Raw genomic sequence first — 66170 nt, 5'->3', positions numbered from 1 at the left:
TGGCACCTAACAGGTGTTGGCAATAACTAAATCACACTTGCAGCCAGTTGACATTTATTAAAGTTGACTCATCCTGTGTCCTTGTGTGTACCACATTGAGCATGGAGAAAAGAAAGAAGACCAAAGAACTGTCTGAGGACTTGAGAAACCAAATTGTGAGGAAGCATGAGCAATCTCAAGGCTACAAGTCCATCTCCAAAGACCTGAATGTTCCTGTGTCTACCGTGCGCAGTGCCAAGAAGTTTAAAGCCCATGGCACTGTGGCTAACCTCCCTAGATGAGGACGGAAAAGAAAAATTGACAAGAGATTTCAACGCAAGATTGTGTGGATGTTGGATAAAGAACCTCGACTAACATCCAAACAAGTTCAAGCTGCCCTGCAGTCCGAGGGTACAACAATGTCAACCCGTACTATCCATCGGCGTCTGAATGAAAAGGGACTGTATGGTAGGAAACCAAGGAAGACCCCACTTCTTACCCCGAGACATAAAAAAGCCAGGCTGGAGTTTGCCAAAACTTACCTGAAAAAGCCTAAAACATTTTGGAAGAATGTTCTCTGGTCAGATGAGACAAAAGTAGAGGTTTTTGGGCAAAGGCATCAACATGGAGTTTACTGGAGAAAAAAAGAGGCATTCAAAGAAAAGAACACGGTCCGTACAGTCAAACATGGCGGAGGTTCCCTGATGTTTTGGGGTTGCTTTGCTGCCTCTGGCACTGGACTGCTTGACTGTGTGCATGGCATTATGAAGTCTGAAGACTACCAACAAATTTTGCAGCATAATGTAGGGCCCAGTGTGAGAAAGCTGGGTCTCCCTCAGAGGTCATGGCATGGGTCTTCCAGCAGGACAATGACCCAAAACACACCTCAAAAAGCACTAGAAAATGGTTTGAGAGAAAGCACTGGAGACTTCTAAGGTGGCCAGCAATGAGTCCAGACCTGAATCCCATAGAACGCCTCAGGAGAGATCTAAAAATGGCAGTTTGGAGAAGGCACCCTTCAAATATCAGGGACCTGGAGCAGTTTTCCAAAGAAGAATGGTCTAAAATTCCAGCAGAGCATTGTAACAAACTCATTGATGGTTACCGGAAGCGGTTGGTCACAGTTATTTTGGCTAAACGTTGTGCAACCAAGTATTAGGCTGAGGGAGCCAATACTTTTGTCTGGCCCATTTTTGGAGTTTTGTGTGAAATGATCAATGTTTTGCTTTTTGCTTCATTCTCTTTTGTGTTTTTTCATTTAAGACAAATTTAAATGAAGATAATACCAAAGAATTTGTGATTGCAATCATTTTCAGGAAGAAACTGAGTATTATCTGACAGAATTGCAGGGGTGTCAATACTTTTGGCCATGACTGTATATGTGTTGTCTCCTCTGCTGACACCGACATGAACCAGTACTACACTTCATATTAACACTTTGATTTTCTTATACCAGTCTGATGGGTGTCATGATTACGTTGTGTCTGTCAAGAGGCAGCCTTACCAATTAAATCTGTTAACCATCTAGCTTGACCACTTTGGTGAAGATGTGTGGGGATGGTGCCCTTTTCAGAAGCCACAGAGCTGAAGCTTATTTGTACAGCAGATTACTTGTAAGGTGGTGTATTCACTGGTTCCTCACACTGGAGATGTCCTGTAGTGTTACATTCACCTTATAATATCCTCACCAGATGAGCTCTTCAATCTGTGCAAACCCTCCTGGTGCCCATCACACATTGGGAAAAGTCGGCATTTTGAATTGTAGCCTAAGAACTCTCAGATTCTATTACATCCCACAGTTTTCTGTCTTGTTTCATACTGGTGGTGGACCAGTCATGTTCACAGCACCAAGTGCTCGTCTGTACAGCGGCTGCCTACGATTTACATGTGCACGTCTGGTTGGAGCAGTGATTTCTTCCACCCACTGACCCTTGGGCGGTGTCCTGATCCACTCACTTCTGTAGTACCAATGACGTACCAACCTGCTGAGATGCTTCCATAATCGACAGATATTGGCCAAGTGTCGTTCAAGATTCTTTAGCCGTCGGCACCACTCTCTATTGATTCAGAAGTGAGCAGCTCTGGACAACTCCAGGTAACTTTTAACTCATCAGATGCCACCCAACGAGCAACCTCTACTAATGACTATCTCTTGTGATCACAATCCCTCATACAAGATTTCTCTCGAGCTTCCCCCTTTCTTCTGGAGTTTTCTTCCTCACTGCATCCCAAATTCCCCGACCCTCCAAAAGCCTCATGAAAGCTTCATCTGATGACAATTGGCCTAAAGAGTCTTCAACCGGTATTCCGTTATCACGTGACCTATCACAATTCCCTTCCCTCTTGTAGTCTGTGGGCTCATATTCCTCAGGATTTTGCCGATTGTATCTAGCAGCCTGTCTTCCATAATTCCAATGTGTAGTCTTAATTTTCAGCTTTACCCAAGTTGATGGCTCTAAATTACTTTGTAAGAAAATCGTGACAACCACAAAAGTGACCAAGTCTATCAGAATTGATAATGGTGTGATTGTCTAAGACGTCCGTCTCAGTCCTTATTTCTATGGCGAGTGTACAAGACGCTGGTACATGAGTCCTGAACTTTCTGTGGTGGTTTACTTAGAAGATCCTGTTCGTAGTTGCGTCGCCGCCTCTCACCCGGCTTTTGCCATCTGTTTGTATTGGTGTTTGGCAAAGCGTCGGGGCTGGTAAACAACGCAAGTGTGCAGAAAATGAGCCATGCTTCTCAGCACAGAAGGTGCCGCTACCTGCCAACGTTCCTAGAGGCGACGTCAGCCATTTCTTGTTCCTCCCACATAGCCTTTTTCTAGCTGGCTGCTATCCTTATTGCACCTTGAGGGCAAATCTAGACCGAGAAGTGAAAAATTAGCATTTACATCTATATGCTAAAACATAGGAGCGGGATTCAATATACCAATGCAAAAGTCTACAACCCTACAGATTCCACCGAGCAGAAAAATGTGCTTTACCTGGGATATGAGTCCTGACTCCATACACTCGTCTCACTTTTCAGTCATTGGGATCGATGCATGCGCAGGCCAAAATGAACTATTGCCACACAAGGGAAAAAATGCTCCGCACGTGCGCCAGTTTGCACGCAGCATGGGGTTAATGTTGTAGGTATCATTCATGTCAATATACACCCAGTGGACACTTCAGCCTCCATTTGCAGTTGGCGCAAAAAGACTTTATAAGATTTAAAGTGCTACCGCTGACAGGTAACAAATGGTGGGGAGAAGGGTTTATAGATGTGAATCTTGCCGACAGGTTCCCTCAAGACACATGTTTTCTCCTCGGGACGGCAGCTGCGTTTTGACTGCTGTTGGCCGCTTAATTTCTTATTACTCTGCAAGCGGGCGCACACAGCGTTCACTACAGGATGCTGCGGCGCATGCAATGGAAGATTGTCAAGGCGTACTCTGTGCTCCTGTCCCACATACGACTGCAGCAGAGTTTGCAGCGATGCGTTTGCCCCAGCCCACTGCCTCCGGTGGCGTGTATGCCACATCCCGGTGCTTTCGGGGATGCGTATGCCCCAGCCCAGTGCATCCAAGGATGCGTATGCCACAGTCCCGGTACCTCCAGTGATGTGCATCCCTCAGCCCTGGTGCTTCCAGTCATGTCTATGCCCCAGCCCTGGTGCCTCCTGGGATGTGTTTGCCCCAGCCATGGTACCTCTGGAACTTCCGGCGATGCGTATGCCCCAGCCCCGGTGCCTTCTACCATGTGTATGCCCCAGCCCCGCTACCTCCAGGGATGCGTATATGCTCCAGCTCCAGTGCCTCCATGGATGTGTATGCCTCAGCCCCGATGCTTCCTGTCATGTCTATGCTCCAGCCCTGGTACCTCCAGGGACGTGTATGCTCCAGCCCTGGTGCCTCCTGTCATGTCTATGCCCCAGTGCCTCCAGGGATGCGTATTCCCCAGCCCTAGTGCCTCCAGGGATGCGTATGCCACAGCCCTGGTACCTCCGGCGATGCATATGCCCCAGCCCCGGTACCTCTTGTCATGTCTTTGCCCCAACCTCGGTGCCTCCTGTCATGTCTATGCCCCAGTGCCTCCAGGGATGCGTATGCCATAGCCCTGGTACCTCCGGCGATGCATATGCCCCAGCCCCGGTGCCTCCTGTCATGTCTTTGCCCCAGCCCCGGTGCATCCTGTCATGTCTATGCCTTCTGTGTGTATATTGCATTTTCAAGACCCATTTTGCTTATTTGACACTTCATAAAGCAAGTGTGTAAGGGTCTACAGCGTGCATATATAGAAGATCAGGAGTGTCAGACCACAGTCGTAATCCAGGTAAAATGCGGCAAATTTTAGGCTGATAAATGTGCCGCTTCTTGGGCTTCTCCTAAAACAGAAATTGACATCTTCCCCAGCTATAAACCAAGAAATATTTATATAGATTATATTTTCCATGCCTTTTTTCATAATTTATAAGACATGTATCCAGTGGTGGCCCTGCCAACTTTTCGTTAACCTCTCCAAGTTTTCTCAAAATTTTCTAAAAGTAGAGAGGAAATTTCAGATGTGGCATGGGTCAAAATTTGCTGCTTTTTTTTTTTTTTTGCACCACACAAGGGGTGCAAATCATTTAAGCCCCCCCACCCCCTCCTGTAATCTTTTCAGCATATTATACTGCATCTGCTTGGGTCTAAGTGATCCAAGAGGTTCGGTAATTGATGTCACCTTGCTACGCTCCTTGCTGAGGCGACATCTTAATTAGGAGGTTTTTTTTCTCAATTTACGCTTGACAAACCGAATCGTTTAGCAAAGTGATTCAGGAGAGAGACAAAAGTGAGAGTAATTATCCGCTGGTGAGATATATGCAGGCAGCGCATGTATTAATGTATAATGAACGTCTAGAGCCATTACCTGAACCTACCGAGTGGCCGGCAGCCATCGTCTACACACAGTAGCCACCCCGACCCCAGACAGTCCTGACTATTAAGTTGTCCTAAATGCCCCCAATTCATTTTTTTTCCTATCAGGGTGTACGCCTTTCAATAAATTTAGTACAAATCACTCTTATCTCCTTACTGGGACCACCATAAGCCAGGATCGGTGATGACTTATTGGTCGACAGAGGTCCTACTGCTTGGACCCACAATGAGGCAGCAGTGCACATGATCGGCCGCTGCTCCATTCATTCTCTGAGGATGATGAGCACGGTGCTTGGCTTATTCCAGCAGCCCCATAGAGAATGAATAGAGGAGCGGTTGGATGTCCTAACCTGCCACTCCATTTTGTAACCGGGAAAAAAGTACCCCATTTTGTATCAATTCCCTTTCCGTCAATCGGTGCGGGTCCCAGCGGTCAGACGTCAACGATCAGTAACTTATCACCTACCCTATGGAAAACTTGTTGAAGTCATAGTCATATAACCCCTACTCTTCACTGTGATCTCAGTACAGTCATCAAGGTAAAGAACTCCATGAGACATATATTTGTATGTGGGAGCTTTTGTTTTTGTCACATATCTTATATAATTCTGGCTACTGACAGTCACCACTAGGGGGAGCCAGCTGCACATGAATTCATTACAAGCTGTTAAAACCTCTATGCAAGGAGCTCCCCCTAGTGAGTAAGAGGGGAAGCAGGTCAGTGCTCCACCTGTTTCCAGCACAGGCTCTATTCCAGCTGTTAGGTAATGCTGACTTTGTATCTGTGAGATACCTAAGCGAGGTAGTCGTGGGCGAGCATCTGTCCTACTCGCTTAGGAATCCTATAGACATCTCGTGTCCCAGTCCCGGTGTACTGCTGTGTGTGAGGTGCATCACACTTACTTTAGGGCTGAAGGCCTCTTCTTCTTCTGAGTCCAGGAATTCCTCTTCTGGGAAAAGGACAACAATTAATCCAGGAGACAAGGTTCATGAAAACAACCAAACTTTTACTTGGTGAGTAGCAGTATTTACAGAGAGATGTAGAAGATAATGCCCAACGGGTTGTCATCTTTCTGACATTTAACGGATACAACTTCAGCCCCAGTTCTCGGTATAGGTAGAATGTCCCTCTTGCTGGCTTCTCTAGCCCTAGGGAGTCTTCTCCACCACTAGCAGTATATTCGGATTGCAATACCTTCTGCCCCATGTAGTCTGAGTCCATCTTTCCCTATAGTTTCACAGGCTGAGTTTGCCCCAGGCCCCCAATGTCCATTTTGAGGTTGACCCCGGCCATTGGACAGAATTTCACAGAAGGATATTTTCGGCAATCCAGTGCCCCAAGCATTGTTTCCACGTTGTCCCTAGCAGCCTTTTAACTTAAGCCTGCTACTTCACATACTGCTCCTCACACACTGACTGGCCCTGTCACTTCCTGGACTTGCCACAAACTGTTTTCCCTCTCAAACTGGGCCGGCCATTACGGTTAACCTTGGCTCATCTAACTGCAGCCCCAGTGGGTATCATCCTTTTATAACATACATAAACATCAAATGTATTTAACCCTTGAAGTATTGGGGAGTGAACCACCAACCCCCACCAATGCTCATTTCCCCCACACTTCAATTATGGTCGTCCTCGACCATGTCAGACCTTTTCCTCTTTGTGTAGGTCCAGCCCTTTCTGGTTAAGGGCACCAGAACAGCAAGTGTGACTGCTCATAATCACAAAGCTACTCAGTAGTACCGGTCCTTCTCGGTAGGGACCTGGGAAACAAAGTATTCATGTCCATTTTATCAATAGGGCCCGTAGGCTAACACAGCAGTAATCTTCCATTGAAACACAGTCCAGAAACATACAGTATCGGTTGTGGAGGATCTCAAGAACCCTCCCAGAGTACCAGCGTCTGACCTTCCAGCAGAAAAAGGCACAAGAAGTGCAACAAAAAGAAAAAGCAAACTGACACTGGTACCACCGAACACAGAAGCTTCAGGCCTTTTCGTCCTCAAAGGAAGAGCATTCCTCCTCAAGGAATCCATATCCCCTCCTGATGTCGAACTCGACAACTCATCCGGGGGTCTGGGACGCCTCGACTGATTCTCATCGAGATGCGTTAGTCCACTTCCGCTGCTCCAATAAACTCATGGGGGAAACGCTCAGCCAGCCACTGCAGCTTGTAGTTGTGACTCTCGACCGGTGGCGTACTCATAATGTCCAAATCTATCTCCCTCCAGTTAATTAACGGAGCCTTCCTCTGGCTGGATCTCACCTCAGGCTCATCCGCTGCCACTCCTCCTTCTGGAACCTTTTCAACAAGAGCTGAAACTGGGATTGACCATGACTGTGTGCACTAGACGTCTTTCCTTGGATGCGCTGCTCTCGCACCCTGTGGGGTATTCTCTCCTTTGGCCAAGGAAGTCTCACCCTTCAGCATCCGGCTCCAGCACATTACCCACAGCTCATATGCCAAGAGGCTCACAGGTTGCGGCACTGTTGTCCACTGGACCAACAGCGGCGGCAGTAGCAAGGCTCCTGTGCAGCTCCCGCTGCATGATAGCTTCCTGTTGCAGTCCTGGGGGTGACAATCTCCGGCATCCCCTCCTCACTGCCATATTGCAGAGGACTTGTTGCTACACACCTCAGTCGTGTGTCACAGAGAAAAAGAGAAAGTTACATGCTTCCCGCAGGTCTGACTCTGCCTCTTTCTGGACCGAACTTCTGAGGTGACTGTCACGTCACACTTCACTCTCGGGGACTCTGCCTTCAGCCATGCCCCCTTCCATCGCAATGTTCCACGCCTCACACTGCACCACGCCCTCTTCCCAAACATACCTCCCATTCTAGGTAAACCTCAGGTTCACTGGGCACGTCCATGACCACGATAGGTGGCGTTTCTTCTCTGCACTGCTGCCGCCGCCATCTTGGGACGCATATATTCCGGCGCTCTTCAATCTGTGCCAGGAGCCATATCTCCTGCTGGCTGCATCAAATGTAAGATGACCAAGCAACGTACTTGTGGGTGAGCTTCTGTTCCCACTCGCTTTGGCATCCTACAGAGATCTCGTGTCCCAATTCCAGTGTGTTTGTGTGTGAGGTCCATCACGCTTAATTTAGGGCTGCAGGCCTCTTCTTCTGAGTCCAGGAATTCCTCTTCTGGAACCACGGCAGCAATTAATCTAGGAGACACGAGGTTCATAAAAACAATCAAACTTTTACTTGGTGAATAGCAGTATTTACATTATTTACGTGCAGATTTAGAGGATAAGGCCCAATAGAATGCCATCTTTCCCACAGGTAATGGATACAACTTCATCCCTGTTTCTCGGTATAGGTATAATGTCCATCTCGCTGGCTTCTCTAGCCCTAGGGAGTCTTCTCCACCACTAGCAGTATATTTGGATTGCAATAACTTCCGCCCCATGTGTCGGAGTCCATTTTCCCCTGTAGCTTCACAGGCTGAGTTCGCCCCAGGCCCCCAACGTCCATCTCCAAGTTGCCAAAGGCTATTAGACAGAATCACACAAAAGGGTATTTTTGGCAATTCAGTGCCCTGAGTATTAGGCCCACGCTGTCGCTAGCAGCCTCTAGACTTAGGCTAGTTTCACATTAGCATTTTGAGGAGCTGCAGAGGGCTGCGGACTTCCTCCATGAAGCCCCGCCCTTGGCCGCTAGCTCCGTCAAAACGACGCATGCGTAAGCATCCGCATACAGCGGCACGACCTGCGTACCTAATGTTAAAGATAGGTACGCAGGCCGCATGCAGAAGTAGGCGGTGCTAGCGGCGGAGGTGCGGCCGAGGGCGGGGCTTCACGGAGGAAGTCCGCAGCCGTCCGCAACGCTAATGTGAAACCGGCCTTAGGCCTACTATTTCACACATTGCTCTCCACACTCTCACTGGCCCTGTCACTTCCTGGACTTGCGACTAACTCTCAGTTCCCCCTGCCAAACTGGGCCGACCATTAGTTAACCCTGTCTCAGCTAACTGCAGCCCCAGTGGGTATCATCCTTTTCTAGCATATATAAACATCAAATGCTTTTAACCCTTGGAGTGTCAGAGAGCACACCACCAGCCCCCACCACTGCTACACCTCCAATAATGCTTTGTTGCTTCTTCCACCAAGCAAAAAAAAGGTGTTACTAAAAGAAGGGGTTCCCAAAGAAGCTGTGTTAGGTGGCAGACCTGGATGATGGGGAGAGCGGTAATAGCCAGGACTTGCCGATCCCTATCCCTATCTGCTTCATCTTGCCTCACTCTATCAGAGATAGTTGGCTTTAGTAGGTCCTGCCGAGTCATGTAATGGTATTTATTTTGGGTCTGGTTTGGGGTTGTGTTTCTTTTAATGTTCTCATCTGGTTGTGTATTTGTTTAAGGATCTTCTATAGGGACTTAATTTATTTAGGTATCAGGTTGGAGGATATCTGTGTAGATTTACTGGTCTGAGGTCTGTATAAATTTAGAGAGTCTCTATTAGAGGGGCTGATTTGGGGGTCGGTATCCATTTAGGTGGTCTGGTCTTTGGTCTACATTCATTTTCGGGTAGAATAAGTAAGAAAAGAAAAGTGTTTACAGAGACTATTAGGGTCCTTTTTTTTAGGGGCTTGGTATGTGGTCTGTTTTGATGGGATCTAGTCTGGGGTCGGTGTTTATTTTGGGGTCTGATTAGGGGGGACTGCAAGCTGCAGGAGATATTTTCAGCCTATTCGTTTTGGGTCTGTACTTTTAGACGACAAATTAAGGGGTTTGGTTTGGGGGGTCTGTATCCTGGGGTGTGATAAGTGAAATGAATAAGCGCAAAAGAGTTTGGTTTGGGGCCTTTATTTTATAAATGTTAATATTTGTTTAGAAGTATAGTTTGGGATCTGTATTTAAGTTATTTTTTTGTTTTTTTTTTCTGGGGGCCTGTATTCATTTTGATGTGTGATCCGTGGGGACTGCAAGCTAAATGAGAGGAAATTGTTTGCAAAGTTTGGTTTGCCGCCTGTATTTTAATAAGGTTTATATTGTATTTAGAGGTCTGGGCTTGGGTCTATATTGAAGGGGTATGGTCAGGGTTCTGTATTCATTTTGAGTTTTGGTATGTGAGGACTGCAAGCTGCAGCGGAGAATAGTATGTGCAGTTTGGATTGGGGTTAAGTATTTTAATAAGGTTTATATTTGCTTATGGTTATGGTCTGGGGTCTGTATTGAAGGGCTTTGGTCTAGGGTCTATATTAAGGGGGCTTGGTCTGGTTTTTGGTCTGTATCGAAGGAATGTGGTCTGGTCTTTGGGCTGCATCGAAGGAGTAAGGTCTGGGGTCTGTGTTCACTTTGGGGTGCGATATGCGAGGACTGCAAGCTGCAGGAGAGGATTGCTTGCAGTTGGATTGGGATTTTGTACTTTTAGGGGGTCTGTATTTAGAGGTTTGGTCTAGGTCTGTTTTGAGTGGTTTGGTCTGGGGGCCATATTAGCACATTGTCTCTTTATTCATGATCTAACTGACACTTGGAAGAAGAACCGATGTCTCTAATGTACAGAAAGGACCGCAAGTGGGATGTTGGAAGACCCTTCTGTAGTCGGATATGATAAGAAGAACGTCCCGGTAAACACAGGATACATGATGTCTGGAGGCAGCTGAACGCTGTATTCCACCCTCATCCCGTACACGACGCTCGCTGGTGGGTGATTTTTAGCTGCTTGGCAACAACATCAGGACCTGGATGAGTCACAGCCATTGAAAGAACAATGAATTCTGTATTGTACCAGCAATTTCTACAGAAAAAGTCATGGGATCCAGCCATAAGCTGATGCTTAATAAGGTCGCTCAAGGAGACGAAATGTATTATTTCTAAATCTATAAAACATAGGCTTGAAATGTATGAACAAGGTCCGTGATACTTCAATTAACCCCCTCGCGGTCACACTAAAGAACGAAAACCTATAATTTGTGTATATTGACCCTTTGGATCGGGTCAGGGTAGCCCAGATAATGCCCGCTGGGACACTACTGATGACTAGCATAAGGGACCCCTTCTTCTCTCACCCACATGATCATGGTGAATAGAATGACGGTATGTATGCCGCCACTCTATACACCTTTTTGGTAGCTGTGAAAATGGTTGGGGATTTAATTGGGGTCCCAAAGGTGAAACGTTCACAAACACATTGTATGCTGCAATGTAAGGCTTGTTGGACATAGGGATGAGCGGACCCATGGAAATTTGGGTTCTGGTACCCTACCCGAAGTTTATTCCAAAGTTTGATTCAGGTCCCAGAACCCAAACTCCATTAAAAATAATGAGGACTTGAACTTTTTGGCTGGAAAGAATTCTGGGAGAAGTCAATGTTCGGCGTTTATCCCCGGAAACTAACAGTCCGGTACGAACCTGGAACTTTTAAGTTCGGGTCTACTTATCCCTAGTTAGACTATATGCTATATACCTTTAGGCCACGTTCACACGTTCAGTATTTGGTGAGTTCTTTACCTTTTTATTTGTAAGCCACAAAAAAATACTCAACCTGTGCACGTGACCTAAAGGTTCATTAGCCTTGAGCGAACGTTGGCCGTAAAGGGATTGTCCACCATTTTTTTTATCATCGAGGTCCAAAAGAATGTCTCTGCGTAGTGGTTGGTGGTGTGGTCATTATGTTGTAGTATTATGTTTTTGTACTGTATTGTGCTATTTTATAGGCCTAGTATGCTGTAACATTTTGGGCTGAATTGTATGTCAGAATCCAGCTATAAATGTCTGAGCCTACTGAAACTGTATAGTTCTTCCACATAGCATTCGACCAGCTAAGACTCATGAAGGTATAGAAAAAACGAAGAAAAAGCCGGCAAAAGATAATAAGCGGCATAAAAGGTGTTGCCCATAGTTTATATTGGGAAAACCTGGTGCCAGGTTCCCTTTAATGGAGCTAATTGGTTAAAAAACAGAGGGCTGAATGGTTTTGTTAAACTCCATGGGCTCAACTGATCGTTTGCGGGGTTTTTTAAGTTGACTTTTTTGTCTAGTGGTATTCGTTGCAGTTTCTTTGCGCCAATTTCTTCAAAATGGCATGTACACATTGATGAGATTTGCGCAAAAAAAAAATGTTCTACCTTTATTCCCACTTTTACCTTTTTTGTGCCTTTTGAGAGCAAAAAGTGGCACAATCCTTAAAAATGCAACACACAACTCTAAGTGTCTCAAAAATATCTTTTAAATAAATCTCACCCAAAGGAAGACTGGAGTACATTTGGGCAAAAATTTACTGACATTCTTTTTTGTTAAAAGTCGCAAATAGTGAATCAGCCGCAAATGTCTGAGTTACAAAAGCCACATCCACAGCAGCGAACAGACAAAAAAACAAAGAGATGAAAGGAAGAAAATTTACTTCAAAATAGGTGCAACTTAAGAGGAATTTGGGGCAAGATAAAAAAAAAACTGAAGTGGACAAAAACGCAAATGGAATAAGAAATCGGGCCCAATATGTCAGGGTGATGTCAATTTTATAAATGGGCAACACCAAGGATGAGAAAGGCTGATGTGTGATTGTGCCCTAAGAAATAAGCCGATGTGGTCCAGAGGCACCGTAAGGGGGCACACCAAGACCCTACAATGTCACCGTACAGGCTCCATACGCATGGGTTGCTGTGTGAGTGAATCCTAACACATTATCCACTGATCTGGAAATCCTATTCTGCTTTAAGGTCATTTAACACCAAATTAGGCTGAAAATTATTATGATTATTATCATCATTACTATTATTATTTTCGTATCATGCTCTAAAAGGTATACGTGTTGGGGTAGTAATATAACAGGACTATCAATTAAGTTAGGGTTCACACAGTGCAATTTTGCATTTCTTTTTCTTAGCTAAAACTGGGAATCAATCCAAACGTAGAAAAATAAACCTTTCCTTTTATACCATTCTCCGCCCTATGAATCCAATCCCAGCGACTTGAATAATTTCTCTTTTTTGTTTAGCTCAGTGGCTTCTTTTCAGTTCAGCTCCATTAAAGTACAACGTAACTGATTTGTCTAAAAGGAATCGAAAACAGCCCAAACCGATTTCACCCTCTATCGCACAAGTTGCTGCTCTGTTCTTCAGGAACGAAAAGCTCAATTCAGAGAGGCGCTATTGGTATGTCATCTAAAGGCTCTCAAATGTCTATTTTTATAATAATCTGACAGTCATGATTTAGGTTTTTTTTTCAGACTGTCTCCAAATCCCAAGAATTGGGCATCCATACCTTTTCAGTGTAAAAATACTCAGTCGGAGTCAAATAAAGGGCCCGAGGTACAATGACTATACATGACAAATACATGGTCACTTTTCAGTCTGAGGGTGGCGGGTGACTTTAATATGTGGATACCATTTTCCACTGCAGAAGGTATAAGATAGAGGAAGTGCAAGCAAGGTTACACCTCCACAGTAGAGATAAACACATATAGTTGTAGGGGCCTGGTCAGTATTCCATGGCCGCTGGATGAGAGATGTTAGGCTCACCTTGTGAAGTTGATCCACTAACCCTCATTTCAGGTTGGACACATGGACCCCTGGGCGTGGGCACACCAGGCTGTCTGGAACGAACAGGACTCGGAAAGCTAGCAATGCAGGACTGGCTAGAAGCCAGAGGCATCAAGACAAAACAGGAACTGAGGATCTGGATAGGTGTGTGTGGAGCACCCGCTAGGGCTGTGGGGTACTCGGGCCAGGTCTGACTGTTCTTAAGGGGGTGGTCACGGCAGCAGTGACCCGGTCCGTGGCCCTGGGCGTCCAAGAAAAATGGGAATGAAGGGGTAAAAGTTTATAGGGGATTTGTTGGTGACGCCACCCATGGTGCTCGGCAATAGGGAAATGGCCGGCGCTGCGGTTCAGGTCCTCTGGGGCAGATGATGACGCAGCAGAGATGTTTCAGCTTTCCACAGTTAGATCCAGGCCCCATGGCAGTTATAGAGTTAAAGGTGATGGTAATGGTGGATGTTGTAGTGCAGAGCAGGTGACACAGTAATAATTCAGAGAACACAGCAGGGTGCAGTTTTCACACTTTACTAACTGTTCTTATGTGCAGTCCACAGCCGGGGTGCTGTGTCCTCTGGGTCTGTGATCCAGCCAGCTCTCGGGTAATTTGGGGTCCACTTTGCCAGAACCCCCTTCTTATGTTCCTTTCCTGGTCGTCACACTGCGCTGGCTCCCGCCTCTCCTGCCCTGCGCCTTCACATACAGCGTCCCAAGCCAGCAGCCTTGGATCCTGTCGGGCAATGTCCTCCTGGTCCCCTTGATCCTATGTGGTTGCCTTTTCAGCGAATATGTGTGGTTGTGGCTGTGGCACATACAATTACCACAGTCTCTGGTTTGTTAGCTGAGTATTGTAGTTCTCCACTAGTCTGGGGACAGTCACCTACTGTGACCTGGTCCCTCCACCCAACTACAGACGGCGTGGATATGGGCCCCACAGGTGGATTCCTCACTACCTGTGACCCTAGGACCCCTTCTCTTCTTTCTGTCAGAAGCTTCTCTCTATCCTTCTTGTTCTCTCTCTGTTTTCTGGTGCTGGGACGAGCTTCTCACTGCTCAAGTCCCCATCTCCAACTGTTCATTCCTCTTGTCACTGACTCCACCCCTCTCTACTTCCTCCACCCACACCCTCTACCTAGTTCCCTCCAGGCCTATAGAGGTCTGGTGTTGGATGCAAGTGTGTGAGTCCTGGGTAGTGTCCCCTCCTTACCCGAGAGCAGAGTACCACACCTCTGGCTGAGGTGCAATACCTCTGTGGTGACTGGACCCTCAGGGGCACCACATGTGACCAAAACAAATGTCTGTATGACCTACAGTACTTCTAGTTTAACGTTCAGACACAGGAGTGTGTCCAAATAAGGCCTAGGTAGATGATGTCATGGAGGCACACTGAACTACAGTACATTGCAAAACACAACGTGGAGCTCAGCAAAAAGCAGTAGCCACAGTTGAAGGAGGAGGAACCCTGCCAAGTCGAGACAGGGGAGTAACAGGAGCCCTAAAAACCTTCTGACCTGCCTGGCTCCTATTTTGATTACCAGCCTGGCACAATGTCATGTGTGTATTATGCCGAAATGATGATGTCGCACAAGGTAGCTAATCAAGACTAAATGGGGCTTGTGACAGGTAAGAGATGGTTCTCAGGACTCCTTTCCAGTGGCCCCGAAATACTGATCTGGATGCCACGAGGGTCCTGTAAATTGATTTGCCCATCTGTACTAAATAGCTTTTAACAGATGCCAGGAATTATTGCAATACCTTATCCACAGTACCTAACAGGTCACCGTTATTCCTAATCAGATTTTACACTGCGTTAAAGGCGAAATTGGGCCTAGCATGGAGTGCACAGGGTTAGTTAGGTCTGAGTAGCAGGATGTTCTATCAGACTCCAATCTCTAACCCCCTCTTTTCTTTATGTAATGAGCTCTGCGATAATTTCTCTCTGAAGAACAATTATAGCTCATTAGCATCTTCATCTGCTGTGTGTGGGCTGCAAGAAGCAGAGCACACGGCGAGCATTGCTCTCTGCTATAAAACTCATCTGTAGGTTAATATACGTCTGTATACATCAATGCACCTGTATACTCAGATGTTTTCTATAAAAAGGAAACTACATATGTAAAGAACCTCTACAATCCAGTAAGGCTACATTCACATTTGCGTTGTTGGGCGCAGCGTCGGCGACACGACGCGACGCAACCAACAACGCATGTGCGCAATGCTGCGTTTTGCGACGCATGCGTTGTTATAAGAAAGCACAGAGCAGGAATTTTGGCGCAGGAAAAACGCTACAAGTAGCATCTTCTGCGCCCTGTCTGTGCGTCTATATGGCGCATGCGTCGTAAAATGCAGTACAACGCATACCGGCGCATGTCCATGCGCCCCCCATGTTAAAGATAGGGGCGCATGACGCAGGCGTCGGTATGCGTCAACGACGCTGCGCCCAAAGGCGCAAATGTGAACGTAGCCTTAGTAATACAGTTGACAAGTACCTGCCGCGACTTGAGCTGTTAACAGGTCAACCGCTTAGATGCTGCAGACAATAGTGATCATGATATCTAAGCAGTTAGACACAGAGTATGGGATGACATGGCCTTCAAGAGTCTAATGAAGACCCCTGTTGTTGCTACGTTAGTACTCCTAATGGACATCTCAAACAGGACAATACAATGCAATATAGAAGTATTCTAAAATAATGCATAGTGTGGTCCCGAAGACCCAGCGTTTCCAGGTTTAAGTCCATTAATGGGACAAAAAAAAAATGTAGAGTTCCATTAATCCACCCAATACCATCCGTAAGGTAGCTGCGATCACAGTAGATTACCTCTTATGGACTTAGCAACTGCAACATCTAAGCAGTTGGCTTGCAATAGGGCAGGTTTTATATAAACCCCACCCAAAAGTAGGCATGACATAGATGCAGCACACACATCTGCCCTGCATGTCGAAAATTGAAACCTAGACAGAGTTCGGCCCCCAGGTCCCTTTGGTTTCGGCTATTGCTTGGGGGTCACCGTGTGCTGGCTTTAGTCCTGATTGCTATATTCTCCTTGTGAAATAATAGTGTCACTCAAAATATTTCCTTATACTTAGTGCCCCGGCATCAGTGCAGTCATTAGTGGTTGGAGAGGCCTCAGAATTCTTTCAAAGCAAATTGATGTACAGTAGGAACCCATTGGAGGTGTCCTGTTTTGGCTATGTACAGCCATGAAATTGTATAAGATCGCAATGAGGGTTTTCAAGAACAACTGAAAGAAGTATAGAAATATTCAAATAAAATGTAAAATACTAAATCTGTATAGAAACAGATTATAAAATTACATAAAATTTATAAATTAAAATTTATAATACCTGGTCAACCTCTTTTTAAAATAAGCACTCAGATTTGACGTTGGCTGCACAGCTCACTTGGCGTAACAATATTACGAGAGCCTCGATAGACACTGCGCCGCCATCGATGGAATGACGCCACTGCGGGAGTAAGTATATGTTATTTATATTTTGTAAGGATAGTACTTATTTATAAAAAGTCCACCACCTGGCCAACACCTTAATGGAAATTACTTTTCAAAGTGGTCCCAAAGATGGTGGTTTCTCTTCACTTATACATTCTATATGTGTTGACTTCAATGTCTGGAACCTGTTAAATGTCATTCATTAATGTATGTTAATAATTAATATAAATCCCTCTGGATGTGGTCTACCTACCCAGATCTTGTTATTCTATCGATCCGATGCCCAGCATGGTAGCTCATAATTAGTCAAGGCTTTGATAAGTCTTTAGCTATGTCTTGTCTGACCACCTTCAAACTTCCTGACTCTAGTCTTGTGTTTATTGGCCCTGACATCCACTTTATTTCTCTTGTGATTGCCTTTTCCTTGACTAGCGTATGTTCTTGGTAAGTTCTGGCTAATCCTTCTGGTATCATATTGGTTTCATCCTGGTATCTTGGTTTCTGCTGGCATCTTGGTTTAATCTTTAGCTTTATTCCAGTCCGTTGTCTTCTTCTGGATGACATCTATCTCTTCTCCATCAAGGGTTCATACTGCTTTTGGTGTGTCATGGCAGTGTCCATTTACTGGTGATTAGTTTGGGAACCATAACTTCAGGTCAACCTCAAGCAAAGTCTAGATCTTCTGGCATGACTTAAAGTAAAAGCTTTGACGAGAATACCTCGTTTTAAAATCTTGTTTCTTTAACTCTCAACAATTAGCTGTCGTCACCTCCTGTCTATACATTTCTAACTGAATGTAGCATTACCTGCCAAGTTTTCAAATCAATGACCAACCATGCAATGTATGGACAGCTATATGTGGCCAATCAATGACATCTTATCTTATTCCCTAATGTGGCACGTGGTCGGAGTTTCTCTTTATTAGACAGTCCCATTAACGTGCCCCAATTTAGTCTGCAAAAATGTAAAAAATCATGTAAAGTATGAAAGGGCAAGGACTGCCTCCTCGATTACATTAGTTACGCTTTAGGGCATATAGTCATGGGGTGTCCTTATGAGACAATCAATTTCAGAATGACTTCAGATCTTAGAACACGTACCTCTAGCTTCTTAGGACCGCTACTTCTCTAATAACAGTGGTTCAAAAGGGAAAAAAAGTTTGTGGTGGTCAGTTGTACATATCCCAAAAGGAGAGGGTGTGATATTGTTATTTTATTAGGACCCACTTCTACTGGTGGTCTCCAAATACTTGCAGTTGTTATCCCTACCTCAATAGTGTTGCACTTTTAACAAGGACATCAACTCCTCTACCAACATATCAGCCTGGAATTCTTTGAACTAGTATTGATGATGGTAGTCTTCACAAAAGACCTTGATATTCTGAAATTCTTCAAACCTCGTAATACACAGAATAGGTCATACATGTATGATCACTGGTGGGTATGACCCACCAATCATGAGAACAGGGTACCGGACTCCCGTGTGTGAATGCAGTGGGAGTGAGTATGTGCGACCACTGCTCCATTCATTGTCTATAGGAGTGGTGGTCACTACCGCGCTAGTCACAAAGGGGAATTTGGGCTGTATCCCCAGTGCTCGTGAATTTATCATCTATCCTGTGAGACCTGCATGATAGGAACCTAGAAATTTGGGTTTCCTGGTTTCATGGAACGCAAAGTTAGACAGAAAATAACTATAAAGTATAATAGGACATGCGATTTGTAAATAAAAAATAAAATATTTTAATAGTCCACCCTGAGGCCCATCTCTACAAGAAATCGTGAACGAATCGCTGGCAATACAATACTTAATAACAGAGAGAAACTAATAACAACCAATCAATGGTGACCAATGAAAGGAGATACAAAACACATAGGTCATCATAATACAGCAGCACATCATATTATTGATTCCTTTTATTTAAATCATGTAAACATCAAATTTGAGATTTTGTCACCCAGTTAGCAGCTTCCAGGCTGCACTAGACACTAAGAAATATGGCTTCCCAAACCCAAGTATCCTGACACTGTAACCTCATCCCAAATGTTAGCAAAAGGGGGGTTGGAGTAAAATCCCCTCCACCCATACATTCACAAAGGCTTAGCATCACAATGGTCACTTAGTTCCTTCAAAGTGCATTTGTTTATGGCATGTAGATGTCAACTGATTGTCTGACTTGCGAATGACCAGCAGTGCATTATTCAGCTTGACTGCCCATGAAAGTTTTATCTTAACTTTTTTGTATGTCTTATATTGGAGCAGCCAAGTTCGACTAGTCCTGCCGTCATTTCTGCATTTATTATTACTGTGGTTTTCAGACCCTTCCTCCAGAATGTTGGTCAGAACTTTGATCATCCAGCACAGTGGTTTTTATTTCCACTAGCACCACTTTCCGTCAGAGGTCAATGGTCAATGTTTTCTTCAAGCAGTGGACTAGTCTAGTGGTTGTCCCATTGGTGGTGGCCTACATAGATTTATGGCGTTCTAACACCTTCTTCAGTTCTCAAAGTGTCTGTTCAGTTTTCATATCACCAGTGCACAGAACACAAACAGATTTGCGTGCGGCACAAACTCCACATCACATGGACCATCTTTGTTATTCTGGTGGTTTGCACAAGATAATCAAGGTACAAAGAGAACCAGTAGGGTGTTAGAAGAAGTGCTCTTTACACACACAAAATATACTTTGTGAGCGCACACGGCAACATACAACCACTTTATGCACAACACATTCATCCTTTTACTTAAACGTTGGCTCGCAGTAACAATATATTGTCATTCATGTCCTTCATGGCTTCCCCCATCTTAGGCAAAAACTCACTCTGCTGGCCTAGCCTTATATTCCCTATCATAGGCAGCAGCGATCGTTGACAATCCCCAACATCTACCGTTTAGGCCAATTTTTCCATAGCTACTCCCCGGCGTATGCTTCAGTATGTAGTTTGACATAAGCTACTTTATAACCCCAAGTTCATACAAAATACTCAACCTTTCTCTCACTGACGCGCATCTGTTCTCACACTACTTCAATCATATCTCTGTGGCTAATATGTCCTGGAAGGAGAGCTCCATATCAGGAAGGGTCATGATGGGCCCATCATCCAGGTCCTCTCCACTTAGAGCCCGCAGCCTCTGCTCTAGAGCTTGACATCGTTGGCACATATGAAGGTAATTTTGCTGTAGCTGGCGCTGATAACGGATGACCTTCTCCTTCTCATCTCGCCAAGTCTTCCTCTCCCTCTGGAAGACATCCGTCATCTGCTCGTTGTTCTGTCGTTCTGCCTCGAGCTCTGTGCGAAGTGTCTCCATCTCAACCTCTGATGATTCTGCCTCTTCTCTATCTTCTCTTTCTGCTTCTGAGACACGTAGCCTTTCTTCTACTTCCCTTGCCCGCTGTTCCTGGACCTCCGCTCGGCCTTTAGTCTCCCGCAGTTGGGCTTTCAAACTGAGAATTTCACTGGCTCGAAGGGATGCCTCTTCTTGAGTTTCCCGTAGCTGTTGACGAAGAGATGCAATTTCTGACGACTTCTGGCATACCTGCAGGAAGTAATGGAAAATTAGATAAAACACTTTCCTCAACTCTTCATTATCACATTTCTAATGCTGGAAGACGTTAATAGTTGTCTGCTTTGGGCGGTGACTTTTTTTCTTTGTTAAAACGGTCTACTGATAATAAGCTAATCACTGGGTATCTTTCTACTGGGACTACCAGCGATCAGAGAGTGTGACTGTCAGCAAGTGTTTAATTTGCCCACAGCACCACCACAGGTTAAATTAAGCATTACATGGTGCATTATGGGGGCTCATCTGAGGTTAGTTCACATCTGAACAGTGAAGCATAGATAACACTGTTCTTGTGTTTATGGTCCACATTTGGCTTATATGCTGGTAAAATGTCCAGTCATATGCAACTGTATGCCTTGCAAGTACAGTATGTATGTCCCTCAATAAGAACCAAGTCAGCTGGGCTTTTGAATACATTATAATACAATAAGATGTTATAAGGGCATTTTTTTTTTACATTTGTGGTACTCCTTTTAAGCTGTAGAGGTAGTGTATATGGGGAGTATTTTGGGTTTATGCCATTGTGACCATAGCCTTAACTGAAAGTTTCTTCGTAGGTAAACCAGTGAAATAGAAAAAAAATATTTATAACTAAATCAACCTTACTTGAAATAATTTCTATACTTGTACCACTCATGGCTGGTCCTTAGAGTGAACAAAAACATAAGTGGCACAAGGTGCATCAATCTGTCCCTACAGAAGAGGTACCTACAGTATGGCCATGATGGCCTACAATCCCATACTTGGTACCTATGGCCATGATGGCCACCTAAACTCATAGAAAGTATTATTAACTTTATTTCTTTGTTTTTTCTCTTTCTGATGTTTATATTCTGTTCTCAGTCTCTTAAACTTTTTTTATAGTCTCACCTCCCACTGTGTTTCATCCATTGATGGACTCATGGAAAGCTTCTTCTCTTTTTCATATGCTCGGACCTTGCTTTCCTTAGACTCGCGCTCCTGTGCCAATTGAATCTGTAACATGTGTTGACCTCTCTGGCCCCTTTGTGAACTTTGCCTGGACCTGGTAGGACCTCTGTGACCCTCATCTGTTTTGTCACCGGGTTCTGATCTTGCCAAGTCATCACACGATGGCGGAGACCTTAATCCTGACTTAGGTGGTACGCTAAGAATTTTATTAGCGTTCCCACCATCTGACAAAGACATTGCTCTAAGACTCAACATGTTGCTTCTGGAACTCTGGGTGATATTGTGGGCACTGCCTCCAAAACGACCTGTAGGCATTAGTAATGCATCCAGTTGGCATGCTGTTCCAAGCTTGCTGGGATGTGTTGGAAGGCTAGACATGGAGTTTCTGCCGGATTCTGACATACCACGTATGTAGTGCCCTGCCTGACTTTCTGCCTCTCGCAGACGATCTGGTCGGTAATACAGAGAAAGTTGAGGCCCACTCTCTGCAGCTGGGTAACATGTGACCGCTGAGTTTCTTCGCATTCCAGGCTTAAGAGGTGTTGGGCGCAAGGCATTCATTTCCTAGAAAAAAAATGGCAAATTAGTTGACTTTTACACTTGCATCCAAATTATCTACATTAATTACAATATTCCATAGATATCACTTACAAATAAGAACTTGAAAATTTATGCAAATCTCGGGGCAAATGAATTCAAAACGCTACAATAGGATATTGGTCTATAAAGATATTCTTACCAATTCTAGCCGATTGGGAAAGTGGATCAAGCTGGGTGGGTTACATGGCTTGCTTGTTGGAACCGGATACTCCTGGACTGGCTGACTTTCTGGCTCAGTGTTGGACACTCTTTCATGATAATCCTGCCTTGGACCCACATGGGATTTCTGGCTTACTTTAATATAGAAGAAATCTTCACTCCGACCCATCTTCGATCCCCCTCCCTTGGCATGTCCTGATTCCTGGGAAAAACCAAATCGTAGGATCCCATCTGAGCAACGACTCAATTTCTTGAGGTGTGGGGGTTTTCGCCCACGATGCTGAGAACCTCTTCCATGCTTGCTGTTGAAGCCATGCCCAGAGAGGAGGCTACCCACGCTGCCCATTGTGTCTCCAGAATGGACAGTTAAGGGGGCAAATTAGGCAAAGAGCTGGAGAGAAAATTGAAAGGCCAATGGTCATATTCCAGGGTCATCCATCTTTTTATTTTATTAACCTACGGGACAAAAGGAAAAGTGATGAAATATAGCTTTATACAGTCACTAAGCTTTACATGCAATGCGTCCATCACTTGTTTGTCTACATGCAGGAATGATCCAATAGAGTATCAGAAGACCCACAAGTTGGCCTGAGCTCTTACACAATAATGGATCCCAGAATTTAACACCATTTGGAGGCAACTAGAGCTGTTCACTTGCCACTAGGATGGTCACAAATAAGTTTTATACAATAGTGGAAGTGTACATTGAGTGTGAAGGTTAGAATAATTTCCTCTGGTGGGCTCAGGCAATTAAAGTCCAAAGCTTCTCATATATGTTACTTTTGGCTTAAAATAGTCTTTTTCATATGACCCTGATCAGAGGGGTAGATATATTGGATGTAAAAATTGCACTTGAACCACATAGGTGGAGACTGGAGAAGTGTTGTAAAAGATTTTGCATTGGGGCCTAGAAGCTTCAAGTGACACCTGCATTTTCTACTATAAATTGCATAATTGGCAAAAAATTAGAATAATATAAATACTGCTCATCTTATAAGCAGCAGTGGTTATATGCATTGTTTTGAGAGCAAATGGGGATACAAATTCTCTCCCTGCTAATAATGTAGGCAGTCCATAATTTTAACTTGCATGGTTAAATGAACGTGGAGAATTTAAGGCGGGGGTGGTGTCCTCTATGTCTCCTTCTGAAAAAAAGTCAAGATATACCTACAGATCAATTAGATGGTTTATTAAAGCTAATGCAAAAATATGAGTTGTTAGGGTTGTTGTGAGTTTTTTTTTTTTTTAGAGCAGAATGAGCAAAAGCTCTCAAAATCCTCACCAAAAACTCAAAAAGAACACATCTTTAACGTGTGTGTGTGTGTACAGTGTATACATATACAGTATATATAGCTCAAAAAAATAAAGGGAACACTAAAACACCACATCCTAGATATCTCTGGACGAAATATTCCAGTTGCACATTTTTATTCATTGCATAGTGGAATGTGTTCAGAATAATAAAACATAACAATTATCAATGTAAATCAAAGTTAATATCCCATGGAGGTCGGAGTTGGAATGATGCTCAAAATCAAAGTGCAAAATCAAATTACAGGCTGATCCAACTTCAGTGGAAATGCCTCATGACAAGGAAAAGATGCTCAGTATTGTGTGTGGCCTCCACGTGCCTATAACCAATAACAAAGGGGCGGAGTCAACAATTTGGAAATTAATAAACTCCCCATATAGTGTGGCAAATGCAAATAGAAAATAAGAAATAAATATTTCCAAGTACTGTATCCTGTACCACTATATTGGGAAAACCTGGTCACATGCTACCTATAGCTAAAGAGTTGCCCAACTAAATGGGGTGCACGACATATGTCCTAATATAGGTGGAAATATAATATCTGTAAAAGCCAGCAAGGTAGCAGTGCAAAGTATGCCTACACCACATGTGGCGTCCATGTAAAGCTGTCATACACTTAAAGGCTTAATGGGGCAGGAGGGTGACCTCAACTCACGAACATGACCAGAGTGTTTGAGGCACGAGGTCCGGGGGGCACTGAGCTGTGGACAACAGACCGTTTCATAAATTTGACCTTCTAATTGAGCTAGGCCCAGATTGAGGATTCTGTCCCTGTTTAGGTGCACTTGCCAAGACACCACGTGGGGCAACCTCTCTGTCCTGTATCTTATCCCCATACCTGTTTGCTGCCCCGTAGTTTTTCTGCAAGTTTGGATGTAAATGTGACCCGAGACAGTGGTAACTATAGGGATCCCCATATACCTCCCATACCCGGGTAATACCTGTTATTTTGAACTATAGGTTTATGTGTAGGGGATGTGAAAGTATTTTTGTTCCCTCTTCTCCCCAACCCTTTTAAGAATGCAAATAATGTATATTTTATTAATGTGTTCGTACACGGTGGTACTGCTACACATAAAGTGTATTACCACCATGTACAAGAGTATTGCTACACCCCTTGTGTATTGCTCTTGATATATGTATGCCTTTACATGCACTTGCACATATAGTTTATAGGGAAAGTTTGTCCCCGGGCCCAGTATAGTGATAGGGGCGTAGTGTCCATAGTTGGCCATTAGAGGAGGGGCACTGTAGTGTATAGTTAGAATAGGAGGGGCACAGTGGGATAAGAATAGTGTAAGCTTCCTGGCTTGGTCAGTCGGGGCCTGGGCGCCCGTGCAGCTCACAGGGCTGCTAGGTCAGGAGTCGCAATGCCCCATAACGTTATAAGAAAAGGGGCCCAGCCCAGTACAGTTATCTAAAGAATTCCTCTAGGAGGAAAGAAGCATGGAAGCACTGCGGACGCAGCTAAAGGAGTCTGTTCCCAGAGAGAGAGGAGATTGTTCAGCCGGGCAACTTAAGCAAGATGTGGCAGATCTTTGCCTGGGTGGCAGTTCTTAGAACCGGTGCAAAGCGGTGTAGGACTCCCCCATGTGAGGCAAGAATTCCGTATGGAATAGATTCTACAGGACCGGAAGATTCGGTCCAACCCAGGGCTGAGCATAGAGAAGGAAAGGACAGAACAGGGACAGAAGAGAAGGTACTAAATGTGATACCCGAAGTGCCTGTACTTGAACGGACTCTAAGTAAACAAGTTGTTATTGAAGTTAAGCCGGAGTGTGTCTCCTTTATTGTGGAACCATCTGTGAGGAATACATCCCCGTATCAAGCAGATGGTGCAGAGGGTGAACAGAGAGTCAGCACAGAGGTAACGCAGCAGAGAAATGTGAACTTTTACTGGGAAGGGACCAGGGAGTGATCCAAGGATTGCCATCGGCTATGACTACCTCCCTGGCACCCCCCTCCTACATATGTTCACACAGAATTTCGATATGCTCCAAAATCTTCATCAAAAAATGTTTAAAAAATGCATGGAAAACTCTTGTTATTCATTATTTATTTTATTGTTCATATGAGGAGTTTTTTTCAGCATTTATTTTTTCTGAAATGGTTTTGAGAAACCACCGCGGCCTAGTGAATAAAAAACATGCATGTCATTCTGTGAAGAAAATCCTGATGGAATCCACTCAAAACTGTCAAATCAAAAGGCTGCAAAAATGCTTTCGGAAACACTTCGGGAAAAGAAAAATTCCCCCCAAAGAGGAGCAATTCGTAAGCGGTTTGTGCATAAAAAACTTGTAGTGTTTATAATGCGTAAGTTTTTTGAGGCACACTATTATGGGACATCTATGTCGGGCACTCTACTAAGGGGAATCTATGTTTGGCACCCTATTATGGTGACATTGGTGGATGACACACTGTTATGGGGCATCTGTGTCTGACAGTTACGAGGCATCAGCGGTTACCATACTATTATGGGGCATCTATGTCTGAAACACTTATGGGGACGTCATTGGATACCACACTTTTATGGGGCATCAGCGGTTACCATACTATTATGGGGCATCTATATCTGAAACACTTATGGGGACGTCAGTGGATACCACACTTTTATGGGGCATCAGTGGTTACCTTACCATACTATTATGGGGCATCTATATCTGAAACACTTATGGGGACGTCAGTGGATACCACACTTTTATGGGGCATCAGTGGTTACCTTACCATACTATTATGGGGCATCTATATCTGAAACACTTATGGGGACGTCAGTGGATACCACACTTTTATGGGGCATCAGTGGTTACCTTACCATACTATTATGGGGCATCTATATCTGAAACACTTATGGGGACGTCAGTGGATACCACACTTTTATGGGGCATCAGCGTTTACCATACTATTATGGAGCATCTATGTCTGAAACACTTATGGAGAAGTCAGTGGATAACACACTTTTATGGGGCATCAGCGGTTACCATACTATTATGGGGCATCTATATCTGAAACACTTATGGGGACGTCAGTGGATACCACACTTTTATGGGGCATCAGTGGTTACCTTACCATACTATTATGGGGCATCTATATCTGAAACACTTATGGGGACGTCAGTGGATACCACACTTTTATGGGGCATCAGCGTTTACCATACTATTATGGAGCATCTATGTCTGAAACACTTATGGAGAAGTCAGTGGATAACACACTTTTATGGGGCATCAGCGGTTACCATACTATTATGGGGCATCTATGTCTGAAACACTTATGGGGACGTCAGTGGATAACACACTTTTTATCTGGCATCAGTGGTTACCATACTATTATGGGGCATCTATGCTTAGCACACTGTAATAAGGACATCGGTAGATGCCAATGTTGTGGGGCATCTGCAGTTGGCATACCGTTATTGGGCACCTATGGCTGGCACATTTGTATAGCGCATCAGCCTTGCTGCCTTTAGCATGTTACAGGGCATCTATTTCGCATAGGGACATTGGTGGATGACACACTGTTATGGGCGTCTATTTTTGCCACAATGTTATGGGGCATCTATGCTTAGCACATCGTTAGGGGCATCTATGTCAGGCACATTCTTACAGGGAATTTGTCTGGCATAATGTTATGGGGCATCTATGTCTGGCACATTCTTATAGGGAATCTCTCTGGCATAATGTTGTGGGGTATCTATATTTATCACACTGTTATGGGGTATCTATGTTGAGCACATTCTTACAGGGAATTTGGCACAATGTTATGGGGCATCTATGTCTGGCACATTCTTATGGAGCTTCTGTCTGGCACATTGTTATAGGGAATCTCTCTGGCACAGTATTCTGGGGCATCTAAGCTTATCACACTGTTATAGGGTATCTACAGTATGTCTGGCACATTCTTATTGGGCATATATGCGTGGCACAGTGTTATGGGGCATCTATGTCGGGCACGTTCTTACAGGGAATTTGTCTGGCACAATGTTATGGGGCATCTATGTCTGGCACATTCTTATGGAGCATCTGTCTGGCACATTGTTATAGGGAATCTCTCTGGCAATATTCTGGGGCATCTAAGCTTATCACACTGTTATGGGGTCTCTATGTCTGGCACATTCCTATGGGGCATCTATGCGTGGCACAGTGTTATGGGGCATTTGCAGTAAGCTGTTATGTGGCTGAACTAAGCTGGATTTATACTGGCTGATTATCATGAATGATGATTCATAGGAACGCTCGTTTCCTGATAATCAGACAGTGTAAACAGGCTATCGATCACCCGACTGGCAGCAAAATGCTCGTTCGTCGTGTGTAAGCATCTTTCTCGGCAGCATGTCCTCCTGTGTAATCAGAACATGTGCTGCCGAGAACTATTTCATTGAACAATCTATTACTGGTTGTTCTGTGCACAAAGGAGACGAGTTCTTCCAGTCTAAACAGGCTATTAACCGAATGCCGATCGATCGGCAAACAAGTAAACTATCAATTAACTCCACAAGTCAAATGGTGCAAACTTGGAGGAACCTAGAGCTGGTGTCTTATCTATAGGGTCCATAGAGACATACACAACAATGCATTGATTCCTACACCATATATTTCATGGCACTTTGGGATATAATGCTAGGGGATAAATCATATATTTACATGCGATAGTCACACAAGCTGCTGTAGATCCTGATTTAGTAATGTGCAGCTAACATCATGAATAGGCCGTCATTTGTGTCACATAATAATAATATCCTGCGATCGGGCACAATGCGATAGTTTGTCAATCATAAAAGCCACAGTAAAAAATACACACACTGTACGCCGCGTTCCAAGCTGCGCACTCCGTTTCCGTGGCAACAGGAAGTCTGACGCCTTCTGAAAAGAGTAGGACAAAAGCTTCTGCTGGAAGGCATGGAATGGGTTAAAGCGCAGGAGTTTGCGAGAGTTATCGGCGCCGATGTGGGAATATTCGGGAATTCACAGGGGAACATGATGGCAGAGTGCAACAATCTAAAGTCGGCCATCGTCAACATGTGCCTCGCCAGAATTTGCAAAAATACAAATTTCAGCATGTTCCTGAGAGCCAAGTGTCCACAAACTATAGAAGATTTTACGTTATGCCAAGATGCAAGCAGAAGCCTTCCTATGATCATTCGTAAGGGATCATGGAGATAGCCCCCCAAAATGGAGAGAGACCCAAATGAAAGATGACTATTTTCGCCTTCTCTCCACAAGATTAATAGATGTCGGGTGGGGGAGAAGACCTCAAAGTCATATCACCTGTATCCACTAAAGAGTGTCGGGCCTCTTGTCACTGGATGTAGCATCAAAGGCCAGTGCCAGATCACCAATGACTACCTTAGTGAGGTAAAAAAAATATTAACTTGATTGTCCAGGAGTAGAATAACATGGCCGCAAAGAGTTACCCCATCATCGGGTTGTGAGTGGTATTCCAGTTCTTTGCCATTTACTTCAATAGAGCTGAATGGCAGTGCTAGGCTGGACCATAGATAGAGGTTGGCGCTCTTTCTGGATGAAGGAATCCCTGTTTGTGGTCAATCTTTTTAAAGGTATGCCAATAAAAGCAATGGTGATGAATCGCAAAGCTCAATATAACTTGCTGATAAGTAGTGACCCATCAGGACACAGACTAGTGCGCCATTTCTAATGATCCAAGATGGCCGATTGTCAAAAGATCCCCACATACTTCTGGTGCAGAGAACAGAGTGTTGTCATTAGATGCAAGCTCAGTTTCCTTTTCCTTTTAGACGCGAAGAGTGCTGGAGTAATAATGGAGCACCATGTGGGTGGCACTGTTATTGGAGGACACATTGTGACTGGCATTGATATGGAAGATACTTTATGGATGGCAGTGGTATGGAGGACACTTTGTGACTGGGAATTCTATTGGGAGACTGCGAAGCTAACGGTTTTATGGAGGTTGGAGGACCCTTTGTGGCTGGCACTGGTATGGAGGACACTTTATATGGGACTATAATGAAAAACTATAGGGATGACTGTGTTTGGCACTTTTTGACTGCAATTGCTATGGGGAGACTGGCACTTTCATGGAAGACACTTTGTGGCTGACTCTTTAATGGAACACAATTTATGGGTGGCACTGTTATGGAGGACACATTTTAGGTGGCGCTGCTGTGGAGGACACTTTGCAGCTGCAATTGCTATAAGTAAACTGCGTGGCCAGCACTTTTATGGAGGACACATTGTGGCTGGTGCTGGTATAGAGACCACTATGTCTTTAGGACTGGAATGGGGGACACTTGTGGCTGATGCTGTAATGGAAGACACTTGTGGAAAGTGCTGTTACGGAAAATATACTTTGTGGTTGGAACTATTATAGAGAACACTTTGGCTGGTGCTGATATGGAGATCACTTTGTGGCTGACACTGTTATGGAGAACACTTTGTGGCTGGCACTGTTATGGAGAACACTTTGTGGCTGGGACTGTTATGGAGAACACTTTGTGGCTGGCACTGTTATGGAGAACACTTTGTGGCTGGCACTGTTATTGAGAACACTTTGTGGCTGGGACTGTTATGGAGAACACTTTGTGGCTGGGACTGTTATGGAGAACACTTTGTGGCTGGCACTGTTATGGAGAACACTTTGTGGCTCGTGCTGTTATGGAGAACACTTTGTGGCTCATGCTGTTATGGAGAACACTTTGTGGCTCGTGCTGTTATGGAGAACACTTTGTGGCTCGTGCTGTTATGGAGAACACTTTGTGGCTCGTGCTGTTATGGAGACCACTTTGTGGCTTGTGCTGTTATGGAGAACACTTTGTGGCTGACACTGTTATGGAGAACACTTTGTGGCTGGCGCTGTTATGGAGACCACTTTGTGGCTTGTGCTGTTATGGAGAACACTTTGTGGCTGACACTGTTATGGAGAACACTTTGTGGCTGGCACTGTTATGGAGAACACTTTGTGACTCGTGCTATTGAGTCTCCCGCCAGGATTTGGAGTACTCTGCACCGGGTCCTTTCGCTCTTAAAGGGAATGTCACGGTAGCTGCAACCCGGTCCGTGGCCCTGGGTGCCCAATTAAAGGGAGACGGTCTTTTAAGGGGATTCGTGAATAAAGTCTATTGTTCGTGATGCCACCTGTGGTGTTCGGTCAGTTGGGACCGATGCCGCTTAAAGGGATCCTCTGTGGTGATGGTATGGCGTCTGGATGGCGACGCTTCCCACAGGTGAAGCGGGATCCCCAGGGCTCCCAAAGTGTGTGGCAAGGATGTTGTATGTTGACAAATAAGTGGAGGACACAAGTTGTAAAGTCTTTACCTGGTTTACTAGTGGTAGTAGTCCACAGTTCAGGGTACCAGGTACAGGTGTCCTGTGGTTCGGTTGGCTCGAATGCAATGGGTGAATCCCTTTCCCAGTTGAGGTCCGTGAGCCTTTCCTCCTTGCGCTATTGTATGAGGTCTCTGCTGCCTAAAGCTTACTGGCAAAGTCCTCTTTTCCCCTGTCCTGGAACAGGTACCTGCATGACGGGCAGCTTGAGCCGTTTTACAGGGTCTCTATCATGACCCAGGCTCTTCAGGTGCTGCTGCGTCTCAGGAGTGGTGCAGGTCGATCACATAAAGTTCTTAGCCCCCCGGTTCTGCTAAGTGTCCTAGAGTCCCACTAACGCCTGGGGCGGGGCTCCCGCTCTGGTTCTGAAGGTGCCCGGTTGCAGTTCCCCTCTGAGCCCTTTATCTCTACTCTGCTCCTTTCCTCTGTAGCTCCACCACATTCAACCCTTCAGGTTCTCTCTTTCTAGAGGCTGCAGCTCCAATGTGGCTGCTAGGCTTCTGTCTGTTCCAGACGTCCTTCTCTGTCCACTGTCTCTCACCAACTGACAAGCTCCTCCTCCAGACCAGAACACATATAGCTGCCCTGAATCCGGGTCCTGAGCTCCCCCTTCTGGCCTGGATTTGGAATGTGTTGTGTGTGGGTGCCTTACCTGGTAAGGAGAATTCTCCTTGCCTCCAAGCATGATATCGCCCTCACCGAAGAGAAGGCAACATCACTGTAACAACCAGTTACTTGGCATGGGTGTTACACTATTATGGAGAACACTTTGTGGCTGATGCTGATATGGAGAACACTTTGTGGCTGATGCTGATATGGAGAACACTTTGTGGCTGGTGCTGATATGGAGAACACTTTGTGGCTGCTGATATGGAGAACACTTTGTGGCTGGTGCTGATATGGAGAACTCTTTGTGGCTGGTGCTGATATGGAGAACTCTTTGTGGCTGGTGCTGATATGGAGAACTCTTTGTGGCTGGTGCTGATATTGAGAACACTATGTGGCTGATGCTGATATAGAGAACTCTTTGTGGCTGGTGCTGTTATGGAGAACACTTTGTGGCTGGTGCTGTTATGGAGAACACTTTGTGGCTGGTGCTGATATGGAGAACTCTTTGTGGCTGGTACTGATATGGAGAACATTTTGTGGCTGGTGCTGATATGGAGAACTCTTTGTGGCTGGTGCTGATATGGAGAACTCTGTGGCTGGTGCTGTTATGGAGAACACTTTGTGGCTGGTGCTGATATGGAGAACACTTTGTGGCTGATGCTGATATGGAGAACACTTTGTGGCTGGTGCTGTTATGGAGAACACTTTGTGGCTGGTGCTGATATGGAGAACACTTTGTGGCTGGTACTGATATGGAGAACACTTTGTGGCTGGTGCTGATATGGAGAACACTTTGTGGCTGGTGCTGATATGGAGAACACTTTGTGGCTGGTGCTGATATGGAGAACACTTTGTGGCTGGTACTGATATGGAGACCACTTTGTGGCTGGCGCTGTTATGGAGACCACTTTGTGGCTGGTGCTGATATGGAGAACACTTTGTGGCTGACACTGTTATGGAGAACACTTTGTGGCTGGCACTGTTATGGAGAACACTTTGTGACTCGTGCTATTGAGTCTCCCGCCAGGATTTGGGGTACTCTGCACCGGGTCCTTTCGCTCTTAAAGGGAATGTCACGGTAGCTGCAACCCGGTCCGTGGCCCTGGGTGCCCAATTAAAGGGAGACGGTCTTTTAAGGGGATTCGTGAATAAAGTCTATTGTTCGTGACGCCACCTGTGGTGTTCGGTCAGTGGGGACCGATGCCGCTTAAAGGGATCCTCTGTGGTGATGGTATGGCGTCTGGATGGCGACGCTTCCCACAGGTGAAGCGGGATCCCCAGGGCTCCCAAAGTGTGTGGCAAGGATGTTGTATGTTGACAAATAAGTGGAGGACACAAGTTGTAAAGTCTTTACCTGGTTTACTAGTGGTAGTAGTCCACAGTTCAGGGTACCAGGTACAGGTGTCCTGTGGTTCGGTTGGCTCGAATGCAATGGGTGAATCCCTTTCCCAGTTGAGGTCCGTGAGCCTTTCCTCCTTGCGCTATTGTATGAGGTCTCTGCTGCCTAAAGCTTACTGGCAAAGTCCTCTTTTCCCCTGTCCTGGAACAGGTAACTACATGACGGGCAGCTTGAGCCGTTTTACAGGGTCTCTATCATGACCCAGGCTCTTCAGGTGCTGCTGCGTCTCAGGAGTGGTGCAGGTCGATCACATAAAGTTCTTAGCCCCCCGATTCTGCTAAGTGTCCTAGAGTCCCACTAACGCCTGGGGCGGGGCTCCCGCTCTGGTTCTGAAGGTGCCCGGTTGCAGTTCCCCTCTGAGCCCTTTATCTCTACTCTGCTCCTTTCCTCTGTAGCTCCACCACATTCAACCCTTCAGGTTCTCTCTTTCTAGAGGCTGCAGCTCCAATGTGGCTGCTAGGCTTCTGTCTGTTCAAGACGTCCTTCTCTGTCCACTGTGTCTCACCAACTGACAAGCTCCTCCTCCAGACCAGAACACATATAGCTGCCCTGAATCCGGGTCCTGAGCTCCCCCTTCTGGCCTGGATTTGGAATGTGTTGTGTGTGGGTGCCTTACCTGGTAAGGAGAATTCTCCTTGCCTCCAAGCATGATATCGCCCTCACCGAAGAGCAGGCAACATCACTGTAACAACCAATTACTTGGGATGGGTGTTACACTATTATGGAGAACACTTTGTGGCTGGTGCTGATATGGAGAACACTTTGTGGCTGGTGCTGATATGGAGAACTCTTTGTGGCTGGTGCTGATATGGAGAACACTTTGTGGCTGGTGCTGATATGGAGAACACTTTGTGGCTGGTGCTGATATGGAGAACACTTTGTGGCTGGTACTGATATGGAGAACTCTTTGTGGCTGGTGCTGATATGGAGAACACTTTGTGGCTGGTGCTGATATGGAGAACACTTTGTGGCTGGTGCTGATATGGAGAACACTTTGTGGCTGGTACTGATATGGAGAACTCTTTGTGGCTGGTGCTGATATGGAGAACACTTTGTGGCTGGTGCTGATATGGAGAACACTTTGTGGCTGGTGCTGATATGGAGAACACTTTGTGGCTGGTGCTGTTATGGAGAATACTTTGGCTGGTACTGATATGGAGAACACTTTGTGGCTGGTGCTGATATGGAGAACACTTTGGCTGGTACTGATATGGAGAACACTTTGTGGCTGGTGCTGTTATGGAGAACACTTTGTGGCTGGTACTGATATGGAGAACACTTTGTGGCTAGTGCTGTTATGGAGAACACTTTGTGGCTGGTGCTGTTATGGAGAACACTTTGGCTGGTGCTGTTATGGAGAACACTTTGTGGCTGGTGCTGTTATGGAGAACACTTTGTGGCTGGTGCTGATATGGAGAACACTTTGTGGCTTGTACTGATATGGAGAATACTTTGTGGCTGGTACTGATATGGAGAACACTTTGTGGCTGGTGCTGATATGGAGAACACTTTGTGGCTGGTACTGATATGGAGAACACTTTGTGGCTGGTGCTGATATGGAGAACAGTTTGTGGCTGGTGCTGATATGGAGAACACTTTGTGGCTGGTGCTGTTATGGAGAACACTTTGTGGCTGGTACTGATATGGAGAACACTTTGTGGCTGGTGCTGATATGGAGAACACTTTGTGGCTGGTGCTGATATGGAGAACACTTTGTGGCTGGTGCTGATATGGAGAACACTTTGTGGCTGGTGCTGATATGGAGAACACTTTGTGGCTGGTGCTGATATGGAGAACACTTTGTGGCTGGTACTGATATGGAGAACACTTTGTGGCTGGTGCTGTTATGGAGAACACTTTGTGGCTGGTACTGATATGGAGAACACTTTGTGGCTGGTGCTGTTATGGAGAACACTTTGTGGCTGGTGCTGATATGGAGAACACTTTGTGGCTGGTGCTGATATGGAGAACACTTTGTGGCTGGTGCTGTTATGGAGAACACTTTATGGCCCGAACTGTTAGGGTACCGTCACACTATACGATTTACCAACGATCACGACCAGCGATACGACCTGGCCGTGATCGTTGGTAAGTCGTTGTGTGGTCGCTGGAGAGCTGTCACACAGACAGCTCTCCAGCGACCAACGATGCCGAGGTCCCCGGGTAACCAGGGTAAACATCGGGTTACTAAGCGCAGGACCGCGCTTAGTAACCCGATGTTTACCCTGGTTACCAGCGTAAAAAACAAACAAACACTACATACTTACATTCCGGTGTCCGTCAGGTCACTTGCCGTCTGCTTCCCGCACTCACTGACTGCCGGCCGTAAAGTGAAAGCACAGCACAGCGGTAACCAGGGTAAACATCGGGTTACTAAGCGCGGTCCTGCGCTTAGTAACCCGATGTTTACCCTGGTTACAAGCGAACGCATCGCTAGATCGGTGTCACACACACCGATCCAGCGATGACAGCGGGAGATCCAGCGACGAAAGAATGTTCCAAACGATCTGCTACGACGTACGATTCTCAGCAGGATCCCTGATCGCTGCTGCGTGTCAGTCACAGCGATATCGTATGGATATCGCTGGAACGTCACGAATCGTACAGTCGTAGCGACAAAAGTGCCACTGTGTGACGGTACCCTTATGGTAAATGGTGGATCTGTATAATTTCTAGCAGTTTTATCTCGACTAATTCTGTACAGGGTATTCCCATCTGAGATATTCATAGAAAGTGTCATAAATCTAGGGTCACTTCCGTCTTTCTGTCTGTCTGTCTTTCTGTCTGTCTGTAACGGAAATCCCAAGTCGCTGATTGGTCGCGGCAAAACAGCCACGACCAATCAGCGACGGGCATAGTCCGGCGGCAGAATGGCCGCTCCTTACTCCCCGCAGTCGGTACCCGCTCCATACTCCCCTCCAGTCAGCGTTCACACAGGGTTAATGGCAGCGTTAACGGACCGCGTTATGCCGCGGTGTAACGCACTCCGTTAACACTGCTATTAACCCTGTGTGACCCACTTTTTACTATTGATGCTGCCTCCGGTGACTGGTCCATGCATTGCGCTCTCGCGAGATGATGACATAGCGGTCTCTCGAGACCGCACGTCAACATCTTGTGAGACCGCAATGCACTCTTGGGAGCGACGGGCACAGTCCGGCCGCTCCCTACTCCCCTGCAGTCAGTGTCCCCTCTATACTCCCCCCAGCAGCGCCCGCCACCCACATAACGTTGTAGCAGTCCGTTAATCCGACTGCACTACACTGCGGCATAACGCGGTGTAACGCAGTCTGTTAACGCTGCTATTAACCCTATGTGATGAACTTTTTACTATTGATGCTGCCTATGCAGCATCAATAGTAAAAATATATAATGTTAAAAATAATAAGAAAATAAAAAAACGTGACATTCTCACCTTCCGTCACCTCCGCAGCAGCTTTTCCTGCAGCTCGCGATGCTCCGGTCCCACCACTTCGCTGATTGGTCGCGACCAGCCGGCGCGACCAGCCGGCGCGACCAATCGATGACATTGGCGCGGGATTTAAATCTCGCTTCGCTGATTGCTCGCGCCCAGCCGGCGCGACCAATCAGCGCCATTAGCGCGGGATTTAAATCCCGCTTCGCTGATTGGGCGACATTGGCGCGGGATTTGCCGATTGGTCGTGCCCAGCCGGCGACCTTGCCGCGGGATTTAATTCCCACTTCGCTGATTGCTGGCGCCCAGCCGGCTCGACCAATCAGCGACATTGGCGCGGGATCTAATGTTAAAAATAAAAAATAATTATATACTCACCTTCCGGATCCAGCCCAGGCCTTTCCCGCTCGTCGCGACGCTCTGGTGACCGGTCCATGCATTGCGGTCTCGCGAGATGATGACATAGCGGTCTCGCGAGACCGCTACATCATCTCGCAAGACCGCAATGCACTCTTGGGACTGGAGCGTCGCGAGGAGCATCGGTAAACGCCTCGGCTGGATCTGGGGGCCGACGGAAGGTGAGTGTAGAACTATTTTTTATTTTAATTCTGTTTTTAACAGAGATATGATGCCCACATTGCTATATACTACATGGGCTGAGTTAGATACTGTGTGGGCTGTGTTATATACTACATCTCTGTGCTATATACTACGTGGCTGAGCAATATACTACGTGGCTGGGCAATATACTACGAGGCTAGGCAATATACTACATGGCTGGGCAATATACTATGTGTCTATAGCACAGGCGACATAATAAATTGCACAGACACATAGTATATTGCCCAGCCGCGTAGTATATTGCCCAGCCGCGTAGTATATTGCCCAACCACGTAGTATATTGCCCAGCCACGTAGTATATAGCACAGCCCACGTAGTATATAGCACAGCCCACGTAGTATATAGCATAGCCCACGTACTATATAGCACAGGCGACATAGTAAATTGCACATAGTACGTGGGCTGTGCTATATACTACGTGGGCTGTGCTATATACTACGTGGGCTGTGCTATATACTACGTGGGCTGTGCTATATACTACGTGGGCTGTGCTATATACTACGTGGGCTGTGCTATATACTACGTGGGCTGTGCTATATACTACGTGGGCTGTGCTATATACTACGTGGGCTGTGCTATATACTACGTGGGCTGTGCTATATACTACGTGGCTGTGCTATACACTATGTGGCTGGGCAATATACTACGTGGGCTGTGCTATTTACTATGTGGCTGTGATATATACTACGTGGCTGTGCTATATACTACGTGGCTGTGCTATATACTACGTGGCTGTGCTATATACTACATGGGCTGTGTTATATACTACGTGGCTGAGCTATATGCTACGTGGCTGTGCTATATACTATGTGGCCTGTGTTATATACTACGTGGCTGAGCTATATGCTACGTGGCTGTGCTATACACTATGTGGCTAGGCAATATACTACGTGGGCTGTGCTATTTACTATGTGGCTGTGATATATACTACGTGGCTGGGCAATATACTACATGGCCTGTGCTATTTACTACATGGCTGGGCAATTTACTACGTGTCTGTGCTATATTCTACGGGCGCTGTGCTATATACTATGTGGCTGGGCAATATACTACGTGGCTGTGTTATTTACTACGTGGCTCTGCTATATACTATGTGGCCTGTGTTATATACTATGTGGCTGTGCTATATACTACGTGACTGGGCAATATACTACCTGGCTGTGCTATATACTACGGGCGCTGTGTTATATACTATATGGCTGGGCAATATACTACGTGGCTATGTTATACAGTATACTACATGGCTCTGCTATACTACGTGGCTGTGTTATATACTACATGGGCTGTGTTATATACTACGTGGCTATGCTATATACTATGTGGGCTGTGCTATATACTATGTAGGCTGTTATATACTACGTGGGCTGTGTTATATACTACGTGGGCTTTGTTATATACTACATGGCTGTGTTATATACTACATGGGCTGTGCTATATACTACGTGGGCTGTGTTATATACTATGTGGGCTGTGCTATATACTACATGGGCTGTTATATACTACATGGGCTGTGTTATATGCTACTTGGCTGTGCTATACTTCTCTGCTGTATCTGTGCATCATGAATCGTGGTATGTGTTAAAGAGGGGGGCCCACTGAGACTCTTTCTCCCGGGGCCCTCAAGAACCTGGAGCTGGCCCTGGCTTCACTGATTGGTCACGCCTGGCCGACCGCGAACAATCAGCGACAGGCGCAGTCCACCCTCGAATTGGCGGGGAATTTGAACCACGTTTCAATAATTGGTCGCGGCCAGCCTAATCCTGTGTATAATTTGCATTATTCTGAAAACTTCATAAATAAACTACATACATATTCTAGAATACCCGATGCGTTAGAATCGGGCCGCCATCTAGTGTTTAATAAACTTGGCCATTCAGAAAACAGGGGACGAGGTAGTTTTGCACTTTACAACCTGATAATATGGCTCTTGAAATGTTATGTACCCTGATCTACTTCCCCACTATGGTTATTATGGCCAACCTGAACCTCCATGGACAATCCCACTTCAAAGTGAATCTTTCATCACAAAAACATTCATTGATTAAATTAGGTTTTGAAGGTAAATGCATTTTTTAAAAACTTTTTTTCCCCCCATATCACCCTCAGCATCTTCATTAAAAAAAAATTCAGAAATGTTAACATTTTCAAACTGACCACTGTGACTAAAATAAAGCTTATTATTCCATCATTCCTGCTCTTTCCATCGGCAATAGACTAGCTATTACACTATGGGCTTTTATACAAGTATTTTCTGGGCATAGGTCATTGTGAAGGGAGGGGAAGGAGGTGAGCTGTGATGTCTTCTATAGTGAAGTGTGGATCCAGTGTTATCTACTGTGTAGACACGTGTTACTTTCCATTAAATACTGTCTGTGATGATAATTAAACTGCTGAAAAGTCAGAAAATGTCTAATATTAGGCCTAGTGGTCAGTATGAACCTTGTAAGATTTCTTATTTAAAAAAAAAAAAAACGCAGTCATATGGAAAATAAAAAAAAAAGTATATAAAATTTTTAAAGAATATAATGAACCTTTATTTACAGTACTTTAACCATGATTTTGCAGCTGGCATCGGATTACTAGAATGACACATTGTCTTCTATGTTATCAGAGTCCTAAATGGGCCCTTTGCTGTCCAAAATCTCATCATAATGAACATTTTCTCCTGTTTTGGAGGAGGAAGGGCCCCCTTACCTCTAGATGAATAATTTTAGGGAGATGAATAATTCCTTAAAGGGGTTAATCACTGAGGGCCCCACTGATGGGACCCCCACTTCTATCTCTGTGAGCCCCATAGTCTTTCAGTTGCACAGCATAGCCTATGCTCGTCCACCATTCCATGGAAACATGGCCACCCGGGGTCCCAGTGGTGTGACGTCCCCTCAGCCCGCAATTTCGTGGATAAATTATAAATGTTAGTGAAAACCTCTATAGATACTATTATAATACTATATTTGTCCAGAAAGACCTCTATACTCCTGAGTTTCTGAAACTGACGAAAAGGAAAAATTGTCCCTGTTGCCCATAGCAACCAATCACAGTGCAGTTTTCATTCTGAATTCCATCCTTGAGCAATGAAAGCTAAGCTGTGATTGGTTGTTATGGGCAACAAAGACAGTTCGTTCTCACAGTTCCCTTGTGATCTAAAAAGGTTTTTGGTCGACACTAATAAAGCGGTGGTAATAATTTACCCGTAACACACTGTATTAGGGGGGGATTCGAAGCCATAAATTGCTGATTTTGTGCAAATTTGCACCCTTTAAGAAGTAGCTGTCACTAGGTCAAGATCGGTCAGTTTTTGTGCTTATTTTATTCCCGCTGTTCCATTGAGCGTTCCGCTTTTTGTCTTGTTTAAATCCCCAATACGGTTCCAGAGATATGGGCTTTTCATTTAGAGCTTTGTCTTTATCGTGGGGGCGTGGCTCACAGGGTAATTATGCAGAGCAGCGTAAAGACACGCCCCAGAGGATCCCGTGAGCCACGCCTCCTTCTAAACGCCAGGAAAAAATTGCTCATATCTCAAGAACCGTATGGCTGATTTAAAAAAGACAAAAAGTGGATTACTCAGGGGAGCAGCAGGAATTTAAAAAAAAAAAAGAGCAAAAACTGGTCACTTTTGACTTTGTGACTGGTTCATTTTAAAGGGCTCTTGAGTTTAACGGATCAATTTAGGTACTAATCATTTACACATTAAATGAAATTCGGCCAATTTTGCCAGAAATGTCTGACCATCTGATGTATTTGTGGGCCTCCAGACTCTCTTCTAACAGTTTTTGGAGGGGGGAAGGACCGAACATATTCGAATTTCGACGTCTGAGCCTTTTGTTTTCAGGGAAGACATAAACCGTCAGAGGAGTCTGGTTTTGTTTTCCCTCTCTCCCCATTGAAAACACATGAGTCGAGCGCTGATGGGTAGGGGGGAAGTGGACGAGATAGTCTTTTGCCAAACGACAGCTATGGCCAGCTTTAGATGGTGGAGGCTCGGGCATTCTCCCACACTCCTCCAGTTCGGCCCTTTAAGTCTCCCAGTCCCTGATTTTTTGACTGCATAGTCTTCGAGGTAGCAGCGCCTCCCACGCACACTCTGTGCTGCATGAGTCAGGCTGGAGCAGCCGTCAGGGACAACAGCCTCTCTACCAGATCATGTCAAAATCTGACAGCATCCTATGGCAACAGACCCACACAATCAAAAAAGAATAAAAAAAATCCCAAGAACCCCCAAACCCAAAACCATACAAACGTGTGACTAAGCAACCGACACTTGGATCAGAACCAACCATGGGAGGAGGAGGAGGACCACGCTGCAAAAATTAGAATCCTCGGAGATGTAGCAGAGCTGGAGCGGTTTATAAACTCATCAGTTTAATTTTTACATGGGACTGCGAGTTATATATATTTTTTTCTATAACGCAGATGATCCGCAGTGCTCAATGGCAAATTTGTCATTCGTGTGAGCAAAATTGAGATCAGTTTGATTTGACATGGGACTGCAAACCATCTTTCTTCTATAACGCAGATTCAGACTTCTCAATGCTAAATTCGACTCTCATCTGACCAGTGTTGAAATCAGTATGATTTTACATGGGACTGCAAATTAACCCTCCAGATCATTTTTCTCCTATAACGCAGATTCACACTTCTCAATGCTAAATTAGTCTGGCATCAGAGCAATGTTGAAATCAGTTTGATTTTTTTGTTTTGTTTTTTACATAGGACTGCGAGTTAACCTACTGGGTGATAATAATTCCACAGCGCCTATGACAAATTCATCTCTGCTACAATTTCTCCCGTATCCCCCCCAGTGCGTTTTTGGACCTTTTTCCTTTATATAGTTTCCTAAAATTCTACATTTCATTCCAATTTGGCGACAAACCGTTAACTAGACGGCGTAAAATGACCCCCGAGAGCCAGAACGTCCTTTTCCCCCAAAAAAACAAGTGCTATAGCTGCTATCCTAAATCAATCACTCCAAAAAAAGGATCGGTAGGGATTCGATTAACCCTTCTCACGCCGCCGCCGACACACGATAGACACATAGGATAACATCTCACCTCTACATCCGCACAAGGATTCCTGGTCCTCCGCTCCGAGCCTCCACAATAATACATCCCACCATTAATCCCTCCCCACCTGTAACTTACGGACCACCCTTCTATTAACCCTTCTAGCCATACATCCATAGATCTATCCAGAGCGCAGATTGAGGCAAATGTAGCAGAGCTGAATGTGTCATTTACCTTTTTGGGACCTATCTATAAATTAATTAGCAGTCCTATGTAAAATATATATTATGTGGATATGTGACCAATCCAGCTCTGCTGGATCTGCAAATGGAAAATACTATTGATCAATGCGGGAACGTTTTACCTAAGAGGGTCCTCATCCCATTTATTGCTTTTCTAAAGGAGCTTTGATTCATTAACGATATCTGCAGAGCATCGCTCGCCTATACGCCTCTTAAAAGAGATGCTGAGGGCAGAATTATATAGTGCAGGACATTGTTACTACGTCATTGACTGCAGAGCATCGCTCTTCTAGGACGACTGCAGAGCATTGGTCTTCTAGGACGACTGCAGAGCATCGCTCTTCTAGGATGACTGCAGAGCATCGCTCTTCTAGGACGACTGCAGAGCATTGCTCTTCTAGGACGACTGCAGAGCATTGGTCTTCTAGGACGACTGCAGAGCATCGCTCTTCTAGGATCACTGCGGAGCGTCGCTCTTCTAAGATCACTGCGGAGCGTCGCTCTTCTAAGATGACTGCAGAGCATTGGTCTTCTAGGATGACGGCAGAGCATTGCTCTTCTAGGATGATGGGATGACTGCAGAACATTATTCTTCTAGGGTGACTGCAGAGCGTCGCTCTCCTAGGATGACTGCAGAGCATTGCTCTTCTAGGATGGCTGCAGAGCGTCGCTCTCCTTGGATGACTGCAGAGCATCGCTCTTCTAGGACGACTGCAGAGCATCGCTCTTCTAGGACGACTGCAGAGCATCGCTCTTCTAGGACGACTGCAGAGCATCGCTCTTCTAGGATGACTGCAGAGCATTGCTCTTCTAGGATGACTGCAGAGCATCGCTCTTCTAGGACGACTGCAGAGCATCGCTCTTCTAGGACGACTGCAGAGCATCGCTCTTCTAGGACGACTGCAGAGCATCGCTCTTCTAGGACGACTGCAGAGCATCGCTCTTCTAGGATGACTGCAGAGCATTGCTCTTCTAGGACGACTGCAGAGCATCGCTCTTCTAGGATCACTGCAGAGCGTTGCTCTTCTAAGATGACTGCAGAGCATTGGTCTTCTAGGATGACTGCAGAGCATCGCTCTTCTAGAATGACTGCAGAGCATTGTTCTTCTAGGATGATGGGATGACTGCAGAACATTATTCTTCTAGGGTGACTGCAGAGCGTCGCTCTCCTAGGATGACTGCAGAGCATTGCTCTTCTAGGATGGCTGCAGAGCGTCGCTCTCCTAGGATGACTGCAGAGCATTGCTCTTCTAAGATGACTGCAGAGCATTGGTCTTCTAGGATGACTGCAGAGCATCGCTCTTCTAGAATGACTGCAGAGCATTGTTCTTCTAGGATGACTGCAGAACATTATTCTTCTAGGGTGACTGCAGAGCGTCGCTCTCCTAGGATGACTGCAGAGCATTGCTCTTCTAGGATGGCTGCAGAGCGTCGCTCTCCTAGGATGACTGCAGAGCATTGCTCTTCTAGGATGACTGCAGAGCATTGCTCTTCTAGGACGACTGCAGAGCGTCACTCTTCAAGGATGATAGAATGACTGCAGAGCATCTCTCTTCTAGGATTACTGCAGAGCATCTCTCTTCTAGGATTACTGCAGAGCATCTCTCTTCTAGGATGATTACAGAGCATCTCTCTTCTAGGACGACTGCAGAGCATCGCTCTTCTAGGACGACTGCAGAGCATCGCTCTTCTAGAATGACTGCAGAGCCTCGCTCTTTTAGGATGACTGCAGAGCATCGCTCTTCTAGGATGATAGGATGACTGCAGAGCGTCGCTCTTCTAGGATGATAGGATGACTGCAGAGCGTCGCTCTTCTAGGATGATAGGATGACTGCAGAGCGTCGCTCTTCTAGGATGACTGCAGAGCATCGCTCTTCTAGGATCACTGCAGAGCGTCGCTCTTCTAGGATGACTGCAGAGCGTCGCTCTTCTAGGATGACTGCAGAGCATCGCTCTTCTAGGATAACTGCAGAGCATCGCTCTTCTAGGATGACTGCAGAGCGTCGCTCTTCAAGGATGATAGGATGACTGCAGAGCATCTCTCTTCTAGGATTACTGCAGAGCATCTCTCTTCTAGGATGATTACAGAGCATCGCTCTTCTAAGATGACTGCTGAGCGTTGCTCTTCTAGGATGACGGCAGAGCATCTCTCTTCTAGGACGACTGCAGAGCATCGCTCTTCTAGGACGACTGCAGAGCATCGCTCTTCTAGAATGACTGCAGAGCCTCGCTCTTTTAGGATGACGGCAGAGCATCTCTCTTCTAGGACGACTGCAGAGCATCGCTCTTCTAGGACGACTGCAGAGCATCGCTCTTCTAGAATGACTGCAGAGCCTCGCTCTTTTAGGATGACTGCAGAGCATCTCTCTTCTAGGACGACTGCAGAGCATCGCTCTTCTAGGACGACTGCAGAGCATCGCTCTTCTAGAATGACTGCAGAGCCTCGCTCTTTTAGGATGACTGCAGAGCATCGCTCTTCTAGGACGGCTGCAGAGCGTCGCTCTTCTAGGATAACTGCAGAGCATCGCTCTTCTAGGATGACTGCAGAGCGTCGCTCTTCAAGGATGATAGGATGACTGCAGAGCATCTCTCTTCTAGGATTACTGCAGAGCATCTCTCTTCTAGGATGATTACAGAGCATCGCTCTTCTAAGATGACTGCTGAGCGTTGCTCTTCTAGGATGACTGCAGAGCATCTCTCTTCTAGGACGACTGCAGAGCATCGCTCTTCTAGGACGACTGCAGAGCATCGCTCTTCTAGAATGACTGCAGAGCCTCGCTCTTTTAGGATGACTGCAGAGCATCGCTCTTCTAGGACGGCTGCAGAGCGTCGCTCTCCTAGGATGACTGCAGAGCATTAATCTACAAGCCTTTTAAGGCCCGCTCCCTCGAATCAATATAGAGTCGCCAATAAAAGGTCTAAACCTTTACAAGTTGCCAAATTCTTTTTCCCAAGTCTTGCACCCAAATAATTCTTCTGCCTCCTACCTGCAGAGCGTTGCTTCTTTCTGCTTCCTTACTGAAAATTGCTGCCTAAATAGTACCCCCCCCAACAATTTATCGCAAAACATTACCCCCCTATTTCTGCAGAGTATCATCTTCTTTTCTCTAAACTATCACCCTCATAAAAGACACCAAAAAGGCTCGTTCACGCCTCCCCCAGGTGATGGAGGTCTCCCTTGGCCAAGTACAAGTCTGCAGACTATCGCTCCTTTATTAACCATCCGTTAGGACGACCACTGCCCCTTCCCAGCAATAATGCCCCCTACACTCACCTGCTCCCATTGATAGTCCACCAGTCCGAGGCCGGACCTGTAGCTCACAGCATTCGATTATCCACTGACAGCAGAGACTAGTAGCCAAATTGGCAAGGATCGAAAGGCTGGGATAAAATCCACTCGTTCCTCTTATTGGCTCCGGGAAAAAAAAAAGGCAGAATTAACATAAAACTCCATCTGACTCCCACACGCTTTGATTTTCCTTTCCTCCCTCACACACTCGCTGCAGGAGCCTTATTTCTCCCCCCTTTTTTTATGTACGTAGTTTTCCAACCATCAGAAAATCTTCCTCCATATTATATTATAAAGTGACAGGCACACACATATACATACATACAGGCTCCTGGAAAAAAAGGAAGGAAATTGGCCCCCAAAAAAAGAAGTATGGGCACCACCAAATATGACACTGCCGCACTCTTAGGCTTTGTGCCCACGTTCAGGATTTTTAGCATTTTTTTTTAGCGTTTTTTCATTGGTTTTCCGCTGCAAAAATGCTAAAAAAGCTTACATTAAGCATCCCATTATTAGAATGCAATCCGCAATTTTTTGTGCCCATCCTGCATTTTTTTTCCGGAAAAAAAAACGCATCGTGGAAAAAAACGCAGCATGTTCATTAATTTTGCGGAAAATCTCCGGATTTGCCACTATATAATATAGCATGTGAACCAAGAGCATATTGTCCCATAAATGTTCATGACATCAACAATTTAGTATAAAACGTATACATTTTATTCACATAAATACAAAAACAAAAAGTAAACAATCCAATAGTACCAGTGATGAGGAAAAGGTAGATGACTGAAAGTCACCAACTACATGAAGGCAGTGAATAGCCAGGCCTTTCCCCGGGAAGGAACAACCAAGGGAAGGGCAGCATCCAATAAAGGAAAACATCCAATAAAGGAAAACCACCTATGCCAAGCATGGTATCCATCCACAGACAGCTGTTTCGGGGTTTTTGCCCCTCATCAGTGTGGAGTAGGAAACTGGCTATCAGGAGCAGTGCCTAGTAGAAAGTCTATAAAGGCACGGATGATTGACCTCGTGAAGACCAAAACATCCAACACCGCGGAGACACGTGTTTCTCAACGCAGTGATCCAGAACACTGACCCCGAAACAGCCACTTGTTGATTCTTCACCAAAAATTTACATTTGGTATCTTTGTTTGAAGCATGATATGTGGGAAAAGGTTGAAAAGTTCAAGGGGGCTGAATACTTTCGCAAGATATTGTATACTTTTAATAGAAGGGTATTTACCATAAAGATAAGTTGCTTTTTTTCTTAAACAGCGCCACCCCTGTCCATGGCTATGTGTGGTATTACAATTGTGTAAATAGACCTGGGGCTAGCAATACAAGACACAGCCCATGGACAAAAATGGTGCTATTTCTGCAAAAATAAAGATCCTGAGCCTCAGTAGTGGTGGTGGAGTGTGAGCTAGTTGTCAATCAACAGTAACAAAAGGGTCACCAAGCAAGGGGTAACTTTTAATTCACCACTTCTACAAAATGTGAACATTAAATGGATATTCCACTTAAAAAATAAACTAGAAATGTGTTCCTCATATGAATATACACTTTTGTTTCCAAAGGTCCCCCCATCTGAAGATATCAGCAGTTGTCCCAGACTCAGAAGCTGTTGGCTTGTGGTTAGTACTATGTCTGGTTTACTTCATTAGCTAAACCAGCCCACTAATCTGAAACAGCCGATGTATACGCAGAAAAGGAGTCTTGGCATACCAGAAAAAGAATGAAAAACACCCTAAAAGTCAAGATGAGATATAATAATAGGCATGCTGGTAGCCACAGTATGCTGGTTCACCCACCAAGCATATCCAGCACGTTTCACAAATGCTTCATCAGGGGGTCGACAAGGCTTTTATGAAACGTGAGTTCTTCATACTTTGTCTGGCATATCGCTAATGATTACTGGGGGTCCTACTTCTGGATCAAATGCCAATCCAGAAGTAGGACCCCCGGTAATCATTAGTGATATGCCATCACTTATTTAGATGGTATGGAGACACAGCATTGTATCTTAACTAACCAAATGACTATTTTTGAGCAAGTCAGAAAGAATAGACTGTTATCTATATGTTGACTTTTCTATTTGTGTTTTATTCTGTTTGGTCAAGAAAACAGACTTTTGCTTGTAATATTGATTTGTTAGTTACCATTTTATGTAAAATATTGTGCTCTTATCTTTGATGACTAGTGATGTTTACTGATATGCTAATTATGCATTGTCTAGGCCAGATAGATACTTTGTTGACTTTTAAAACAGAGGAGGAAAACATGCAAATAGATTACATAATCAAATAAAGCAACTTGGTCATCACCATTCGTCCCCTTATCTGTGATGCTGGATTGAAGGACACTTGTTAAACATAAAAAGAAGTGATATGCCTCTCTGAGAGACACAGCCAGAGATTGAGCCAAGACATCCAGACATCCAAAGGACAAGAGACAAGACAGCAGCCAAGACATCATGGCTCCATCACGAGGGACCTTATATTATTCTAAAGGATGCCAATTTCGGCCCCAGCTGGAATAATACAGATAGCAACTTTGACCATCGTGGAACTATGGATAAGTTTGTGAAACCCAGGTTAGGACTATCCGGTCACCTGGCACCTATGAATATGTTTGGAGAAAGCCAGGATTGGGACCTGCCAGTTGCCTGGCTCCATGGAGATGTTCAGAGAAGCCAGGTTGTGACCCTCCGGTCAGTTGGCCTTGTACCTGAATGGACGGTCATCTTCCTATGCTTGTTGTTACCTCCTCTCTACATGCCACAGGTGTGGTTGTCGACCCTGGAATATGAAGCCAGGTTGTGACCCTCCGGTCAATTGGCCTTGTACCTGAATGGACGGTCATCTTCCTACGCTTGTTGTTATCTCCTCTCTGTGTGCATGCCACAGGTGGGGTAGTCGACCCTGGAAGATCTGAAGTAACAGCTGCCATTATCCCAGCGGGTCAGTGGAAGGGTGAGACTCTGTAATGTGCACCATCTTAGGGTATTTTGCTGGGATTGTTCTACGTTTTATTTGCCTGTTTTGGGGTTCAATAAAGTATTGGCACATTTTACCCTCACCCTGTGTTGTCTGAGCAGCGTTATGCTCACGTTAAAGGGAGAGCGGGCGTTTGGCGGGACGCTCCTTGGTCCATGCGGTTTTGGCTAGCAGACTGGGGCGCCTGCTGACCCCCCGTGTCTCCACAGATGGGAATGTCCCTCAATACATCAATACAGGAGGGCAATTTTGCCAGAAATATAAAAACCACTTAGGGATGCAAAAAACTCTAAGGGTATGTGTCCACGTGCAGTAAACGCTGCGTGTTTGACGCTGCATAGGGACGCAGCGTCAGACACGCAGCGTCCAGATGTTACAGCATAGTGGAGGGGATTTAATGAAATCCCATCTCCACTATGCGTGGTAACACGCACGCGGCGGCCCTGCGACTCCGGACATGCTGCGCGTCTTTTCAGATCGCAGAATGTCCGTATATCTTGCGGCGACGCTGCGTCGCCGCAAGATATAGCACAGGCCCCTATGGTGGGGAGCGATGATGCCGGATGTGTGCTGTGAACACATCCGGCATCATAGCGTCCCAGAAAGGGGGCGGGGCTTACCGCAGAGCGGCTAAGCCGCTCCGGCGATACCGCCGGCCATCCTGAAAGTGGACACATACCCTAACAAAACAAACAGGTCTCCCTGCCCTCCATCAGACCTAGGCGATTATATTATCAGACTGCAAAATGACAACCTGGGTTCTCCGACAGCTGTCAATGAAGACCTCACACATCCGACGATGAAGTGTTTGCCACACGCAGAACAGGCTACATGTCACGCTGCTCCCACAGGGCACGCTCCGCTTCATCTTCTGCACAATTAGATGTGACGATGATTCATTAGAAATAACAATTAGACGTAATTACTGTTATATAACCACCCCCTCCCCCACACACAAATATATAAATATACACAAACAGCCACATCTACCATTCCCGTACACACACAAGTATTATGTTGTTGCTCTGTCCTTAAGGATGTGGGGGGCGCCATGACATACGCAAAGGAGATTCTGAGCATGAAAAGCTATTTCCCCAAAGAGATAATGACAAGCATGAAATACAAGATCCATGAGCTTTACTGCTTTCATGGAAAAAAACATACTACATATTAGTCAACATTTTGTTAAAGGGAATGTATCATCTAAAAATGAACAAATGCTTAAAGCAGGTTTTTGTGTTCCATGTATTTTTTTTAAACATTTTTGGATTTTTTCCCATTTGCTATAATATCTACTATATAAAGCTGTGTGTGTGTGTGTGTATGTCCGGGATTGGCATCTGCACCGTCGCAGCTACAGCCACAAAATTTTGCACAGTCACACGTCTGGACCCCGAGAGCGTCATAGGCTACGTTGTGAGGTGAAATATTAACCCCGCGCTTTCCAATTCACCAAACAATTTTGCCCCTATCTACATAATGGGGAAAAAAGTGAAAGGAAAAGTGTTGGAGGCGTCGCAGCTACAGAAACAAAATTTTGCACAGTCACACGTCTGGACCCTGAGAGCGTCATAGGCTACGTTGTGAGGTGAAATTTTAACCCCGCGCGTTCCAATTCACCAAACAATTTTGCCCCTATCTACATAATGGGGAAAAAGTGAAAGGAAAAGTGTTGGAGGAGTCGCAGCTACAGCCACAAAATTTTGCACAGTCACACGTCTGGACCCCGAGAGCGTCATAGGCTATGTTGTGAGGTGAAATTTTAACCCCGCGCGTTCCAATTCACCAAACAATTTTGCCTCTATCTACATAATGGGAAAAAATGAAAGGAAAAGTGTAGGAGGCAAATTGACAGCTGCCAGATGTGAACAAGGGGGACTTAAAGAATGAGAGCGATGGTGCCAAAGAGTATATACTGTATAGTTGCTAAGGTGGGACCCCGACATGGGATACTCGCCACACACGGGGATATGAACACACACAAAATGCGCCACACACTACCACGTGCTTGAACACATATTACCCTCAGCACACATTTCACCACAAATACACCAACCTCGCCACATAAAAGTCAAAACACAAAAGTCGCCACTCAAAACTCGCCACGCGCAGAACTCGCCACATGCAAAAACTAGGCTCTTGCAAAACTCGCCACAAGTGCAAAATTCTCCTCATGAAAAACTCGCCACACGCAAAACTTGCACACGCGGAAAAATTGCCACATGCACAAAAGTTGCAACACATGCAAAAGTTGCCTCACACAAAACTTGCACATATTCAAAAGGCACCACACATAATACTCGCAACGCGCAAAACTCGCCATGCGCAAAACTTGCTGCACACAACTTGCTACACTAACCTGTCACATGTAACTCGACACACAAAAAGTTGCTACACGCATGTTGCTACACAAAACTCATCTCACAAAAGTCGCTACATGCATGTCGCCACACGCAACTCAACACACACAACTTGACAAACGAAACTCGCCCTAAAACACACACAAGTCTGGTATTATCCTTCAAAAATAAAAATCTGATTAATAAGCAGACAAACTACAACAATTGCACCATATAGGAAATACGGCAGCTGTCAGTCACATGACCTGTCTATTATGTGTATGTGTGAGCTAATATATACTGCCAGGGGGAGGGCTTCCTGTTGGCTGGGGATTTATCAGGCTGCCAATTTAGCTTACAAATACTGAGGTAAAAATACTGAGCAAATAACGTGTGAACGAGGTCTAATACAGGAGCAGATGACACACAGATATATACTATATACAGGAGAGATGACACACAGGTATATACTATATAGAGGAGGAGATGACATGGGTACATATATATACAGGAGGAGATGACATACAGGTATATACTATATACAGGAGGAGATGACATACAGGTATATGCTATATATAGAAGATGACATGCAGGTATATACTATATGCAGGAGGAGATGACACTCAGATATATACTGTATACAGGGGAGATGACACACAGGTATATACTATATACAGGAGGAGATGACATACAGGTATATGCTATATATAGAAGATGACATGCAGGTATATACTATATGCAGGAGGAGATGACACTCAGATACATACTATATACAGGGGAGATGACACACAGGTATATACTATATACAGGAGGAGATGACATACAGGTATATATTATATATAGAAGGAGATGACATTCAGGTATATACTATATATAGGGGAGATGACACACAGCAGGTATATACTATATACAGGGGACATGACATACAGGTATATACTATATACAGGAGATGACATACAGATGTATACTATATATAAGGGAGATGACAAACATGTATATACTGAGGTGATGAGGTGAAAATGAGAGGTGTGAGGTGAAAATGAAAAGGTGTGAGTGCAAAATGAGAGAAGTGAGGAAAAATAGTGGAGTGATCAGAAAATGACAGATGTGAGGTTGAAATGACAAGTGTTAGGAGGGAATGAGAGGAGTGAGGGAGAAAATGAGAGGTGTGAGGGAGAAAATGAGAGATGTGAGGGGGAAAATGAAAGATGTGATTGGGAAAATGAGAGGCGTGATGGGAAAATAAGAGAAGTGAGGTGCTATAACTAACCACAGATATTTACTATGCCCAGGCAACGCCGGGCTCTTCAGCTAGTATATATATATATAGTTAGACTTACACTTCTTGTCTTTACAGAAGACTTTTCAGAAGTTTCATTATCATCACAGACAGGAATACAATAGCAGGTAACACCCGATAACACAGGATTCAGCAATCACATTAGCTGATATCATGGCTCACCTCCTCCCCCTCCCTTCACAAAGACTTTTGCACATGCTCATTAGATGCCTCAATGCAAAAGGTAGGGTCTGAACCAGTCTATTGCTGCTAATGTACATGTGCATTTCCTGAAAAAAGAATACCTAAGAATAGGCTGTGACCAGCGTTAAAATTGCATGTTTTAATGTGCGTTTTTTTTTGCTACAGATTGTGATATAAATTGTTTAAAAAAAAAACATTAGTTTGAGTGCTGTTGTTTGTTTTACGGATTACACTCGGACAGAAATTGTGGTCGTGTGAACAAGCCATAGCACTGACAAATCGAATACCCTGTAATAAATGAGTATCGCAGGGTATTAGACTAATGATGAGAATATAAAATGTTCAAGTTCCATAGAGGGAGTAAGTAAAAAAAATGTATAAAAACTCCTTAAAATATACAATGAAAAAAATCACGGAATAATGTTCAGCCAAAAAAATACATTTTTTTTTTCATAAAAGAAAAAATAAAGCAAAGTCCACCTATTCAGTATTGCCGCATCAGGAATTCCTGAACTATAATGAACACCAGAAAAATAAATAAATGCTGCTTTTTAATTATACCTCCACACAAAAAGTGGAATAAAACGAAACTGATGTACCTGTATGTAAGAAAAAGTGGTATCATCTTATCAACCTCCATCCAGCTTAGTTGAAGGAAAAAAAAAGTTTTAGCTTTCAGAATATGACAGGACGTAAACAAATTTTGTTCTTGAAAATTGTTCTTAATGTGCAAAAATAGTACAACATGAAAAAAAACCTTTATAAATTTGGTAACACTGTAATTGTACTGACCTGAAGAGTAATGCTGTCTTATCACTTTTACCACACGGCGAACCGACTGAGGGACAAATTCACAATTTCTTGTTTGTTTTTTTTGTTCATTCTGCCTCCTAAAAATCAGTTTACAACCCCTGGCAAAAATTATGGAATCACCGGCCTTGGAGGATGTTCATTCGGTCTTTTAATTTTGTAGAGAAGAAGCAGATCACAGATATGGCACAAAACTACATGGTAACTTTCTGGCTTTAATAAACATTAAAAGAAATCAAGAACAAACAATGTGGTAGTCAGTAATGGTTACTTTTTTAACCAAGCATAAGGGGAAAAAAATTAGGTAATCACTCAATTCTGAGGAAAAAATTATGGAATCATGAAAAACAAACAAAAAAACCCTCCAAATCATCACTAGTATTTTGTTGCACCACCTCTGGCTTTTATAACAGCTTGCAGTCTCTGAGGCCTGGACTTAAAGGGAACCTGTCACCCCGTTTTTTCAGATTGAGATATAAATACTGTTAAATAGGGCCTGCGCTGTGCGTTACTATAGTGTATGTAGTGTACCCTGATTCCCCACCTATGCTGAGAAATACATTACTAAAGTCGCCGTTTTCGCCTGTCAATCAGGCTGGTCAGGTCGGGTGGGCGTGGTGACATCGCTCTTTTCTTGGCCAGCTTTCCATTGGTGGCGTAGTGATGTGCGCATGTCGCAGTGACGAATCCACTGCGCGCACGTGAAGAAGCAGCGCGCGATCTGCGCTATAACCCCCTGTCATCGGTGGGGGCGGCCATCTTCCTGGGGCCGCGCGTGCGCAGATGGAGTGCTCTGCTGCACGGGGCTTCAGGAAAATGGCCGCGGGATGCCGCGCGTGCGCAGAAGAGATCGCGGCGGCCATTTTCCCAAAGCCGAGATGCAAATCCTCTCCTTTGTTTCAATTGACATCTCTCGTGTTGGAGCCATGATTCATGTCAGTCCACTTGGTGCAACAGCTCTCCAAGGTGTGATCACTCCTTTTTAGATGCAGACTAACGATCTAATTTGATGCAGATGTTAGTTTTGCATATGAAAATTTACAGTGTAATTCAATATTTTTTCCTCAGAATTGAGCGATTCTGTAATTTTTTCCCTATGCTTGGTTAAAAAAAGTAACCATTACTGACTACCACATTTTTTGTTCTTGATTTCTTTTAGTGTTCCTTAAAGCCAGAAAGTTGCCATTTGAAATGACTTTTAGTTTTGTGCCATGTCTGTGATCTGCTTTTTTTCTGCAAAATTAAAGAACCGAATTAACATCCTCCAAGGCTGGTGATTCCATAATTTTTGCCAGGGGTTGTAGAAGGCAATCAAAAAAATAATACGGCTCTGTCGGTAGAAAGATACAAAACTTAAAGCTCTCAAAATATGAAAAAAAAAGTTTGGTTCCGTAAAACAACATTTTTAGTGTATAAAATATAAAAACCTGATATAAATCTGTTATCACAGTAATCATGCTGACCTGAAGAATAAAGCCGTTTTATCACTTACAGTGCCTTGAAAAAGTATTCATACCATGTGAACTTCTCCACTTTTTTTTCCACCTTACACCCAACAAACGTGAATGTATTTTATTGGGATTTTATGTGATGTACCAACACCAAGTAGCAAGTATTTGTGAAGTGTAAAGGAAATGATACATGGTTTTCTAATTATTTTAAAAACATAAATCTGAAAATTGTGATGTGCATTTGTATCCAGCCCCCCCTCCCCCGAGTCAGTACTTTGTAGGACCACCTTTCACAGCAATGCAGAATGGGTCACCGCATTTTAAAATCAAACATTATATAAATTGTAATAGCGAAAATTATACAGCATTGATTTTTTTAGCTATTTTTTTAATAAACATCACAATTTGAAGAAGCTGGATTTTTTTCTTATACTTGTTCTACAATTGGTCTTTTGGATTCGGTGTTTCAACATGCCTAGAGCCTGGGTGAGCTGGTTTTTATTTTCTTTCATTAACCACTTGGTCTTTATCCATATACAGGAAATGGGGCAGTGTTCGTCCAACTAACAGAAGTGGGGTGGGTCTTTTTACCTCAATAGGAAGAGACAGCAGCTCTTTGACCTCTCTACAAAGTGGACGTGGGTTCATGTTTTTTTTAACGGATGCGGGGTTGGGCTTTGTCTCTCTATTGGAAGAAGGGGTGAGTCGTTACCATACACAGGAAGTGGGGTGTGTCTTCATTCATCTACAGGAAGTGAGGTTGGGCCTTTGTCAGATTACAGGAAGTGGGGGCAAATATTTATTTCTCTACAGGAAGGAGGAGTGAGTTTTTATCCATTTACAGGAAATGGGGTGGGTGTTCATCCATCTAGGGGAAGTGACGTCAGGTCTTTGTCTCTCTATAGCAGTGCTCCCCAACGCCGGTCCTCAAGAGCCACCAACAGGTCACGTATTCAGGATTTCCTTAGTATTGCCCAGGTGATGTAATTCCTGCCTTTCCAAGTAACGCAATTATCACCTGGGCAATACTAAGTAAATCCTGAAAATATGACCTGTTGGTGGTGTCGGGGTCGTCACGACAATACCCTTCCTTCACCAGACATTCCAAATTAGACTATGAGCATTGGTACCGGGTAAGAATGAGTCAGACAAAGTGCTGGTTCAATCTCAGTGCATGCTCATGCTTCTACAAGTAGTAGCAACGTCACAGCAACTGACTTTATTTCCTGATACACAGCATTATATACTCTATGAGGGGAAGGCGTGCAATAGGCGGGGTTAAGCAATATGTGTCTAGTATCCGGTCTTTCTGGTTGGTCCTGACGTCATCTGGTGGATCCTCCTCTCTCCACGTCACTCAGGTTTCGATTTCAGCAGAAATGATACTTAACTTCTCAAAAACGAAACTAGGGCAAAGGTGAATACTGGCAGCCATCTTAAATACAGTTACATTTGCATCAGCAAGCAAAGGGGAAAACTTATTGTTTCACAGCATAAGAATATAAAAGTACAAAAAGTGTATAAAGATATATCTTTCCACCTTGACAATCCCCCCTAAACACTAAGTTTTTCCCTAAAAAGAAAGATCCTTCAAGACTGTCCATGTGATGGGGAAACGGGAGGTGGATTTCTTCATCCAGACACCTCAGAAGCTCTCCCCTTGTGAGAGGCCTCCAGGCAGCTGAACCCTTCACTAGCCTCACATAGAGTTCTCCCGCTGTCCCTAGAGTAAGTCTCTTAGCTTCATCTGAGAGTAGGGGGTATTGTCTAATTTCTTGAGGGGGACGTACTTGGGGATCTCCCCTGGATCAGTGCCATCATACTCTAGTGGGTCCAATAATCTGACACATACCACCCTGTGCTGCTGTTAAGTAGTCCAGTACTACAGTGCATTGATTAGTGACTATGATAAGTTAGTTTTGGACAGCGACAGTAGTATTAAATATATCCGATAAATCCCAAATTTGATCATCTGGATAATCTGTGGCCCTAACCAATTTATCCCACATTTGTGTAACTGACAATTTTATTGGTTATACCCATCTCTACTACTAATCTTTCACGATATTGTACAAACTTATTATTCAAGGATATTGGAGAATTTAGGCTGTCCCATGCGGTTACCAATATTATTATATGGAAATACGAAAAACTAAAACATTATGCCACTTATTTGATACTAATCTGTTTGACCATCTTGCAGTGCGATGCGTGGATCCACGTCGGCCTTCCTTCCAGCTTTACTGACATAGGAGTGATGAGGAGGACTTGGTAGGGACCGTTGTACAAGGGTTCTAGTCCGTGTTTTCTGACATAGCTTTTTCATGACCATAAAACCACCAGGCTTCAAATTGTGACAAGTGTCGGTTTCTGCTGAATCTGGAAGGGAAGAAGAAACTAAAACATGGGTGTTAGCAACATTTTTACTAAGCTGAATAACATATTGAACAGCACGGTCAGTTTCTTCTGATAACTACTGAGGCTTGAAATTTGCAACTGAGGACCTAGCACCAAACAATATTTCATTAGGGGACAGGCCATGTTTTGCAATAGGGGCAGTACGAATGTGTAAGAGCCCTGGCCATGGAGCCGTAGTCTCTTGCATCATTTTGGTCAATTGTCCCTTCAGTGTGCCGTTCAGCCTCTTAACTTTCCCACTGGATTGTGGATGGTACGGAGTATGGAAGGCTACAGTGGATCCAAGCATTGTCAGAACCTCCTGATACACATGAGAAGAAAAGGCCGGGCCTTGGTCACTTTCAACGACTTCTGGAACACCATATCTGCATTTGACTTCCATCACCAGTTTCTTTGCTGTGGTCTTTGCAGTCACGTTGGTAACGGGGAATGCTTCCAGCCAATTGGAGAACATATCGACAACCACCAGGCAATATTCATACCTTCATACCTTCCAGACTTAGGCAACGTGATATGGTCCACCTGGAGCCTTTGGAAAGGATAGTCGGGCTTAGCAAGATGCTTTGGGGGTACACGTTGAAGTTGACCGGGATTGCAGGTCTGACAGATATTACATGCACGGTTGAGTGCTGTCAGGACTGTAGAAACACCTGGAGTCCAGTAGAATTTTTGTACCAGGGCTAGGGCCTGGCTTTTACCTCGATGTGTGGGCCCATGTGCCCACATGGCAATAGCAGGGTACATCCGCTTAGGGAGAAACACAAGTTGGTCCTTTTTCCAGAGACCATGTCCATACGTGCTCCATCAGCCTTCCACTACTTCACTTCTTCCTTTGGAGACATTCTCTGCATCGTCATTAAGCGGTCTCGCGGGGTCCGGCAGAAAACTTCAGTCTGTTGTGGATCATCAGGTTCCTGTAGAGTCAGTGTTTCTTGTAACTGTTTACGCTGAGAGCGTGTGGTCACCATAGCTGGTATGGTCTGTTCAACAGGTAGGAGAGCAGCAGCTTTTGCTTGCATATCCGCAAAGGCGTTACCAACAGTCTGTGGACTGTTCCTAGGACCGTGCTCCTTAACTTTGATAATGGCCACCTGGGTAGGTAATTTGATTGAATCCATGAGGGTTTTAACAGATTCAGCATTCTTCACTGGAGTCCCAGCAGTAGTAACAAACCCTTGATTGGCCCATAGGGCTCCGAAACCATGAGCAATACCAAATGCATACTGTGAGTCCGTGTATATATTAGCCCGCCTGTCTTTGGCCAGAACACATGCAGTAGACAGAGCTTGAAGTTCTACTTCTTGTGCTGACTGTGAGGGAGGGAGGGAGTGCAGCTCCGTACACTACAGTGTCTTCCATAGTAACAGCGTATCCTGTGTGGAGTCTGCCAAACTCATCATATCTTGAACCGTCTTTCAGGGCATTGTAGAGAGGTAGCATTATGCTGGATGCATCCGGTATCCACTGACAACAATAAGTACATAGTCCAAGGAAACGCTGGAGTTCAGTCTCATCTTTTGGGAATGGAAGGGAGCTGACGGCTATTTTTCTTTCTTCTGTGAGGTGTCTGGCACCCTGAAGGAGACAGTGACCCAAAAATATCACTTGACCAAGGCAGAACCGAAGTTTCGAGGCCGAAACCCGACAGTTCAGATCTGCCAGATACTTGAGAAGGCTAACAGTGGCAACAATGGCTTCCTGCTCTGTCTGTGCACACAACAAAAAAATCACCCACATACTGAAGCAGCGTGACATAAGGATATTCTAACTGCCAGGGTAAAAGACACTCGCCCATATTTTTTGCAAACTGATTGGGACTGTTTTGGGCCCCTTGTGGCATAACTGTCCACATCAATTGTCGTCCCTGATAAGTGAATGCAAACAGGAACTGGCAATCTGGGTGTAACACTTTTACTGGTTCTACAGGCATTATTGGGGGTGAATCTGGGCCTATCAGGGCCATCATAACCTTGGAAAGGACGTGTAATATACAGATCTCATTATGTTCATGTGCATAGGGGTTATATAACGTAAATACCATTTGACCATCATCTTGGAATTATATTCTGGAGCGGAACTGTGATAATAAATCTGCCCCCAGTAAATTTACCGAACATGAGGGAGAGATTACGAACTGAGCAGTAACTTCAGGGAAAGGTCCCACAGGGATGGGTTTTGTGAGAGTATATTTATTGGGTCTGCCATCTACTCTAGTTAAAACAAGCTCTTGGTCTGAGAATTGACATGGCAGGACTTGGAGATTCCCAGACATAGGGTTAAAATGGATATTGGAGTATGGGACTGGATTTGTGTAAGGTGGGAGGAGGGCTGGAGCTGGAGTCTGGGCCACTGATAAGGAACGGAGCTGTGTCCTTGAAGCTGCGGCGGGGGCTAGAGAGTGAGTAAAAATCACTGCAGCTGCTGATTTAACCTCTAATTTCACTGCTGATACAGAATAGGTTAAGTTCTTCTGAAAACTTTGTACTACTTTTTTCAATTCATCGTCCAGAATGGAAGTCTCAATATCGGATCTCAGTGACATTATTGCCTCTTTCAATTCAGATTTAAGGCCAGACATCAAAGCTGCCACAAAGCTGTGAATGGGCATTATTATACAGTGAAAACCCCAGATCTTTAAATACTACCATAAGACGCCCATAGAACTTCTCGGCAGTCCAGGATATATTGGTGCCTTGGGGTTAAGGGGCATAGGGCTTACAGTCGGGAGAAGAGGCTTAATTTCCTGGGGAGGGACCATATTACCTAACAGGGAGTCCCCCTGTTTCAGATTATTATTTTTAATTATTTGTCTTTCTAACACATTACCCTCAATCACTTTCTCAGTTCCTTCTTGCACCACAAACATCCAGTTTTTGTCATAGTAATAGACAACTTTCCTTTTTCAACGTAACAAAAACAAATCAGAATTCACTTCCAAACACGGGCTCTGCATCCTCTGACCCTCCCTCTCCATCAACCTCTTTCCATCCCTCATTCTTTAAGCCTTGCGCAACTCGCAGATGAGCTTGCGCTTGTTCTAACAATCCTTTATCTTTCAACATGCCCTTTTTGTTCTCTATGAGATTGTGCCATGTAGACAGCTGCAATCTCCCTGACGAGGGCAATCCTTCATGCTTGTACAACCTCTCAAAATTCTTGACTGCCTTCTTGCCCTCCCGTGGCTCTACTATTGTCTTGACTTCCACAGCATCCTCATCTAACTTGTGGGGCACGGACTTCTTCTGCTTTAAGAGAGGCAACATGACTCACAGAATACTACGCCCTGCTGCAGCTCAGGCCGCTGACAACGACAACAACACTGTGTCCTAAAGCACGGAACCTCTCGTTCAACGTACTATGAATAAAGAGCCTCGCGCTCGATATCCTGTCCCTAACCTGAACACCAGTGATTACAGTCTGTCCTGTCACGATATTCTAAACTGTTGGGAGGCGGTCTCCTAGTGAGAGCCCTCCACAGAAATGTAGGTGGTCCCCTCTCGGGACGTCTTAATTACCTATCTGGACAATATCAAAGAGGCTGCGTCTCCTATCCCTTTCTCTAAGCCGCCCCCAATCTACAACTTTCTGAATCTTTCACTCTATTTCGCTACTAGACAATAGTCACGGGTGGGGTGGTTGAATGGAGTACGATGACCGGTGGAGGAGGTGTGGTGTACACGAGGACGCGCAGAATGCGACGTCTCTCAGTTGCTGGTTCGAAACGTGGCACGGGATCGCGCTCGGTCTCACCACTCGACCGGTCACCCCTCGGACCCAAGGAGACCACAGACAAACCAATAATGGCTGAAACACTAGCAAGTGTGACACATACAGAGTATGTGATCTCCACTTACCGTGTTTGGAGGTTGATCAGTCCTCGAGGTCAGCCACTACAGGTGTCGTCCACGGACATCCAGGGATGGGTCCAGGGGGTCTCGGATCGCCGGCCACGCCCCACGTTGGTTGCGCCAAATTGTCGGGGTCGTCACGACAATACCCTTCCTTCACCAGTCATTCCAAATTAGACTATGAGCATTGGTACCGTGTTATGACCTGGTGGTTAGGAGCACCCGGCACGACCTGATAGTTAAACTCACGCAGGACAAGCTCTGGGATGTGGGAGCTCTGCTGATCGCAGGCCCTAATCCTATCACACACACTAGAAATAGCCGTGGAGCGTTCCTGACTCTCCCTAGATGCCTCTTCACAGCCTAAGAGTTAGCTAGCCCTAGAGATAGAAAATAAAGCCTACCTTGCCTCAGAGAAATTCCCCAAAGGAAAAGGCAGCCCCCCACATATATTGACTGTGAGTAAAGATAAAAGTCACAAACGCAGAAATGAAACAGGTTTCAGCAAAGGGAGGCCAGACTTACTAAACAGACAGAGGATAGGAAAGGTATCTTTGCGGTCAGCACAAAAAACTACAAAAGACCACGCAGAGTGTGCAAAAAGACCTCCGCACCGACTCACGGTGCAGAGGTGCCACTCTGCATCCCAGAGCTTCCAGCTAGCAAGACAAAATCATGATAACCAGCTGGACAAGGAAACAATGAACAAATAATAACTATCAGGAACTTAGCTTCTGCTGGAGAAGACAGGTCACCAGAAAGATCCAAGAGCGAACTGAACCAATGCAGGAACATTGACAGCTGGCATGGAATAACGATCTGAGTGGAGTTAAATAGAGCAGCCAACCAAAGGATAAACCACGTCACCTGTTTAAGGAACCTCAGAAGCAGCAGCTTCACTCACAGCCACCAGAGGGAGCCCATAGACAGAACTCGCCGAAGTACCATTCACGACCACAGGAGGGAGTTCGACAACAGAATTCACAACAGTACCCCCCCCTTGAGGAGGGGTCACCGAACCCTCACCAGAGCCCCCAGGCCGATCAGGATGAGCCAAATGAAAGGCACGAACAAGATCGGCAGCCTGAACATCAGAGGCAAAAACCCAGGAATTATCTTCCTGACCATAACCCTTCCACTTGACCAGGTACTGGAGTTTCCATCTCGAAACACGAGAATCCAAAATCTTCTCCACCACATACTCCAACTCCCCTTCAACCAACACCGGGGCAGGAGGATCAACGGAGGGAACCATAGGCGCCACGTATCTCCGCAACAACGACCTATGGAACACATTATGGATGGCAAAAGAAGCTGGAAGATCCAAACGAAATGACACAGGATTAAGAACTTCAGAAATCTTATATGGCCCAATGAAACGAGGCTTAAACTTAGGAGAGGAAACCTTCATAGGAACATGACGAGATGACAACAAAACCAAATCCCCAACACGAAGTCGGGGACCAACACAGCGCCGGCGGTTAGCGAAACGTTGAGCCTTCTCCTGGGACAATGTCAAATTGTCCACCACATGAGTCCAAATCTGCTGCAACCTGTCCACCACCGTATCCACACCAGGACAGTCCGAAGGCTCAACCTGCCCTGAAGAGAAACGAGGATGGAAACCAGAATTACCGAAAAAAGGAGAAAAAAAAGTAGCCGAGCTGGCCCGATTATTAAGGGCGAACTCAGCCAAAGGCAAGAAGGACACCCAATCATCCTGATCAGCAGAAACAAAGCATCTCAGATATGTTTCCAAAGTCTGATTAGTTCGTTCGGTTTGGCCATTAGTCTGAGGATGGAAAGCCGAAGAAAAAGACAAATCAATGCCCATCTTAGCACAAAAGGACCGCCAAAACCCCGAAACAAACTGGGAACCTCTGTCCGAGACTATGCTCTCTGGAATACCATGCAAACGAACCACATGCTGGTTCATGAAGGCAATTTAGACCAGGGTACCAAATGGACCATCTTAGAGAAGCGATCACAAACCACCCAAATGACCGACATCCTTTGAGAAACAGGGAGATCAGAAATAAAATCCATGGAAATATGTGTCCAGGGCCTCTTCGGGACCGGAAAGGGCAAAAGCAACCCACTGGCACGAGAACAGCAGGGCTTAGCCCGAGCACAAGTCCCACAGGACTGCACAAAAGAACGCACATCCCATGGCAAAGAAGGCCACCAAAAGGATCTAGCCACCAAATCTTTGGTACCAAAGATTCCAGGATGACCAGCCAACACCGAACAATGAACCTCAGAGATAACTCTACTAGTCCATCTATCAGGGACAAACAGTTTCTCCGTAGGACAACGGTCAGGTCTATCAGCCTGAAACTTCTGCAGCACACGCCGCGAATCAGGGGAGATGGCAGACAAAATTACCCCCTCTTTAAGAATACCCGCTGGCTCCGGAACACCCGGAGAGTCAGGCACAAAACTCCTTGACAGGGAATCAGCCTTCACATTCTTAGATCCCGGAAGGTATGAAACCACAAAATCAAAACGGGAGAAAAAGAGCAACCATAGAGCCTGTCTAGGATTCAACCGTTTGGCAGACTCGAGATAAGTCAAATTCTTGTGATCCGTCAAGACCACCACGCGATGTTTAGCTCCTTCAAGCCAATGTCGCCACTCCTCGAATGCCCACTTCATGGCCAACAACTCCCGATTGCCAACATCATAATTGCGCTCAGCAGGCGAGAATTTTCTAGAAAAGAAGGCACAGGGTTTCATCACCGAGTCATCAGAACTTCTTTGCGACAAAACAGCCCCTGCTCCAATCTCAGAAGCATCAACCTCAACCTGAAACGGGAGCGAAACATCTGGCTGGCACAACACAGGGGCAGAAGAAAAACGACGCTTCAACTCCTGAAAAGCCTCTACAGCCGCAGAGGACCAATTGACCACATCAGCACCTTTCTTGGTCAAATCAGTCAACGGTTTAGCAATACTAGAAAAATTAGCGATGAAGCGACGGTAAAAATTAACAAAGCCCAGGAACTTCTGCAGGCTCTTCACAGATATCGGCTGAGTCCAATCGTAAATGGCCTGAACTTTAACAGGGTCCATCTCGATAGTAGAAGGGGAAAAAATGAAACCCAAAAATGAAACCTTCTGAACTCCAAAGAGACACTTTGACCCCTTCACAAACAAGGAATTCGCACGAAGGACCTGGAACACCATTCTGACCTGCTTCACATGAGACTCCCAATCATCCAAAAAGACCAAAATGTCATCCAAATATACAATCATGAATCTATCCAGGTACTCTCGGAAGATGTCATGCATAAAGGACTGAAACACAGATGGAGCATTAGAAAGCCCGAATGGCATAACCAGGTACTCAAAATGGCCCTCGGGCGTATTAAATGCTGTTTTCCATTCATCGCCCTGTTTAATTCGCACAAGATTATACGCCCCTCGAAGATCTATCTTGGTGAACCAACTAGCCCCCTTAATCCGAGCAAACAAATCAGACAGCAGCAGCAAAGGATACTGAAATTTGACTGTGATCTTATTAAGAAGGCGGTAATCAATACAAGGTCTCAAAGAGCCATCCTTCTTGGCCACAAAAAAGAACCCTGCTCCCAATGGTGACGACGACGGGCGAATATGACCCTTCTCCAAGGATTCCTTTATATAACTCCGCATAGCGGCGTGCTCTGGCACAGATAAATTAAACAAACGGCCCTTAGGAAACTTATACTACCAGGAATCAAATTAATAGCACAATCGCAATCCCTATGAGGAGGTAGGGCACCGGATTTGGGCTCTTCAAATACATCCCGGTAATCTGATAAAAACTCAGGGAATTCAGAAGGAGTGGAAGGCGAAATTGACAACAATGGAACATCACCATGTACCCCCTGACAACCCCAGCCGGACACAGACATAGATTTCCAATCCAACACTGGATTATGGACCTGTAGCCATGGCAACCCCAAAACGACCACATCATGCAGATTATGCAACACCAAAAAGCGAATATCCTCCTGATGTGCAGGAGCCATGCACATGGTCAATTGAGTCCAGTACTGAGGCTTATTCTTGGCCAAAGGCGTAACATCAATTCCTCTCAATGGAATAGGATACTGCAAGGGCTCCAAGAAAAAACCACAGCGCCTGGCAAACTCCAAGTCCATCAAATTCAGGGCAGCGCCTGAATCCACAAATGCCATTACAGAATAGGACGACAGAGAGCAAATCAGAGTAACGGACAAAAGAAATTTAGACTGTACCGTACCAATGGTGGCAGACCTAGCGAACCACTTAGTGCGCTTAAGACAATCGGAGATAGCATGAGTGGATTCACCACAGTAAAAACACAGCCTATTCCGACGTCTGTGTTCTTGCCGTTCAGCTCTAGTCAAAGTCCTATCATATTGCATAGGCTCAGGCCTATGCTCACAGAATACCGCCAGATGGTGCACAGCTTTGCGCTCACGCATGCGCCGATCGATCTGAATGGCCAAGGACATACTCATTCAGACCAGCAGGCGTGGGAAATCCCACCATGACATCCTTAAGGGCTTCAGAAAGACCCTTTCTGAAAATTGACGCCAGGGCACATTCATTCCACTGAGTAAGCACAGACCACTTTCTAAACTTCTGACAGTACACCTCCGCTTCATCCTGACCCTGACACAAAGCCAGCAAGATTTTCTCTGCCTGATCCACTGAATTTGGTTCATCATAAAGCAATCCAAGCGCCAGAAAAAACGCATCAACATCACGCAATGCAGGATCTCCTGGCGCAAGGGAAAATGCCCAGTCTTGAGGATCACCACGCAACAAAGAAATAATGATTTTTACTTGTTGAACGGGGTCACCAGAGGAGCGGGGCTTCAAAGCTAGAAACAGTTTACAATTATTTTTGACATTCAAGAACTTAGATCTATCCCCAGAAAATAAATCAGGAATAGGAATTCTAGGCTCTAACATAGGATTCTGAACCACAAAATCTTGAATGTTTTGTACCCTTGCAGTGAGATGATCCACACAAGAGGACAGACCTTGAATGTCCATATCTACACCTGTGTCCTGAACCACCCAAAGGTTTAGGGGAAAAGAAAGACAAAACACAGTGCAAAGAAAAAAAAATGGTCTCAGAACTTCTCTTATCCCTCTATTGAGATGCATTAATACTTTGGGCCAGCTGTACTGTTATGACCTGGTCTTTATGCATAAACAGGAAGTGGGGTGTGTCTTTGTCCATCTACAGGAAGTGATGTTGGGTTTTGGTCCCTTTATAGGAAGTGGGAGGCAGATATTTATCTCTATAGGAAGTAGGAATGGATCTTTAGTCATATACAGGAAATGGGGTGGGTGTTCATCCATCTAAAGAAAGTGAGGTCAAGTCTTTGTGTCTCTAAGGCTACGTTCACATTGGCGTTCCGCCAATGTGCGTCGCTGTTGCGCCGGCGACGCAGCGGCGACGCAGCGGCGACGCAGCGGCGACGCGCCCCTATATTTAACATAGGGGACGCGTGCGTCGTTTTGGTGGCGTTTTTCGCCACGTGCGTCGTTTCCGACGCTAGCGTCGGACGCAAGAAAACGCTACATGTA

The 66170-nt window shown here is 45.2% G+C and overlaps 1 protein-coding gene across 2 annotated transcripts; it reads right to left on the bottom strand.

The window, feature by feature from the left end:
- Positions 1-18534: 18534 nt before the first annotated feature.
- Positions 18535-45469, bottom strand: LZTS1 (leucine zipper tumor suppressor 1). 2 transcript variants are annotated; one of them, XM_069767004.1, is made up of 4 exons: positions 45240-45469; positions 22050-22525; positions 21251-21874; positions 18535-20353 (listed from the first exon to the last, which is right to left on the bottom strand). In XM_069767004.1, exons 2-4 carry the CDS (start codon positions 22413-22415, stop codon positions 19847-19849), a joined length of 1497 nt encoding a protein of 498 aa, XP_069623105.1. In that variant the 5' UTR covers positions 22416-22525; positions 45240-45469; the 3' UTR covers positions 18535-19846. The 2 variants fall into 2 exon arrangements, with proteins under 2 accessions (XP_069623105.1, XP_069623106.1); XM_069767005.1 differs by lacking the exon at positions 45240-45469 and adding an exon at positions 41772-41815.
- Between the last annotated feature and the right edge of the window lie 20701 nt (positions 45470-66170).

Source organism: Ranitomeya imitator, chromosome 4 (genome assembly GCF_032444005.1).
Source record: "Ranitomeya imitator isolate aRanImi1 chromosome 4, aRanImi1.pri, whole genome shotgun sequence".
Classification (NCBI taxonomy): Eukaryota; Metazoa; Chordata; class Amphibia; order Anura; family Dendrobatidae; genus Ranitomeya; species Ranitomeya imitator.
Note: the sequence above shows the minus strand (reverse complement) of the source record. Positions and strands in the feature narration are given on the sequence as shown.

What these genes read in the sequence shown, in the direction of transcription:
- LZTS1 (XM_069767004.1), bottom strand. Translation starts at nt 22,415, where the DNA reads ATGGGCAGCGTGGGTAGCCTCCTCTCTGGGCATGGCTTCAACAGCAAG. An exon ending in TTCCCAATCGGCTAGAATTG is followed by an intron (nt 21,875 to 22,049) that starts GTAAGAATATCT and finishes TTTTTTTTCTAG; the next exon opens with GAAATGAATGCCTTGCGCCC. An exon ending in TGGATGAAACACAGTGGGAG is followed by an intron (nt 20,354 to 21,250) that starts GTGAGACTATAA and finishes TACTTCCTGCAG; the next exon opens with GTATGCCAGAAGTCGTCAGA.